This window comes from Schistocerca serialis, chromosome 7 (genome assembly GCF_023864345.2).
Source record: "Schistocerca serialis cubense isolate TAMUIC-IGC-003099 chromosome 7, iqSchSeri2.2, whole genome shotgun sequence".
Classification (NCBI taxonomy): domain Eukaryota; kingdom Metazoa; phylum Arthropoda; class Insecta; order Orthoptera; family Acrididae; genus Schistocerca; species Schistocerca serialis.
Genome location: NC_064644.1, coordinates 622,829,410 through 622,901,498, shown reverse-complemented (window position 1 = coordinate 622,901,498; position 72,089 = coordinate 622,829,410). Strand labels below are relative to the sequence as shown.

General features: G+C 44.1%; 1 protein-coding gene across 1 annotated transcript; it reads right to left on the bottom strand.

Moving 5' to 3' along the window:
- Positions 1 to 29,917: 29,917 nt before the first annotated feature.
- Positions 29,918 to 59,361, bottom strand: LOC126413308 (collagen alpha-2(I) chain-like). Its single transcript, XM_050083208.1, has 4 exons — positions 58,292 to 59,361; positions 57,253 to 58,205; positions 30,089 to 30,208; positions 29,918 to 29,925 (listed from the first exon to the last, which is right to left on the bottom strand). Exons 1-4 carry the CDS (start codon positions 59,359 to 59,361, stop codon positions 29,918 to 29,920), a joined length of 2,151 nt encoding a protein of 716 aa, XP_049939165.1.
- Between the last annotated feature and the right edge of the window lie 12,728 nt (positions 59,362 to 72,089).

Here is a 72,089-nt window from a genome sequence, read left to right as displayed (position 1 = left end):
ATCTACAGTTTGTAACACAGTATTCATATCTGACATTCAAATATTTACAGTTTGTGACACAGTCAAAGATCTGAGATTACATATATTTTTGGATAGATGGTCTTCCATCATACGAGTTTACTAAATCTAGAAACTCATCTATTGAATATACAGGATTGTTTAGGAGCCATAATTTTAATTTCATTTTTATTTTTGTAATGGGCAATTTGGAGATATTAGGATGGAAGCAATTCAGTAAATTCAGTAATTTTATGCCTGCGTAGTGAGGGCTTTTCTCATAAATTGTTGTTCTATGAGAGATGATGTGGGGTCTCTCTTTACCTCTAGTGTTGTGATCGTGTATTTCTTTATTAAGTGTTTTGTTACTATTTACTGCCATAATGATTATTTTCAGCACATACAGGTTATGAACAGTTAGTATTTTAAATTCTTTAAACAAATTTCTGCAGGACTCCCTGGCACATTTCTTTCCCATAATTCTAAGTGCCTTCTTTTGTAAGGTAAGTACACTTTTCAAATTACCTTTACTGCTGGATCCCCATAGCTCTATCCCATAACTTAGATGGGATTCAAATAGTGCAAAATATATTTGCCTCAGAGTGGTGATGTTACAAAAAGGTGTCAGTTTTCTTATGACATATATGGTAGTACACAGCTTTTTGCAAATATCATTCACATGATGAGACCAGTTTAACTCTGCATCTAGTGTCAGGCCACGAAATTTGGTGGAGTATTGTTTTTTTAATGTATTCATCAACCATTAAGATTTTGTTTTCATGAGTTTTTTGCCTCCCAAGATCAAATTCAATATAGACAGATTTATTTGTGTTTAATTTTAGTTTGTTTTCATTAAAATACTGCAGAATTAAGCCTGCTGCAGTATTGGATTCCACTTCGAGCCGTGAATAGCTTGGATTGCTGCATATTAACGTGGTATCATCTGCATATAAGATAGCTGTTGCATGGTTTGTTATGAACTGAATATCATTTACATAAATAATAAAAAGTAGTCCCAATATAGACCCCTGTGGAATACCAAAATTTATGTCAGTGGTGTTTGATTTGCATGCTCCCTCTGTAGTACTAATAGACACAAACTGCTTCCTATTTGTCAAGTAGGATCTCATCAGATTATGGGCTGTGCCTCGAATGCCATAGTTCCACAGTTTGTCCAGCAATATGGTCGTATCAACACAGTCAAATGCTTTTTTTAAGTCTAGAAAGACGCCACATACATGTTCTTTATAATCTATTGCTCGAGTGACACCTTCGATTAAGTTAGATGCTGCTGTAATGGTGGACGACCCCTTGACAAACCCATACTGCGCCTTAGAAATCACTTTTTTACATACCAGGAAGTTCCAGATTCTTATGTATATTACTTTCTCAAGGACTTTGGATATTATTGAAAGAACAGAAATGGGTCGGAAGTTTTCTACTAAATTCCTGTTTCCTTTTTTAAAAATAGGCACAACTTGGGTAATTTTCAACTCATCTGGAAATAGACCATCTTCCATATGATAATTGATAACTGTTGATAAAGGTGATGCAATTTTATGTATACATTTCTTAAGAGTGTCCAGACTAAGACAATCATATCCTGCTGCATGGGAATTCTTTAAGCTACTCACTATTTTAATTATTTCTTCTTTACTTGTTGGCATCAAAAATATACTTCCTGACACTGGTGTTCCTCTGAATTTGTATTTATGATTTTTAAGCTGATTGTTTATGCTGGAGCCAACAGAAGCAAAGTAATTGTTAAATAGATCTGCTATCTTATTCTGATCAGTTTCTATTGTGCTGTTTATCATCAAGTGATTTTCAGTTGTATGTTTCCCAGATTTACCAATTTCTCTATTTACCAGTGACCATGATGTTTTGGAGATATTATTTGAGTTCTGAATGACACTTTCAAAATGTTTCTGTTTTTCTGAAATTAGGAGGTCTACATAGTATTTCTGATACTTTTTGAACTCTTCTTTTGATTTCAAAATTTTAAACATGGCTGCAACAGCAACTGTTGAAATTCTTCACGATAAAGGATGACAGCCAAAAACAGTTGCAGGATAAAATGTTATTAAAATTTCTTGACCAACACTTGATAAGCGAAGTAATGGTGCTAAACTGTTCGCTTTGGCACTGTGCCTTAGTCATGTTGTACTAATGGAGAAGATGTTTCAATTATTGACGACGCCTTTGGCATAATTGTTTTATTAATCTCCATTACATGATGTAATTTCAGATTTTTTACTTCTGGTGAAGGTATATTTATATGTACCGAAACCTTGGTCAAGAAATTTTAATAAAATTTTATCCTGAAACTGTTTTTGGCTGTCATCCTTCATCGTGAAGTCTTCTTTTAATTTTTTATTGCTCAAGTCATTTAACATAGCATACTCATACCATCTTAGTTTTTCTCTAGCTTCAGTGACTGAACTTGATATCCAGTTTCGGGTTACAGCATGTGACTGAATTCTCTTTTCTATTAATGGACAGGCTTGATTAAGAATGTAGAATAGTTCACTTGAGAATTTGCCATAACTATGAAGTGTAGTTAGAACACTGTTCCAATCCACGTTCCTTAGCATATTATTCAACTGAGTTATATTTTGGTCTGTATTCATCCTAATATGTCTATAGCAACTGTGTGTAGGAACCTTTTTTATGTGCATACTTAGTTCTATTGCATGGTGGTCTGACAAAGCACTTAAAATAATAGAAGATGTAAGATCGTAAAGACGAATACCAGTGATTATGTTATCTATTGCAGACTGGCATGTTTCAGTCTCCCTGGTTGCAGTGTTTATCAGGTATCTTACATTATATTCAAGCAGAGTATTCTTGAATAGTCTAGTGTGTAACTTATCTGCTAATACATTTATGTTGAAATCTCCTATAATTACTAACTTGTTCAGGTGTGATATAAAAACATTCTCTATCATGTCACAAAACTTTGTTAAGAAAACTTCGAAGTTTCCACCTGGTGGTCTATATAAACATATAACATAAATTTCATCATTTGGTATCTTTATACGTGCTGCACATAATTCAATTGTTCCTTCTAATGAATATTTACTTACATTTACAGGATTAAAATCAAATGTGCTCTTTACATACATTGATACACCCCCACCTCTGATAGTAGATCTGCAAAACTTATTAGCTAGTACCATGTTTAGAGGTTTGAAAAGTTCTAATTTGGCATCAGATAGCCAGTGTTCACTAATACCAAGCACATCAGGCATAGTTTCATTTACAAACACGTCTAATTGTTCATATTTCTTGCTCAAGCCCTGTACATTCTGGTGGATTATTTTAAAGTTGCAAATACCTTGTTGTAGATTTCTCTGCTTTACCGACTTAAATAAGGTCAAATCTCTGTTTCTCTTGCGGGCTTCCTCTTCTTTCTGGTTTCTACTAAAAAATCATTTAGATGGGATGGAGGCACTGGCTTCCGTCTGCTGCCTGAAGTTTTTTTAGTTGACAGTACTGGTTCTGCTAATGTTGGTGTTGATTCTGCTGCTGTTGTGGATGGTTCTGCTGTTGATTGTGTAACCTTTCTTGATGCTTTTACTACTTTTGGCGGAGTTGGTCCACCTACCATTGATTCTGTTGCTGTTGCTGCTTTTGTTGTTGTTGTTGTTGTTGCTGCTGTGATTGTTTCTGATGCTTTTAGCAATTTTTGTGGAAATACTTCTGCAGGTGCTTGTTTTAAAACTGTTGGAGCTAATGGTAATGATATGCTGTCACTATGTTTGTTCAGTCTCTCTAACATTTCACTGACTTTTCCACACAAAAGTTTCTTGCCCTTTTTGTTCAGATGCATCCCATGTTTCGTGAAGCAGTCTCTCTTAAGAAAATCTGTACAAAGAAAGTTTGTATTTGGACACATTTTGCATATTTCCTGAAATTGTGTTTTGGCTTCCCTAATTTCAGCGTTTACACACGAAGTGGGGATACGGTCATGTCTACAAGGAATGCTAGTGACAATCACGTTCTGCTTCTTAGTACCATCTAGTAATTTCCTTAAGTTGTGCATAGCATTCCGTAACTCATTCCTGTACACATCATTGGCACCTCCAATTAATAAAATATAACGATTTGTGCTTTTTTTGTTGTCTTTTATGACGTCCTTTATAATTTCCTGCATTGGAGTGCCTGGTTTTACGCAACTGTAGGTTTTTAAGTCATGATGATTATTGAGAATTTCTGCAAGACCGCGTCAATGGCTATCAGAGTAAATATTTAGGCCTACCTCATTTTCTGTGCTGTTGGCAGAGTACGACGTTTTTGGCGTAAATACTGATGTTTCAGCGGGTTCAGTAAGAAGCTGAATCATGTTTTCTAATAATTTAATGTACTTTGTATCTGCTTTTAAGTCCTTGAGTACTTCATTTTTCACATTTCGTTCGAGTTCAGTGTTACACATCTCTGTGGCGGCTTCTCGGCCGTTACACGGATGATTACAGTCACACGAAAATATATTATTGCGATTTACTTTCGCGAAGCAGCTTGAATGATACCATATATGTTTTACTGGACACGTTCTAACACCGGTTTTCACTTTTTCACCACACGAGCGACACTTCACTGACGATAAAAACTCTTAGTTTACGGAGCAGTTTTCTACAATTTGTATACTTGCCGCCATTTTGTATTTTACACACTTTTAAATAAATATCATACGACTGTAATAGAGTGTGAACAAGTCATATCAAAACAGTGAAGATTTCAACAGAAATGTTTAACTGAGGAAACTATGGCTTCTTGAGCTGATAATTCTTTCCTCAGACAGGTGAGAGTAGCAAGAGGTTACTCTATTACAACCGGTTTCAGTCATTTACCATCCTCACAGTACCGGTATTGTGCAAAAAACGAAACTGAAGAAAACAGAATGTAACATCGAAACAAGATCGAATAAGGTTACTCAACTGACTGGACTGTCAAGAAAGTTACTATCACATCACTATTCACCCATTTCTAATACACAAAGAAAAACTGTCGTAATCAAAATGTATGAAATAGTGAATGTAATTTTCCAATTCTAATGCGAAACACTAGCTGTGAGGTACACAGGTACGATCTGAGAAGTGTGGAAAGTAACAGGTCAGCCATCATACAATCAAAGAATGTAAATGCCCATAATACATGGGATTAGGAAGCATATGTAAAGATCATACATATATATGGCAATAACACAGCTGTTTTCGAGAAAGCCATTTTTAGGTTCCAAAAAATCAGCAAAATGACCAGTATACATATAGGGTGCACATATTCTTGATGTATATATGCCATAACAAAAAAAATCAGTGTACCAACCCTAAACAAACAAAACTGCCATGTCATAAGAAACTCACTCACTAAAGCTAGTCAAGTCCAATGTAATTACATCATGTCAAGGAACATAAATGTATTAATATGTCTTATTTGTGAAGTCCGACACACAGATTGCCATCTCTTCATGGTATTAAACAATCTTAAACAACTGGCCACCCCTAAGCTTACACGTAATCACATTAAATTGCCAGGCAACACATACAATTAAGTGCTTTGTAATGTAACCATACATCAACCTTTTTATTAGTCTGCTTAGGACAAGAGGTGGGATGTCAACATTAACAGGCAATCAGTATTACAGATCATATTACGAGTGCATCTAATATTTCTACATGCACAGTTGTTCACTTAAAAGGAAACAATTTGCAACTGAATTCCAATAGTGTGTACAAATATATATTTACAGGAAAATGTATTATAGAAAGCACACAAATTTGTAACGTAAGCTCTTCTAGAGATAGATTAAAAAGCACAGGAGTAACAATACATTCTTGTGTAGCTGCCTGTGAAGATCAGAACATATTTTTCTACTAAGTATGTCATGTACGTAATATAACCTATTTAATAGTGTGACCGGAACGAGAGTCATATTACATTACAGTTATTTCTATGTTCTTAAAGCTTCAACAGCATGCAATAAAAACCTTGGATAGTGAAACGGCTAAAGGACACAAAGCAGGAATGTAATACATATGTTGCTCTAAGTCTTAATTTAAAAACATGTAACAGAATTCAAAGGAAAGTGAAGTGTGGTAAACTCACATTGGTAATATAGTTTTCATAAACCTGGATTTATTGTAGCTCAAGCAGACCTTGGAGAAGTTATGGAAGGCCACAAAAACTATTGGGTTTCTAATTGCTATAATTGCTTCTAATGACTAAACTTCAAATTATTTGGAGCTGTTTTACAAACTCCAGTTTCTTTGAACTTCTGTTACTTTTCAAATGACTTAAATGTCTGCTATTAAGAATTTTGAAAAGGTTTGAGTTTATAATCAATATTTGTTGGAAGCAGCTAAGTGCTCTCATTATGAAACTCTGGATGAATATAGTGTGTGTTTTTTGTGCATCTTTATCTGCACTGGTTGAAGACATGCACACAGTTTCTTAATACTTTTCTTCCTGTGTTTAACCTCTGATTCGAAATCATACCTTTTACTGACTAAATTCTGACAACAGTTTCATTTTCACTATTTTTTTTTAAATTACTGACTGCATATTAAAAAGGAACATTTATGTTGACCCGGGACACTGTCAGATAAGCAAGATGAAACTAGTACTGCATAATTAAATTCTACCGAATAATAGTGTTGGCTGTCTACAGGGCTCCTTCAGATGACAAAAACTTTTCTGCATTCAGTGGAACTCCTTCTGTCAGGGTTACTTTCAAAACCGAAGGATATTGTAGTTTTAGGTGATTTCAATATAAACTTTATGACAGAAAATAAGAATAAAATAGACTTTGAGATTGTGATGACCTTACATAACCTGACATCAGTAATAAACTTCCGAAGAAGAATTACATCTGAGTGCCTAACTATGATAGACAACATTTTTTTAGATGTAAGTAGACATCAGCATTATATTGTCAGGCAGGTTATAAGTGAGCTTTCAGATCATGGACAAATTCTCACTCATTATGACGTTAATCTGTTCAAAAAAGGATTTCCTCAATGGAAATTCGTAAGAGGCAAAAGGAACTTTCAAACACAAGTTGCAGCAAATGGATTGGTCTTTAATATATAGCCATGATTATGTTGATACTAAATTTAACTGTTTTATAAATGAATTCTGTAGTGTTGGCAGTTAGCCAACACTACGCACACTAATTGAGAGAGGAGGCCGAAATGCACGCAGGCTGGCTTGAGGTTGTTAATGGCGCCTTGCTAGGTCGTAGCCACTGACTTAGCTGAAGGCTATTCTAACTATCTTCAAGTGAGGCTTCGTCAGTGTTGTATCGCTAGCTAAGTCGTCCGTACAACTGGGGCGAGTGCTAGTAAGTATCTCGAGACCTGCCGTGTGGTGGCGCTCGGTCTGCGATCACTGGCAGTGGCGACACGCGGGTCCGACATGTACTAATGGACCGTGGCCGATTTAAAGCTACCACCTAGCAAGTGTGGTGTCTGGCGGTGACACCACAAATTCTGTGCTCTTTTTGAAGAAATATTTCCCAAGAAATGGGTCAGAAACAGTGTTTCCAATTCTGTAAATAAGCCTTGGATTACAAAAGGTATTAAACAGTCGTGTAAAACCAAAAGGGAAATTTATGCTGCAATAAGATTTTGTAAAGATGTAGAAAAATGGGAACACTATAGATTATACTGTAAAATTTTGAAGTAACTAATACGGAAATCAAAAGCCCTTTATTATGAGAAGAAAATAGGTAATTCTAATAATAAAATAAAAACAATTTGGGGCATTGTAAAAAGAGAAACAGGGAGAGATACAACAAGCAAAGAAGATGTAAATAAAATCAGATATGAAGGTACCGTGGTAGATAATCCCAAAACGGTGGCTGACATTTTTAATGAACACTTCCTCTCAGTAACTCAAGAGATTGCTTGCAAGCCAAATGATGTTGAAGCTGTAACTCTGTCAAGCAGTATATTCAAACACAATTTGAGAAATGCACCTTAATCCTGTCACTTTAGAAGAAATTCAAAAAAATCATCATGTCTCTAAAAAGTACGAACTCTGCAAGGGTTGATAATATATCTAGTAATTTATTGAAATATTCTTGTGTGTGAATAAGGGACATTCTCTGTCATATGCTTCCCATCAGAAAGGTGTTATTCCCAGCAGACTTAAGTATGGCATTGTGAAGCCCCTGTACAAAAAAGGTGATAAAGCTGGACTAACTAACTATTGACCTCTCTCTTTGCTGACACCTTTCTCCAAAATTCTAGAAAAGCTAATACATATAACAATTACTGATCATCTCATGAAGAATGGAGTTCTCAGCAAGAGCCAATTTGGCTTTCAAAAGGGCCTTTCAACAGAAGACACAGTTTACGCACTTGCAAATGCAGTCCTAGAAACCCTTAATGAGAAAATGCTAGCACTTTGAGTCTTCTGCGATTTATCCAAAGCGTTTGACTGTGTTCATAACCAGATTCTCTTGCAAAAAGCAAAATTAGTGGGAATAAGTGGTGTTGCAGGCAATTGGCTACAGTCGTACCTCCAAGACAGAAAACAAAAAGTTGTCTTGAATAGCTCAGGTAGAGTTTGTGACGCTTGCTCAGATTCTGAATGGAGTTCCATTACATGTGGAGTGCCTCTGGGCTCAATTCTTGGGCCACTATTATTCCTAATTTTTATAAATGATCTACCATCATGTACAAGCCTGCCATGTAAATTTACATCATTTGCTGATTATACCACAATTTTTATGATCAGTAGAACAGACAACAATCTTGAGGAACTCATTAATCACATACTCTCAGATGTGGTTTATTGGTTCAAGGTGAATGGTCTCATTAAATTCCAGTAAGACCAGCTTTATTCAATTCTGTACAGAAACAGAAAAAGAGAGAGAGAGAGAGATAAGTGTGACATGTGGAAATCAACCAATAGTAAGAATGGAAACAACAAAATTTCTTGGAGTGCACATTGAAAAGAAAATGAACTGGTCTTCACATATTATTGATCTCTGTAAGAGGCTTAGCTCTGCTACCTATGCTTTACGGGTTGTCACTACATGTGTTGAACCTAACATTGCAAAAGTGGCATACTACGGCTATTTTCATTCTCGCATTGAGTACGGAATTACTTTTTGGGGCAACCAGCCATTAGCAAGGAAAGTGTTCATTGCACAGAACCAAGCATTAAGAATTATATGTGGATTGCATCCAAGAGACTCATGTCGAAAAATTTTTCGTAAACTTAAAATATAAACAATAATATATTTTCTCTTTGTTTTGTTTGTAAAAATATAGAGATATTTCAACCAAACAGTAATTATCATGAGCATAACACACGGAGGAAGAATGACGTACACAGTGAATTCAGAAATTTCAGCTTGGCACAAAAGGGTGTCCACTACACTGGAGCAAAACTCTTCAATGCTCTTCCTCCCAAAATGAAGACAGATTCATAACGAGAGTGCGTTTAAGAAAGCACTAAAAATATTTCTGCTAGAAAAAGCTTTTTACAGTCTAGATGAATTTCTAACTAACTAAACTGTAATATTTCAATATTATATGTTGCAAGTTGACATAATGCTACTAAGAATGTTGTTTAACCTGAGCTCTGTATTTGTGTGTGCTCTGTATCTGTTTTCTGTAGTGTTTTAATGATTCTAAGAAAATGTATTTTCTTTTTCTATATTGCTGCCCAAAGAATTTACTGTATAAATTTTTATATAATTATGTAAAATTTCTGTATATGCTATAAGATTATCAGATTGTATTTGTAAAACACTGACTTGTTCCACGTCCTTGTGTATCCAACACAGTTGGACCTATGGAACACGAAATAAATCAAATCAATGATTTTAGTTAGTATTTTAGTAATATCAATGGAATAAGGTTTGGGGGGAAAATGCCTTCTGTCCTGTGTCTGATTTCTGATCATCTGCCTGCTGTTGTGAATGGTGTTGAGCTCAAATTTACCATGTTTGCAGATGGCAGCAGTATTCTAATTGAATATCTTTTATGAGGACGAGTGGCACATCTGTGAATTATAGCCTCCTTTAGCTGTACTGTTGACGCCATGGGAATCAAAGAATAGCAATGTGGAATCAAGTTATGGAGGCCAATTCAGCAGGACAATGTCTGCAGTATATGAGCAGTGCTGGCTTGTTTTGAGTGAATGGCACTGGTTTCATTTTGCTGGTATACCAGTGCTTAGGGACCGATGACGTTGCAGTCTGGTGCCTTTAATCCCGCAAACCAACCAACCAGTGCTTAACCGGAATGATGTTCTTACTTGCATGGTAAGACTTCTTACAACTGGTATTGAGGCTAAGATTGCTCAATATTATTAAACTTCCTTATGGAGTAATACAGTGTCATTTCTGGCTGGCGAAGGACTAATTCTGTTGCTCAGCTTGTACATTCCAAGACATAAGTTAAGAGGACGAAGAAGCTGGCCAGGCCACTAAGAGGTTTAATTCCCTGGAGATTGTTCCATGAAGGGAAGACCTGTATTAATCCCAAAGTGACGCCACTTGCTGACAGACAGCAACATGAAGATCAGAGGGAATGGAAGAACTAGCAGGCCAAGGTACGAGGACAGCTGCATCAGCAGCAGTATCAGTAGCCTCGTTTCCTGTCAGATTGTTGTTACCAGGGACCCACAAATACATCACAGTGGCTCCATAAAGGGTCAGCAACTGAAAGATTTCTTTGACCTGTTTCACTAAGGTATGGACAGCATACAGCACAGACTCTGAAGGGCATAGAGGCAGAGCAGATGATACGACTGAAAAGCCTGTGTCACTATGTGGCCAAATACACAACAAAGAGCTCTGCTATAAATACTGAGCAATGTTTTGACAGCTGATGCTGGAAATAGTCTGTGCCAATGAAGAAGAGGCACCTGACACCACAATCAGAGCCATCCATGTAGATGAAGGTACTACTGTAGATTTCTGCGTGAAGGTTGAGAGAGAGGTTAAAAATCAGCCAGCAAGTTGCAAATAAAAGTTGTGAATAAAAGTGTGTTAGCTCTTCACCATGGTTTCGCTATTTTTACAAATCTTATTCAGAAGAGCCCAAAAGGGGATGGTGCACATTGAAGTGCAAAAAGTGAGGATGTTGCCCAATGAGCTCGAGGACGTCTGCACTGGTAACACCCAATGATGTAGAGATGTGGACAATAGAAACAGGACAGGTGAAATGATGAAGACTGCAACGGCTTCCGTCTGGTGTTTAGTGAGACAGAGTGACAATGAATGTCATTGCAGATGAGCAGTGTGACTCATCAGATGGAATGCCATCCCCAGGGGTAAGGTCAAAGTGAACTGGAAAGAATACCAAGAGGTTTGAAGCAGTTGTGAGGACAATTTTGTTTCCTGGAGGGAGAATACAAGTGGACACTGCAATTGCAAGAGCAGCCATAATTCATCCTTGTTGGATCTAGTGCTGCGAACATTCCACTGAAGGGAAGTCATGGTGGGGAAAAGGGGAGAAGGAAAGAAATGACAAGTCGTCACCTCTGTGGCCTGTAGTAGTGAGTCTTCGAAGGCTGGCACTTGGCAGCTACAGTGGCTGTAGGGCCCTGTTCCATGTGAGCTACATGTGTGTCAGCATTCTCACAGAGTCAGCGCGGAGATTCCAGGGTAGTCAAACGGTTAGCAGTGTGCACTGGCAAAACGGAGGTTTGGCGGGTGAGGGTATTATGCGGTGACACTGTTGAAGAGGACCTCTGAGTCAGTGAAGGAGAAGACTGTTTGCTTTTGATTTCTTGCAAGCTTTGCATTCGGTAGATGAAAGCTCAGAAGTTTGTTGGCTTGAAGTAGGAAGCCTTCACAGGAGTATTTCCTCTGTCCTTTCCATCCTGCTGATTATGTAGCACATGATTTCGCTGCCAGAGGCAAAGATTTGGCAGCTTGTTGCACAGCTAGAGAAGACGGGGACACTACCATGACAATGTGCAATTTTACAACTGCAATGCTGAATTTGAGGTCACATGTCTGGATGGTCATGTCCTTTGTGGAGCAAGGTGTAGCAAGAACAGTACTGTAAGTGCCGGGCGGTACAACGCAGGGCTTTCAACTGGCCGACAACTTTCAAGCCTTCACTCAGATCTGCTGGATGACTCTCTCATCTCGGGATGAGGCTGCATGGTTGCCACTGCAATTTATGCAGGAGGGAGGAGAAGGCAGGCAATCACTCTAATGAGCATCCCTACCACAAGGAGGAGGAGGAGGAGATTAGTGTTTAATGTCCCGTCGACAACGAGGTCATTAGAGACGGAGCACAAGCTCGGATTACGAAAGGATGGGGAAGGAAATCGGCCATGCCCTTTCAAAGGAACCATCCCGGCATTTGCCTGTAGCGATTTAGGGAAATCACGGAAAACCTAAATCAGGATGGCCGGAGACGGGATTGAACCGTCGTCCTACCACAAGTAACATTTGGCTTCGTTGCGACAGGAGTGTAGTTGTTACAGTGACAGTGATAACAGCTTGTCTGGCTTCAAATGTGTGGTTGGACTTTGATGACTTCATAACTTGCCCTGATCTTTGACAGAAGCATTACTCAATCAGAACTGAGAGTAGGTATGAACTAAGGCTGCGTCAACCTGTTTTATTACCCAATGGACTGCAGTGACACACTGATCAGAAAGGTACATTTGGATTTGTCCTTCATTCTGACCATCGAACAGACTGGTGTAAATACCACCACATGAATTCAGGATTCGATGGGCCTTAGCACTAAAAATGATAGCTTTGGAGGAGCGAGCTGCCAGCAGTTTTAGGGCTAGAGGACCACACTTGGTCTCCAAAATCAAAGTGCCATTACATAAATGAAAGCAGGATTTCACAGGGCCAGCAAATGTGTCAACACCTTTCTGAATAATAAATGGATTATCTATAGTAAAGAACTGACAATGTCCAGTATGTGGTATGAGAAACCAACATGCAAGCTGGAAGAGTGAATGTTTAGCCTCATTCCCATTACGTTTAGTAGACTCAGATTGGAATTGGCTCATTATGACAAAATCCCCAAGACTGCCATTATCTCCAATGGCATAGCATGTTTCTTCCTGCTGAGGGACCCCTCCTCAGAGGGGAGCTCAAACTTATTAGGTGATTGTTCACACCTCCCAAACTTCTGACGGAGGGACTAAATGGCAATTTGGGAGGGTTACAGCTCAGGCTACCACCCCTCCCTGGGCCTGACCTGTACCATGTATGTGCAAACCCTACCTGCCAACCTGAGGAAGGTAATTACGATTACCCCGTCACATGTTACACTTTAAATGCTTGGGATGGCCTTCAGAACTACACTGGGATGAAGAGAAAACAAAGACAAACCTCAAACGCCGAAGTGGAGAACGATAGATTAAGAAAGAAGAAATTGAAGTCTGTGTGCTGAAGTTCTAGGACCTCGACATCATTTACAAAAAAGTATCCGTGACATGTTCCAAAGGGAGGGCAAAAAACAGCAGGAGGATAGACATGCAGCACCGAAGTGAGAAGGTGCTACAATCACTGAGGTCCCATGGTAGCCAATCATGAACTCATTGAAGAGTGGTGAGACGTTTAGGAGGTTGAATTTTTTGGGATTGATGTTTTATGATTATAAATCATATTTCATAACCTGCATAAATGGTCACAATGCCAAACAAACAGGCAGCAACATTGGTACAAACAGTAATTAACAACAGGGTACTTAAGTTAAAAGTACCAGAAATTATAACAAATCAAGGGGGTCATCCCTATCTTTGATTTATAGAAGGAATTTAAACTAATGTGAGAAAAAATTGAGGATGAGTCATCTACAGCCTCAAACTAATAGGAGCATGTTAAGGGTGTATGAAGCAATAGGGAGCATGCTACAATACCATATAGCACACACATACCAATTGTGATGTCTGTTCAAGTTATCGTGGTCTGTATACAAATCAAAACAGCAGAAAGTACAGGATTTTAGCCATATTAGGTGGTATATGGTAATAAGATGCATTCAGTTATTGACATAGGAAAACAAGAAGGGACAGACAATAGGTTAAGGCTTTTGCGAGGGTGGCAAGAGAATTATCGAACAGGTTGCTTAAGGCAAATAGACTGGCACTGTAAAAACAAGAGGAAGCAGTGACTCATAGGGAAGTATCACCCCAATACAAGGATGGTCAATGTATAACGCTATCAACTTCACTCACTCCAAATGGTAAGACGCTACTTTGTATGTAGTGTCAAGGCCAATATCAGGTTGTGGACATGTCACCAGTGACTGTCAAGATGCAGTTGTCTATGGGAATTCTGCATGTGGACATATGAAACTTGTGAGATTATCCCAAGAATTGGAGGACTGAGCCACAAAGACAGTGGGAAACAACTGTTGAGTAACGAGCAAGAAGTTTTAAGTGAAACAGCGATAGTAGGTCTGCATGAGAAGACTTAGGAGGTAAGGGAGTTTTCTTTGTATGTTTGGTACAAAGAAGATTACCTGCTGTGCAGTAGCAGTGGATTTTCGCGTGAGAGACGCATAGTAGGTAGCTCTGTCCTCAGGTGAGCTATGCCAGGAGGGAAGATAAATTCTGTCTTAAGTGGACTACAGCTTGTCATTGCAGTGGAATCATTGCTGAACGACCATGTTAACAGTGAGCACTGTTCACCAAACACATCAACAAAATGTGGTTATCACTGGGTAATACAGGTGTTATTTAATGCATGGTAGACATAGAATGAGGTTGGTTGGTTGGTTGAGGTTTAAGGGACCAAACAGCAAGGTCATCAGTCCCTTGTTTCAAATGTGGTCCATTCCGCTAACGTGACATCTAAGCAAAGTCAGAACAATAAAAGGGAAAGGTCTAAACACGTAAAGGGGCAGTCATGTTGTCAATGGTAAAAAAACAAAATGCGGGAAGTCAGCAACAGCAAGAACCCAACATTATGCTGAAGCAGCATAGGCAAGACCACTTGTGATTTAAAAGGTGCAACCACTAGAATGTAGAAGTACGTATCGGAAAAGGAGACAAACCAATCCTTAAAAAAAAAGAGGGGTAAAAACAGCATAAAAGGGGAAGAAAAGAGGATCTCGGTCAGGGAGGTGAGTCGGGAGTCTCCAAACACGGCTTACAGTTGGAGACACCCAAACACTCACCGCCCTGCCCCAACACCAGAGAGAGATTAAAAAACCTTAAAACTGAGAATAAAAGCCACTTTCCCGGAGGAAACTGAGGACCAGGGAGACCATCAGGGAATCGTCAGCCAACATCAAAGGTAAAGTGTGGGGGAGTCTGTACCTAGCACGCAGAGCGAAAAGAAGGGGGGCATTCAACCAAAATGTCGGCTACTGACTGGAAGGCTCCACAACCACAAAGTGGGGGTGGCTCATCACGCAAAAGAAAACCTTGGGTCAGCCTGGTATGGCCAATGCGGAGACGACACAGTGTGGTCGAGTCCTTTCGGGAGAGGTGAAAGGAAGAATGCCACAGGCCTGGTGTCACTTTAATCGCATGAAGTTTATTAGACAGGGGAGTAGCCTCCCAAGAATTGGCCCATTACTGTGCGAAGTGGGATTTGATGTGAAGCCGTAAATACGCTGCAGGAGGGGTTACAGAAAACGTGGGGGTGGGGAGGGGGGTAAGTGACTGCTCCCCCAGCCAAACGATCAGCGAGCTCATTACCCGGGATAACCACATGGCCAGGGACCCAAAGGAAGTCAATGGATCAAGCAGCACAGTGAATATCAGCGAGATGTTCATAGATGGCAGAGACCAAGGGATGGCACGAAAAACACCGGTCAGTAGCAAGAAGGCCACTCATCATTCCGTACATAACAAAATGCGGTTGTGTTGGGACTGTTTACTGCGGAACTGATGGCAATTTCCCAGGCCGTTAACTTTATTAAACACCCCACATGTAGGTGGCAGCAGATGATTGTCCATTCTGACAGAGGACGTGAAGGCATACCCCACATGATCAGCAGATTTAGAGCCATCAGTGTAAAAAACAACAGCATCCCGAAACTCCCATAAAATCTGGCGGAAAAAGGAACGGAACACCACCGGGGGGGGGGGGGGGGGGGATGGAATCTTTTGGACCTCGGTGGAGATCCATCCGAATTCGAGGCCGAGGAACTAACCAAGGGGGGGTGGTGGAGGGGAGGGAGCGAGGAAGGCAGGACAAAGAAGGAAGCTGAAAATCACGGCAAAGAGACGCAAGGCGGAGCCCAACCGGTGAACCCGCCCGAGGGCGGGAGTCGGGTGGGCGACGTCCATGGCCTGGGAACAGGATAGAATAGGAAGGATGAGTGGGAGAGGGACGGATAGTGAGTGCATAAGACACCAGAAGCTGGAACCGCCGAACAGAAAGGGGGGGGGGGGGGATCCCAACTTCAACCAGGAGACTATCAACAGGGCTAGTAGGGAAGGCACCAGTGGCCAAACGGATACCACGATGATGGACTGGATCCAGCACGTGCAGTGTGGAAGGAGCAGCTGAACCATAAACTTGACAACCATAGTCCAAGCGAGACAGAACTAGAGTGCGATAAAGATGGAGAAGGAGGGAACGGTCCGTACCGCGAGAGGAGTGGGCAAGGAAGCGAAGGACATTGAGTTTACGGAAACATCCTACCTTCAGGAGTCTGACATGGGGCAGCCAAGTGAGCTTGTTGTCAAAAAGAAGACCCAGGAAACGAAACTGTGGGACCACAGACAATCGTTGGGCATCGAGATAGAGCTCTGGATCAGGATGGATCGTAGTACGGCGACAGAAATGGACCACCCGCGATTTTAGAGGAGAGAATTTAAACCCATGTGAGAGGGTCCATGCAGAGGCACGCCCTATAGCTCCCTGGAACTGCCACTCTGCAGATGCCATCTAAGAGGAACTAACGCAAATGCAGAAATCATCCACATACAGGGCAGAGGCGACCAAAGGACCGACAGAGGCCACAAGTCCATCGATAGCAATGAGGAAAACAAGGACACTCAAGACAGAACCCTGTGGGATGCCCGTCTCCTGGGTCCGTGGAGAACTAAAAACAGTACCAACTCGTACTCTGAATGGCCGATGGAACAGGAACTGGCGAATAAAAATTGGGAGTGGGCCCCGAAGACCACACTGATGAAGGGTAAGTAAGATGTGATGGCGCCAGGCCGTGTCATAGGCCTTGCGAAGGTCAAAAAGCACTGCAACCAAATGGCGGCACTGGGAAAAGGCCTGCTGAACTGCGGATTCCAAGCAAAGTAAATGATCAATTGGAGACCGTCCCACTCGAAAGTCACACTGGTAAGGAGACAATAGACCCCGAGATTCGAGGACCCAATTGAGCCGACGGGCTACCATCCGTTCAAGTAACTTACAGGCAACATTGGTCAAACTAATTGGCTGATAGCTGTCAACAGATAGGGGGTTCTTACCAGGCTTAAGGACAGGAACCACGATGCTATCCCTCCACTGAGAAGGGAAGTCACCCTGGAGCCAGATACGGTTAAACACCCAAGGAAGATGTTGCCGTTGTGGAGCACTGAGATGTTGAAGCAGTTGGTTATGAATGGAATCTGGGCCAGGGGCCGTATCATGAGAAGAAGAAAGTGCAGAAAGAAATTCCTGTTCAGTAAAAGGTTCTTTGTAAGATTCTGACTCACAAGGGGTAAAACATAAGATGGAAGCTACAGACCGCAGTTCCTGGTGAAGGAAAGCAGCTGGATAGGAGGCTGATGCTGATGACACTGCAAAATGTGTCGCAAGATGTTCTGCAAGAACTAATGGGTCCGTACAAAGGCCATCTTGGAGGTGAAGGCCTGGGAGGGTGGACTGCCGATGGCAACATTGGAGAGAGCGAAGTGTAGCCCATACCCGTGACAGAGGGACAGTAGAACCAAGGGAAGAAACGAATAGTTCCAAACATATCCGCTTGCTCTGTTTGATTAAATAACGGGCTTTAGCGCGAAGGCGTTTAAAGTTAGTAAGGCTGGCTACGGAAGGGTGCCTCTTAAGGTATTGCAAAGCTCGACGGCGATCACGGATGGCAGTGGCAATGGCATTGGCAGTGGCAATGGCATTGGCAATGGCAATGGCCATACTCCACCATGGGACTTGCCAGTGACGAAATGGTCCAGATGAGCGCGTGACAGCAAGGTTAGAAGCGCAAACAATCGCGTCAGACATGTCACGTAGGACGTCATCAATACTCCCCAACAAAGAGGGAGAGAACACGACCTGTGCAGTGTATAGAGGCCAATCGGCGCATTCGAAAGACCAATGAGGTAACCTGTCCATTGGGGAACGGGAAGGGAGCGAGATAATCAATGGGAAATGGTCGCTATCACAAAGGTCGTCGTGTGGTGACCAGTGTAATGAAGGGAGGAGAGAGGGAGAAGAAAGAGAAAGATCAATGGCAGAAAAGGTACCATGGCCGGCACTGAAATGAGTAGGGGAGCCATCATTAAGAAGGCACAAGTCGTGGTCTGCAATAAATTGGTCTGTAAGAAGACCTCGTCTACATGGAAAGGCACTGCCCCACAAAGGATGATGAGCATTAAAATCCCCAAGGAGGAGGAAGTTGCTGAAGAAGGGCAGTTAAGGCAGCAGGTGTAAGAATCCTGTCAGGAGGGAGATAAGGATTGCAAACTGTGACCGCAGAGTCTAGGTGGAACCTAACAGCAACCGCTTCCAATGTAGTTTGAAGAGGAATCCACATGCTAGCAATGACTGTGCGGACCAACGTACAAACGCCACCAGAAGCCCGCAGGGGTCTGACCCAATATCGACAAAAAACACGGAACCCATGGAGGGTCGGTGAGTGAGAATCAGTAAAATGAGATTCCTGGAGAACCACACATGCTGCACAGTAAGACGAAAGAAGGGATTTCAATTCCCGAAGGTGACGATAGTATCCATTACAATTCCATTGGAGAACCACAGAACGATGATTTAAATGGGGGCTGAACACGCTAAAGCCAGTCATACCGCCGGGTCCCCACCCGTCACTGACAAGGAGGGGGCGACATCCATGAATGGCAAGTCAGAATCCGGTTGTGAAGTCGGGGAAGGGACCTCTGGTGACACCAGAGGCTCTGTCCCGGGACTTGTGTTTCTTCTTCTTTTCAGGCTGAGATTGAAGAGGGCTGTGTGGCATAAAGGAGCCAGCTGCAGCAAGATCAGGAACAGAAAGAGACCAGGCGACCTTGCGGGCCGACAGACCGCAACTCTCACGGTCATCACGTGGCAGCAGACCTTTGGCCTGGAAGGTGCTGGGAAGGGGCATCCCGGGAGAGGCGCCCTTAACCGGCAGACGCCGAAGGACTGGGACACTTCTCCGGCTGGGGAGGGGGAGCAGTGCCCAGAGGAAAAGGTGTGGGAGCTGCAGGAGAGGGGTCCGGGAAGGGGGGCAAGGAAGGGGGGGGGCAAGGAAGGGGGGGCAAGGAAGGGGGGGGCAAGGAAGGCGGGGGCAAGGAAGGCGGGGGCAAGGAAGGGGGGGCAAGGAAGGGGGGCAAGGAAGGGGGGCAAGGAAAGGGGGGCAAGGAAAAGGGGGCAAGGAAGGGGGGTCAAGGAAGGGGGGGCAAGGAAGGGGGGCAAGGAAGGGGTGAAGATATAACCAAGGCACAACTAGATGTCATGGGCACAGGGTGAAGATGTGTATACTTCTTACGGGCCTCTGTGTAGGTTGAACGATCGGAGGGACTTATACTCCTGTATCTTCTTATCCTTCTTATATACTGGGAAATCTGGTGAACGTGGAGAATGACTGCCATGACAATTTACACACACAGGAGGGGGACCACAGGGACTCCCCTCATGGAGTGGGCGTCCACAGTCACCACAAGAGGGGCCTGTGAACAGCGGGAAGATGTGTCCAAAACACAAGCCCTTAAAACACCTCACCTCATAGGAGGTGGGATGTACGGCTTCACATCACATCGATAAACCATAATCTTAACTTTCTCAGGGAGGGTGTCCCCTTCAAAGGCCAGGAGAAAGGCACCAGTATCAATGCAATTGTCTTTAGGACCCTTCTGAACACGCCGAACAAAGTGAACATCCCGCCGTCTGAGATTGTCCCAAAGTTCCTCATCAGTTTGAAAAATCACACCTTGTACTATATTTAGAGACTGGTGGGGGGTAATGGATACAGGAATTGTGCCAAGATGGGTACAGGCACGAAGAGCCGCAGATTGGGCAGCTGAAGCAGTTTTGATCAGCAATGAACCCGACTGCATCTTGCTCAGGGAGTCCACTTCGCCAAACTTGTCTTCAATGTGTTCCAGAAAGAATAAAGGTTTGGTATTGGTGAAAGTATCTCCATCAGTCCTGGTGCAAACTAGATAACGGGGGAAAGGTTTCGGCCCTAGCTGACGGGCCTGACCCTCTTCCCAGGGAGTAGCCATGGAAGGGAAGGCCGAAGGGGCAAGAGAAACAGCACTTGAAGAATCAGTTCCACGCAGAGGGATGGCCGCAGAAGAACAGCCAGAGTTCTGGACCCGTAAGCGTTTTATTTGCATAGCGTCTGCCCTGATGACACCCACTCCGATCAGGGGCTCTCCTCATGGGCGCCACCCAGCCACAGCAAGGGCTGTCTGGCATGGCAGCCATTGCCAGGAGTTTCGATGCTCCAGGATGACGAGCAACCACTGCAAGGCATGCATGAGGGGGTCACAGCTGAGGTATCAGAAGTGTGATCCCTGTGTGTTCAGGGGGCTCAACCAAAAGGGTACATAGTGACCCCACCACATGGGCTGGCTACCGTGCAGGCTATGTACCCTAGCATCAGACGACGACGTGAAAGAAAAGGTGGAATGTACTAGGAGGGCACATGTCAAAGACACTAGGTAATGTGCTCTTCCCCAAATGGCTCACACTATGGAGGAGAAATTTTGTAATGGAGGTCAAACCCCAGAGGGGGACCAAGGAATGCCAAAAGGAGGAGATGATTACGCAACAAAGCTGAATTGTAAAACCAACAGAATCAGGAAGGTAGCGGGCCCAACATAAGCAAGGACACCAAGAGAGGGAGAGGAGAGCGTGACAGGAAAGGAGCAAGGAGGGGAAGGGGAAGGAAATGCAGCCCTGGAGAGAAAGAAGGCTGCAATAGCTCAGGGCCCCGTGCTCGCCATGCACGTATCCACAAGAGTTGTGGACCCCCAGGGGGGGGGGGGGGTAGAATGAGGTAACATGGTTAGAAGTAGCCTTCAGTAGTTTTGAACTGATGGTATATCATCATCACTGAATGTTCGAAGTAGTCTCCAGGGTGTGTCGGAGGAAACATGGGACTTGAAAGGACTGAGGCTTTGGGGAGTATACCACATACCAGAAGTAGAGGTTGGATCACTGTGTTAGGATGACATGTGGAAACAGTGGGACAGCAGATGAGGGTGACAGAGTGAATGATACAGTAGAAGTAATAAAACAATGGGTACAATAAGTAAGGCAATAAGTGAGTGCTACAACATAAAAACTCATGTTTGCAGAAAGATATGCTCTTACTGCATCAGCTGCTTGGAAGTGTTTATTACACAAAACTACGGAAGAAATGGTGAATCTTAACTTAGATGTTGCTAACTGAAGCAGAAAATTGGATAAAGAATTAATAATTTAGTTGTTACTATCCTTGGAGGACAGCGTGGGGAGAGGGAGGAGGAGGAGGAGGAGGAGGAGGAGGAGGAGAGAGAGAGAGAGAGAGAGAGAGAGAGAGAGAGAGAATTACAGGAATCTATGGAACAAGTGAGATAAGCCAGCTAGGAGTGAAATTCCTATCACCAGACAATGCCTGGAGGTGCAACATCAAGTGCAAAAGGAGCCACCACCAGAGAGTGAATTATTCTCTAAGCATCATCGTAACAGTTAACCTTTTCATTTTAACCTAGCCACAGCAGAGGTAATAACCAACAGGGGAAAGGTATAGATTTAAATTTCCTTTCCAGGAGCAGTAAGTATGCATGGTACCTACATTATGCAGTTCTCATGTATCCTCTGAAGTGTGAGATGCTGAAGAAATTTCTTGGAGTAAAGGAATAACAGTCATTTGTTACAGAAGAAAAGCACAGATTTGTCTGTATGGAACATGGAGTTACAGAAGTATTACAGGGGTGCCATTATGGTTTGTCTGAACAGACTAGGTAGAGGGTCAGAAATCCCGTCCAGTTAACGTTAAAGGAAGACGGGGGGAATTATAAATGAATGGGACACCATGTAAAACAGTATTTATTTTTGCTCTACCTGGCACAATTTCAGGCACAAACCGCAGATTGTATTGGCCAGGTGAACACATGGAAGTGCTACCAGCCACTAATTTGACTATGTTAAATAGAACTTCGGGACCTGAGCTTATATAGTCCACAGACAAATTCATTAGCAGGAAGGCTGGGCCCATCTCCATGGAGACATTGGTGCATCATGCAAGTCAGTACAGGGAGAGTCAGAAACAAAGGGAAGTAGCATTGACAAATGTGACACTAACTATAGTTCATGTTTACACATACTGGAAGTGGATCACTAGACAAAGCCTGGATCCAGCCAATGTTCGATCTCTTGTGGACTGGATTCCCAGAGACTAGGAAGCAGCAGAGGGAGAGCTGTAGCAATAAACTGAATCAGGAAACAAAGACTTGATATGACTAGTGTGTAAGGGAACATGGTGGCGAAAGTAATCCTTAAAAAGCTGACTGATCCTGTTGGCTGCCACAAATGGCTCCTGTCATTTTAGTGTTGGCTGTAATATGCATTGGTTTCATTGCTAATATACTCAAACAGATTTGTCCCAATATATAATTCTAAGATATCTACGACACTGTGTATCTTTGGGAAATGTGTGTGGACCCGGATATCATTCAAATTTATTATTGGTCCTCAGTAAATCATAGTCTGTCTTCTTCATCTGATTCATCTGAGAGCTGGTATCTGATAAAGCTGTTTTCACGTGTAGCCTTTCCTCTGATAGGCTGGGATAATCCTGTGACAGACCTAGAAACATGGTTTTGGTGAATTGGACAGGCCATACACCTAGTTCTCGCATGGAGATCGTACCCCTGTGGAGAGCTGATGGGGATTAGGAGTGTCAAAAGGGTGATTAGAATCCTGTGGAGGTTGTGCGGGTGTGGAAGACTACTTCAGGAGGAGTGGGAAGGATATCTGTTAGTATTTCTCTTATTTCAGGTTACATGCTGCTATGTCAACTGTGTAAACTATTTAAACACTGTGCCTGACCAGCTCACCTCACAACACACAATGTAATGATGTCCTAACTATGATGATCCAAGAGGCCAGGTCTTGTCAAGGAGGAAGGCACTGTAGCACAGTAATCATATACTGTCTTACAAAACACATGAAGTAAGAAGTAGATCACAACTGAGCCTGCCACTGGTGAACACACGTGTTATGCCTTACATAACAGCCATTGGTGACAGACGTGTATAGTGTTGCAGAACTTTTTAACAAACATTTGATAACTGTTGTCAGGTTCGGTAGATGCTGCTATGGATTACCTTAGACCAGACATTTCAAGTAACTTCCATAATATGAATTTGACCCTCACTACCCCAACAGAAATAATGTCCATCATAAAATCTTTAAAATCAAAAACATCTAGTGGGTATGATGAAATATCAACAAAGTTAATTAAACAATGTGATTCTGAGCTAAGTAACATATTAAGCTATCTGTGTAACCAGTCATTTATTAGTGGAATATTTCCTGAATGGCTGAAATATGCTGAAGTTAAGCCACTGTTTAAGAAGGGAGATAAAGAAATAGCATCAAATTTCCGTCCAATTTCACTGTTGCCAGCATTCTCAAAAATTTTCGAAAAAGTAATGTACAGTCGTCTTTATAATCATCTTATCTCAAATAACATACTGTCAAAGTCACAGTTTGGATTTCTAAAAGGTTCTGATATTGAGAAGGCTATCTACACTTACAGTGAAAATGTGCTTAATTCATTAGACAAAAAATTGCAGGCTACTGGTATATTTTGTGATCTGTCAAAGACATTTGACTGTGTAAATCACAATATCCTTTTAAGTAAACTAGAATATTATAGTATAACAGGAAATGCTGCAAAATGGTTCAAATCTTATATGTCTGGCAGGAAACAAAGGGTGATATTAGGAAAGAGACATGTATCAAGCTATCAGGCATCATCCAACTGGGAACTAATTACATGTGGGGTCCCACAAGGTTCCATTTTGGGGCCCTTACTTTTTCTTGTGTATATCTATGACCTTTCATCAGTAACATTACCAGATGCCAAGTTTGTTTTGTTTGCCGATGATACAAACATTGCAATAAATAGCAAATCAAGTGTAGTCTTAGAAAGATCAGCCAATAAAATATTTGTGGACATTAATCACTGGTTCCTAGCCAATTCTTTGTCACTAAACTTTGAAAAAACACACTACATGCAGTTCAGAACTTGTAAGGGGTGTCCCAAGAGTATATGTCTAACATACGATGACAAGAAGGTAGAAGAAGTGGACAGTGTTAAATTCTTGGGATTACAGCTTGATAATAAAATCAACTGGGAGGACCACACCACAGAACTGCTGAAGCATCTTAACAAATCTCTGTTTGCAATGCGAATTTTGTCAGACATAGGGGATATAAAAATGAAAAAGCTGGCATACTATGCTTACTTTCATTCCATAATGTCATATGGGATTATTTTTTGGGGTAATTCATCAAGCCAAGCTAAAGTTTTCTGGGCACAAAAACGTGCAGTGAGAGTTATATGTGGTGTGAACTCAAGAACATCCTGCAGAAGCCTGTTTAGGGAACTAGGGATACTCACTACTGCTTCCCAATATATTTATTCCTTAATGAAATTTGTCATTAAAAATATATCACTTTTTCAAACCAACAGCTCAATTCATGGAATCAATACTAGAAATAAGAATAATCTTCACAAGGATTTAAAGTCACTTAGTATTGTACAAAAAGGTGTGCATTATTCAGGAACACACATTTTCAATAACTTGCCAGCAGCCATAAAAAGCTTAACAACCAATGAAATTCAGGTTAAGAGAAGCCTAAAGGATTTATTGGTGGCCAACTCCTCCTACTCCATTGCTGAATTTCTTAGTAAAACCAACTGATTTGTATATAAGTACAACATAACTTCTGCACAATTTCAGTGCAGTAATGTGTTCATTGAAAATAAGTATTACAGTAGTTTTATTACCTTATAAATAAATAAAAAACTTTATTTTAAATTCAGTGCATTGGTATTTGTAAAATGACTTAGTGTTCATTAAAAAATGACGATCATTCCACTTGGGACCTGTGGAATGGTACATTAGCTTGTTTGTTTTAGTTGTAGATATTTGTCATGTATTGTTGTTTTTCTGACATGTTCCACATCCTGGAGGACCTCCTCACTACGGATCAATTGGAATGAAAGAAAATCTAATCTAATCTAATCTATGTGATTAGAGTACGGGATACATTTCTTCATTCAAGATATATTCCTGCACTGGACAACCTTTAGCAAAAACAATGATGGAACTATTGACACCTTTTTATGGAAAGTGGCATCACCTCTACATGGATAATTATAATAACAGTGTAGAACTTGCAGAGAAGTGGCTCAAAAAGAAAATTTGAGTTTGTGGAGTTATATGGCAAAATAGGGGATTTCCGGAAAAATTAAAGTGCACAAAAGTTAATATGTTTGAAGCTTGTTATCAACAGAAAGATGACAAGCAGCCGGCGACAAGCCAAGTAATCTGAATTAGTACTGCCGGCGCCAAGCAAATAAATTTGTGAGAGATTTGTGGACAGCAAAGTGTTAAGTGCTACTTTGAAGGAAGTGTCGTGTCCCAAGGTATTCTGGTTGCATGTTATGGTAGTCTCCCTCAAAATGGAGATCAAGGGCTCTGTGTGATAGTCTGTTAGACACATCAAAAAATGAAATTTCAATTTTAGTTGTGGTAGGTTGTTTATGGAAATATTGGGTGACGATGTCTATCAGAAGTTGTTGCAAACTTCTGTGTTGCATATATGTTGACTAATCATCTGCACAGTCAAACTATGTGGGATGTATTGGATAAATATCACCTACATTTAAATTAAAAAAAAAAAGACAGAAATGAGGACTGATCTGTGTGATAAGACATTATGCAATACTTCTGTTCAGATGCTGTCATTCATTTTAGTTATAGCAAGTCTCTTTCCAGCTAATATGTTGTAATAATTCATGGCAATTGAACTATTTGACAATTTATTCCATGAATATGGACAAAGAACTAAAGCCAAGAAGCAGAGGCACTCATAATCCCGAAGATCCCCCGGATAAAATGAACTTGCAAGACATGAATATCCAGTGACTAGTGATGTTTCGTGCTTTGACTCACAAAACTGTAGAAATTCAATGTGGTAAAGAAGCTAGAAAATCTGAAGAGGAAATTTTAATGTTCACTCTGGATGTAGTTGCAGTCAGTGAAACGATATAGGAAAAATATCATTTCTGGTAAGATGGATTTCTCACGAGCAGAAATGTAGGGTAGAGACTGAATCACTGAATGTTCTAATCCTGCAAGGGAACACTATATAATGATGGACACAACAAACTAAGCCTAAAACAGAACTTATACCAGGTACAGAGGCTTGTACAATAACAATGAGGTAACACGTCAAAGTAAACATGACTGCTGTCCACCTGACATGTTTTAGATATAGGACGAGGCACCTCTAACTCAGAGTGCATGGATGAGAGGCTGTGTGCATCCACAAGCGGCAACCTCCATTGTTTACATTCTAGCTGCATCTGACTTGCACAGTGCACACTGCAACTGCTTACAAAGATTTGGGTGTGGATGTGTGGGTCAGTACAGTGGACAGTTCAGTAATAAGATTATTCTCATCAAAATTGACACCAAAAAGCTAACGGTTATGTTTCAGGTATATCTGCCAATGTCACAATCTGAAAAAGAGGGAGTAAAAGTTTATGACAAAATGTATACGTAATGAGGATTTAAATCCAATAATCATGAGTGACTGGAATGCTGTAATAGGCAATGTAATACGTGGCAGAGTTGAAGAGTACGAGCTTGATAATAGAAGTGACGAGTAAAAACAAATTCAATTGTTGTATAATTCTGTTATTGATTATGAATATGCTATTTTAAAATTACTAGAGGAAGAGGTATATTTGGAAAAAGTCCGAGGGACATGTGGAGATTCTAGCTGGATTACATCATTTTGAGACATCTTGTGAAATCTGATATTGGATTGCAAGGTATACTCAGGAACAGATGTAGGTTCATATCACAACTCAGTAATGATGAAGAGCAGACTGAGGTTAAGAGAGTAGTCAATAACTGTTAGTGGTGAAGTAAGTGGGGCACTGAGAAGAATGGTGTGCGTTTAAAGTTCACTGAAGCAATAAATAGTGTGGTAATGAATACTGCAACATGCAGGTCAGTTGAAAAGGGAGGGATTTATCTGAAAAGGGCAGTCACAGAAGTTGGACAGACAAATTTAAGTATGCATGAGGTAACTGTAAAAAACTCGTGTTACAGAAAATACTGAAATTGATTCGTAAAGTAAGGAAGTACAAAAATGTGCAATAGGAGACAGAAATACATCAATGTAAGTCACTTATGTGTGAAACAGGAAAGCAGAGAAGGCAAAATAAAATGACTGCAGAAAAAAATGTGAAGAAATTATACATGAAACGGTCATTGGTAGGACTATTCCGCATATAAGAAAGTCAAAGCAACCTTTGGTGAAAATAAAACCAAAGGAACAAACATTGAGAGTGCGAAAGTAATTCCACTGTTGAACTCAGAGGAATGAGCTGACATGTGGGAAGAGTACATTAAGTCTTCCATGTGGGGTAGGATCTGTTTGATGACGTGACAGAAGAAGAGTTAGAACACATAGGTGATGCAATGAAAATTAGGGGTTGAACAAATTATTGGGAGCAACAAAATAATGCTGGAGGCACACAAAGCAATGTTTGAAGTCCTAAAACCCCTAGTGGAGGAGGTGGGGTGAAGCAGGTGGGGAGCGGAATTTTACTTTTGGCACACAGAATTATATGAAAGTCAATTACATATTGTGATAAATTCTCTTTTCTGGTTTAAGTATTTGGCCTCTGGTTCTACAGAGGAATGGCGAAAATTCAGTGGACTGATGTGGTAAGAAATGAAGAGTTTCACCACAGGAACAATGACAAGAAGGGACAAAACGAAAGGGAATGCATTAAGAGACCAACAAGTAACTTCCACCATACTTTAGGGAGTACAGAGGTAATAATTTCAGGAGATGGCAGAGATTGGAATATGTCCAGAAAATAACTGGGTGTGTTATACTATGAGGTGAAGTAGTTGAGATAGGAGAGGAGTTCACAGTGGCCCACATCAAACCAGTCAGGAGACTGCTAAAAACATCAGTATTCCTCATGAACTCATCTGGATCATGTACAACAAATTTGATAAGAGAAAACTTTTACTGTAAATTTTTAGGTAGAATATCCAACACCTTATTCAGCTGTCTAAAATATGATCAAGGGAGAATACCACATTTATATGGCATCCTATTATACAATATATTGCTTTATGTGTAATTCTCCCATAATTACTTTAATTAGACTACATTCCATTACACTTTTTTCACTTTTGTTGCTCATCTTACGATCTCTCAGACACTATCCACTGTGTTCAACTGCTCTTCCAAGTCATTTGTCATCTGACAATTCACAGACAAGGTTTTCCTTTCATCTTTTTTAACTTCTTTGTTCAATGTACAGACTGAATAGCATTGTTGGTAAGCTCCAGTCCTCTCTCTCCCTTCCTAAAGACTATTCCCCTTATGCATCTCTGAGCACAACTGCTGTGTGGCATCCATACAATTTCTAAACAACTTTTCTCACCATGTGCAGAATGTCAAACCAAACACCTTCTAACCATCTAAATTTCCAAATTGCTTTGTTATTGAGGAAACAGTTTTGGGCATGGGGCCTGAAGACAGCATAATGTGTGTTTGGACCAGAGGTGGGAAAACTTCAGTCACAATAGGGGCCAGTATTCAATGACTGGCATCTAGATTTTTGATACAATGCTCACTTCAAACATCACCTACCGACTGCTCAGTTGTCCATATAAAACAGTCTGTACTGAAAGCCAAGGTCCCACAACCATCTGTGAGAATATGGGTCATTTGAGTTCAATAAACACATGGAGCAAAATATGTCCATCTTTTGTGTTATGTATATGACATTCTTTATGAGGCTAGTTTTCTAAATAGCACTTCAATGTCTACTTATTGTTCTTCACTGCAATACATTTGTCCTATTCTCTGAGAAGCAAGTCATGTTTGTCAGTAAACGTATCTATTTGAAATTGGACCTCTCACTATCACCTACAGCTCTGTAAAATATTCTCCATGCCTCCATTATTGTGGTGAAGGCCTTCAACATAGGCACCTTAAACTAGACTGACTTCGGTTCTGTCCACATATTGCTTTTATCATATTCTAAAGGTGCTCTGTCTGGCCAACATTTTACAGTGTATGCCCCTGTGTGTTTCAAGTATTCATCATGTCTTTTCCTCATTTCTGTAATTAACCTGGTGTCTTACTATGCTGACATGGAAAATTGAACCTACAGATGAATGTCACCGATTCTTGTTTTCTAAGCAGTTAACCTACCTCATTTTTACCTCCCTTCACTTTGAAAATGGAGGTTTTTTCCTTTTTATTTGTGTTATGCAGTTTCTCTGATGTCTGACTTTTAGTCAGCTGTTCTAAATATTTATAATTGATGGAATTACTGGGCTGCAGGTTTGATTATACGCTTACATGGATGTCATACTTATGACCTGACTCACGATTCGTTATGTGATACGTATTTTAATGTGCATTAATGTAGACTGGGCAACGGACCATGTTTCCTTGTCTCTTCCAATTCTACATAACTAGGTCTGCAATCCCAGCTTCGTTTTGCATGCATACTTCCTGTATCTGCTAGACTCCTGTAACATAAAACATTTTATACTATACAGAAGTAGAGAATCAAATGAACCATGAAAAAATGTCATTTTGTACGGAACGCACCTGAGGAACTACTTGTCAAACAAAATTATTCGAGATGAGAACTTCACAACCAAGTCTGATACTTTCTGAAAGTAGGCTCACCTTCTCTATTCATGTCCGGCCACAAAAAGTAACTTTTTGCTGATCTCTTCGATTCACCAGGCAGACCTGACAGCAGTTCGTGTCCTCCAAATGTATCTGGTAGCCCATATTTCACTCCAGCTATAATAACCACTAAAATTCAGATTAAAATGAGTGCCTGGGGCATCTTGTGGGCAATTTGAATGTGTATAAAACCTTAGACCCACAGTTGTACAGAAACTACAGCATGATATCTGTCACCTAAATCTCCCCTTGGTTTCCTCCACTTCCATGAGATTCCCACTATGTAAAATCCTTCAACACACCCTCTCCCTCCCCTCATCTGTTTCGTATCTGGCAAATTCTCTTCTAGTTCTGTATTATAATTATTGGCTCCCCTTTGGTATCTTATGAAAATACCAAAAAGCGCTGCAAGTTAGCAGAAAACAGAAAGAACAAGATACTCTTCTGGGATGGAATTCCTGCAGGACACATTTTACACAGTACACAAACCAGTAAGTTCGTTAGTATTTTTCGTTTTTTCTCTTATTTGATTGTGAGCTGCCGAATCAGAAAATATTTGAATCTGGTGCTTTTGGTCTCTTCTTGATAAACTAAGGGGAGATGGCAGTAAGTTCCATAGGCATGTCTGTTGTGACAGAAGTTTGACAGTTGCCTTGTTATGTGTGTCTCCCCTTCTCTCTCTCTGCTTCACCACTCATTGGGCCCCACAAGCACACACTAGAACCGAATGTCCTACTAATTATAAAGACATGCAACTTTATAAAATTAAAAGTCAATACTAGCATATTGTGTCACACAATGTGTCTTTGCTCCACTGTAATTCTAAGATTGAAATGTGAGTCGAAGGTAAGTAAATTATACAATTACCTATTTGGTTTTTTTTTTAACCCATCAGCTGTATTACAGGTGCACTACTTCATTACACAGATCATGTGTCTTGTGGCAAATGCTAGCAGCATGTTGGACCAGGCAACACTGCATGAAGCTGGCATCAAAACAAGAAGTAGTGGACCAGATGTGGTGTGTGAAACACTTAATATCTATCATAAAGTTGATCATGATGAACAGAGAGACCTAAATGAGTGTTATTACATAGCCCGAGTTACATGGTAGTTTAGAAAAATTACTCCTCACATTCAAATTTTTTTTAATGTAAGTGTTAAATATCTGTGGTTTCTGAAGCTGTGTTAAATTTGTGTAGTGAATATTTCACTCATCAGTGCAGTGTGCAAGGACTGGAACTTGCACTGGGGACCTCTGCCTTTCGCATTCATGTGCTCTGCTGACTGAGCTTCCCAAACAGAAGTCATTTCTTTCAGAAACATTTTCATCTTTTCTGTTCACATTTTAACTATTCTATTTACATCTGTTTTTGATGTATGTCCTTTATGCAGGTGAGGACGCTTCCACATACAGGGTGTATCAAAAAGAATGGTGCAAACTTACATGGCTGAAAGTATACGATAATAGAAGCACTATGTCCCATAAACATGGATTTGCAAACTAGCTGATTGCAAGATAATCACAATTGTATGATTCCATGCCGCCAATGACAGTTTCCCCCTAGCGCACTTGAGGCTTTCCTATGGTTGCAGTTTTCACAACGCAACACTGCTGAGAGGTGGAGTTGGAATCGCACCATACATGCAGAACATGCAGAACAGATACAGTAGAGAGCCTCATAGGGTATCAGTTGTGTCTGACGAGTGCCATGTGCGCTGTGTTGTTACAGTGGAACTGTAGAGTGATGAAGAGTATGTGGATAAGCATTTTATGTAGGGAAGGGCTAATGGCAATGCACGAGAGGCTGCATGCTTGTACTAAGAAACATATCCTGATGGAAGACACCCTGAAAGTCATACATTTACAAGGGTCCATCAGCACCTGAGAGAACAGGTGTTTTGAATATGGCACAGCAGGAGGTAGGCCTGCTCACATGGTGCCCGAGGTTGAGGATATCATGTTGGAAGCAGTACAGCACTCTCCAGGAAGCTCGACAAGAAGAATTGCCACGCAAGAGCCTGTACTAAGCCACAGTAGTGTATGGAGAATTTTACATCACAGTTTACTGTACAATTACCACCTCAAACGAGTTCAATGTTTCAATGATGCAACTTTACTTTTAGAGTGAAGTTTTGTCAGTGGCCACAACAGCACACTGTAGTGGTCCCTCGTTTCGCATGTGACATCTTATTTACAGATGAAGTAGGATTCACATGTGATGGTGTGAAGCTACCGTAACACTCATTTGTGTTGTGAAATAAACCCACATGCTGTTCATGAGTCACCACATCAGCAACGTTCGTCACTGAATGTGTGGTTGTGGTACTAGGCAATCAACTTATTAGGACACACATTCTTCTGCCCCAACTTAATGGGAGGAGGTATCTTAGCTTTCTGCGGCGTCATCTTCCAGGACTGCTTAAGAATGTTCCACTTCAGCAGTGTCTGTATGTGGTACATGCATGATGGAGCTCCGGCACATTTTGCTGCTGGTGTGAGACGGCATCTAACATGCAGATACAGCCAAAGATGGATAGGACGAGGCAGACCTGTACCTTGGTCTCAACAACCACCTGATCTAAATCCTTTGGGTTTTTTCCATGGGTCACTTCAGAGTTGTACATGCTTTCCAAGAAACCTGAAATGATCCAGGGGTTTTCAAAAGAATTCAAAATTCATTGGAGAGACGAGCACAGTATTGCATCAAGATGCAAGGAAAATTCTTCGAATGCTTCCTTTGAAGGTACCCCATAAGTGAAATGTGAACTCTCTTGCTATGCTTTTAGGGCACAAAACTGCTATGGCCATAAGTGCTCATTCTGTGGCTTAGGGAAGAGTAAAAAACCAAATGGCAAATCAGACCATTGAAGGGCAGTTTGTTTTCCCCAATAAAAAGCATGGAATTATCAATGTCATCTCACTGACAAACTTGAGGACATGATCAACTGAGTGTGTGTCATCTGCTAAAAGGGAAGATATATCAGGCAGAAGCTGAAAACTGGCACGTAACAGATTAAAATAGGAGCACTGAAGTAAAAGGTTCCTCACCATACACAGTTGAGAGCAGTGGGGACAAAGTGGGAGGATGACCACTTAATAAATTATGGGACGTGAAACCCCTTCCCTGTGCTTGAATCTCTTTCTATCGACCTAGTCATTGGGAGAAGGTAATTCTAACTAAACTCTGGATAGGGCACTGTCTTTTTAGTCATAGGCATTATTATCGGGAAGTCTAGATCAACGTCCGTGCAATAAAAGAGCAACACAACAACATGAAATGCTCTGTAGATCGGCTAAGGGAACCATGTTAACAGCAGACCAAGAAAGAGACTGCAGCCTTGGTCACTGACTGCTGCTTCATTTCTGTGGATACCAACGTGCCCTGGGATTGAGAGGAATGCCACAGAAACCCCACAAGTGGAGCTAGTGGAGGCAGTCCTGAATCTGGTTGATCGGAGGGTGGACAGGTTAAAGAGCTTGGAGGCTTAGGAGAGAGCTAAGCGAATCTGAGCATATAATATACTGTATCCGCTTATGGCCTGGAGAACAGCGTAAAGCTCCGCAGTAAAAACCAAACACCTGTCGGGAAGCTGAAATCTATCAGCTGTTTCACCAACAGTATAGGCACTCCCAACACCAAATGATGTTTTTGAGCCATCAGTGCAAATAAATGTTGCATGCTCCATTTATGAGCATAGATCAGCAAATGCCCAATGATAAACTAGAGGGATGGGGCAGTGGGGAGGGTTACTACCCTTGGGAAGCTAACATATCACAGAACATGCAGGTCTGTAGGAGAAGCCAAGGTTATGCCGTACACCCAGTTGTCAAGAAAGTTTTAAGAAAGTGGAAGGAAAGAGAATGTAGTAGTTGACAGAAGTGGACTCCCAGTGATAGAAAGGAAGGGCGACCTGCATACCCTAAATCCATGGAGGCGACGAAAGGAAGGTCATGGGCTGGATGAGCATGCATGGAAGACAGGTGACTAGTGTAACGACTCAGGACAGCTCGCTGATTGGACAGCGGAGGTTCAGCAGTCTCAGTATAAAGCCTCTCCATGGAGCTGGTGTAAAAAATATGCAGAGGCTAAATGCAATCCATAGTGGTGGACAGAGTCGAGATGCCGAAGAATAGATTGCTGAGTAGAGGAGTAAACTATGCTTCCACGCTCCAATTTCGAGTGCACTACGACACAATATTGGTGGAGAAGGACCACTCTGTCCACTCCCTAGGAGGTACCACTCAGAACACTGGTAAGTCCCAAGAATTTAGCGATGTCTAAACGGAAGGTCAATGGGGCCTAGATGGAGGGAAGGCAGAGTAAACTCCATACCACACCAAAAATTTTCACAGATGGTCTTACAAGGAGAAAAGTGGAAGCCGTTTTCAATGCTCCATGAGTGGAGGCGATTGAGACATCCTTGAAGACGACGCTCAAGAAGGCTGGTCTGTTGAGAGCAAAATCGTTGACAAAGAGGGAGCCTGAGACATCACAAAGGAGAGAATCCATAATTGGACTTACAGCAATGGCAAACAGTACAAGTACAGGAGAGAGTAGTGTTAACTCCCACCTTAATTGTGCGTTGTCAAATTCATGAATAAAAAGGGGTAGCCCTGAGAAAATTGTTCGTGATGTAAGTGGAGAGAGGAACAAGATGGTCAACTGCAGAACGACGCTTTCCGAAACCACATTGGGCAGGTGTTTAAAGGCTTTGGTACTCCAGCCACCAGGCTAAACAGAAATTCACCACACATACATACACTACTCATGAAAGATATGGGGTGATAGCTAGAGGGGAGTTGTTTGTCATTTCCAGGTTTCGGAACAGGAACGACGGTAACTTCCTGATATCTTCTGGGAAAGGTATAGTTGGTCCATATTCGATCATAAAGGCAGAGGAGGTAAGGTAGATTATGGTATGATAAATGCAGGAACATTTGGACATGGACACCATCTCGTCCTGGAGCGGAGGAGAGAGATAAAGAGAGCGAAAGCTATAATACTGTTCTCCATGTGGGAATTCTAACATGCACTATTTTGAGAGGAGAAAGCAAGAGGTCACACTTCTGCTGCACGTTTCTTTGGGACAAAGGCTGGTGGGTAACTTGAAGAGCTCGAAATCTCAGCAAAGTGTCGATCTAATAAGCTAGAAATTGTGACTGGGTCCGCTAAGATATGATGCGCAACAGGGAGCCCAGAAACCGGGAAGAAGCTACACATGTCAAGTAACTGTCAAATTTGACTCCAAACCACCAATGAGGGAGTGAAGGCGGCATTGCTCACGTAACTGCTTACAGCAGATTCAGTTGGCCAAAGTAGGATTGTGGCAAAAAACACAGAGCACGTCTCCGCTAGTGTATTGTGTCATGGCACATCTCATTCCACCAAGGAACGAGGGGCGCCGGGGCAAAGGGAAGGTATGAGGTATTGAACGTTCTGCAGCTTTTAAGAGTAACTTCCGTAACATGATTGACCTAATCGTCGATGCTAGGAAAGTGACGGTCATTGAATGTCACTGGAAAGGAGAGCAGTGTCCTATCGGCTTGAGCAGACTTCCAGCGTCTTGGGCGCACAAATGGTGGTTAGGGCTGTAATCTAAGAACACATGGAAAATGGTCACTCGAGTGCGCACCAGTAAGAGGGAACCATTCAAAGCGCCAAGCTAGCTGAACAGTACCGACCGGAAGGTCCAAATTAGAAAATTGACGAGAAGGCAGACAATATTTTAGGTTTCCCAGTGTTGAGGCAAACAAGATCCACTTGGTGGAAGAGGTCAATCAATAGTGTGTCTCATGGGACAAGGCTGTGGGGATCCCGAAAGTGGGTGGTGTCCATTGAAGTACCAAACCAGCAAATAGGGTGGGCAGGAGCTAACTGAGGAGATGAAATAAGATCAGCACTTGCCATCGGTGTGGACAATGGAATGTATACTGTACACAGAGAGAAGGTGCATCGAGAAAGGGAAAGACAGCCAGTGACAGCTTGGAAGCAACTGTAAAGGGATTGGGTGGTAATGGACAGTATTATGGAGAAGAATGTTGAGTCCTTCAAGTTTTTTTTTTTTTTTTTTTGTGGTTTTAGGGCGCACAACTTCAACGGTCATTAGCGCCCAGACTACGTTAGGAATGCACCGTGAGGCACAAGTTAAAAACAGCAACTAAAAGGGAAAACACAATAAAAGATCGACAGGCATAGGATTAAAAAACAGCATAATCAAATGTACTTAGACAGGTTGGTCAAGTAGATAAAACGAAGAACGCGAGCAGCTGCTCCTGGGTCATCCGCTAAAATGGCATCGAGAGTACATGGCAGGCCAAGATCAAGACGCAGTGCAGTAAAATCCGGACAGGACGTTAAAATGTGGTGGACCATCAGCAATTGCCCACATGGGCAGAACGGCACCGGCGCAGCCGTCAGCAGATGGCGATGGCTGAACCGGCAGTGTCCAATTCGTAACCAGGCCAAAACTACTTCCTCCCACTGAGAGGGGCGTGAGGAGGACGTCCAAGCCGCGGGAAGAGGTTTAAAGGCCCGAAGCTTGTTGTCCGTAAGTGCAGCCCAATCGGCATGCCACAGCGATAAAATGCGCCGACAAATGACCCTGCTACAATCCGATGAAGGGACACAACAAGAAGCTGTCCGAGGCTGGAGGACCGCAGCCTTGGCTGTGGCATCTGCAGCTTCGTTCCCAGGGATACCGACATGGCCAGAAACCCACATAAAGCTAACCGGAGAACCGTCGTCCACCAGCTGCTGAAGAGAGCGTTGGATCTGGTGCACGAAAGGGGAGTCCCTCATGTGAATGCCGTCAACAGAGGGGTGATCAAACCAGACTGATTGGAAGTGGGGGAAATAGAGTGATCGTGGAAACATAGCTTTGTTTCCTGAGGATAGAAGATGGTCAGGGAGTAGGATTGTAAGAGGATCGACAATTCATCCCAATTGGCTTGAATGCCACGGATATTCCAATGAATAATTGCCATAGGGTGCACAGAAAAGCGAAGAATCTCACTACAGTTGCTATCAACGACTGCTGAGAGCCGGCAGACAACAGTGTGGAATAGCATTCAGCTGAAGGCAGAAGATCCTGCTTCATAGGTTGTTTTGGGGCAGCTCCTGCCACCAGCGATCAGACAATTGATTGGCTGCCATCGGTGCATCTCTGTGACGTGGAAGACGGCCGAGGGCCGTTACTGTTGTGTGGCACTGTAGATTAGACACGCCATGGCGGAGTAGGAGAGGAACTTTTGTTTCCTATGAGCGTTCTTGGAAACAGGACATTGACATGAGGAAGGATTTGATGGTTGGGAAGTCTGAATACATAAAAAATCTTCACAAGTAGGCTCTTTTTGGAAGTCTGGGCATCCGATTTTGGGCCCCTTGATTTAGCAAGAACTGATGAAGGGTGAGCCATAGAGTGAGCAGGTGATAGTGGGGAGGTTGAACGGGCGATCCTTGGACTGGACTATCTAGCGACCGTGGCACTAAAGGTGACATCACAAGTCTGCATGGCTACCTCCTTAGCAGGCTGAGGAGATGCAAGGACAGTGCTGTATTTACCCCTGGGGCACAGTGGGTTTCCGATTGGCAAATAACTTAAGAGCAGCAAATGTAGATACCTTTTACTTCACTCAGTTTTCCTAAATACATCATCTTTGGAAATGGGAGTAATCTCTAGAGGAAGCAACATGGTCGCCCATACAGCTGATGCAACAAAGGGATGGTGGTGGTGGACAAGCACCCTCATGGGGATCCCTGCCACATTTAACGTATTTGGCCAGATTGGAAGACAACTGGCTGGTATGATTAAACTGCAGACGCCGATAGCAATGTGTAGTATTGGGGATGTAAGGGCGAACTGAAATCATCTCATATTCTGCTTTAATGTTTGGTGGAAGTTTAGCTCTGTCAAACATTAGGGAGAGAGTACAGGTTGGTACCAAGTTCTTGTCAACCCTTTTCATGACTATGTACAGCCATTACGCCCCGGTCAGACAGGTACTTTTGAGTGTCCTCGGACAATCCATTGGGCGAGAGAGTATAAACCACACCGCGTGATGAATTTGAAGTGTGGTGTGCTTCCACATATACAGGGAAGGTGTGTAGCAGTGTAGTTCACAGCAATTTTTGTGCCTAGAGGGCACTGACTGTTCCTAACAAGGTGCCATTTCATAACCTTGAACAAGACTTTACTGGACAACAGATGGCATGCAGTATGGTATTTGAACTACAGAATTCTTTATAATGTGTACCTAAATGTGTTAATCATTGGCCTAGTTCTTTGTAACCTTCACCAGAAATAGCATTATGATGACTCGTGTCTGGCACAAATTGCAACACACTTCCATGTTATACTATTGTTTATTACTTCCAGCATCCTTGAAAGAGATGTGTCAGTGTAGGTTTTTTTCACAAATGTGTTGCTTTGAATGTGTGTTTCCTGACTGGAAACACAGTAATGCAAAGCTATATATGTGCAATATGTACCTACTAGACTTACTGTTTCCATCCACAACAAATCAAAATTTATTCTACACTTCACTGATTAGAGCCCCCTTATTTACTTCCTCACTGTGTAGGCATACGAAAGAGTTGTGAACCCCTTGGGGGGAAAATGTGAACTGATTACAATGTACAACCCAATAGTGAAGTCTAAATTTCAAATGTGTACTAACTAGGACAATGTTCATAATGGTGTCAGTGGCAGCTTGGAACCGTACAGCTTTGATTATCTCTCAAGTTGCTCATTTGCAGACCCGTGTTTACTGGGACATTGTGCTAATTAATGTTGTGTACTTTCAGTCGTAAGTTTGCACCATCCCTTTTGATACACCCTGTGTATTCAGCAAAATGTGAAAAGGGTGAAAAAACAAGGAAAGAGGACATACTGTAGATGTTATTAAAATATCCTTGAAACACTGCAAAGTAATTTGGTCACAGCATGTGTGCTTCATCAGAATGATCTCATTAATCTGTCCAGCTCTCAAAGTACTCTGAGTTTACTTTCTGGGTGATAAGTATCTATTAGTTCCTGCAGGCCTATGATATCAGTTTTTGTTTTACACTAGTGACGTTTTGTGGATTATCAGAAGTAAGTGATTCTCACTTACCAGCATGAGGAACATAATTTTCAATGAACTGTGTCAGTGCACTAGTGGCACATTTCAGGACATGTAATTAAATGTTGTTAAAACACATGACCTATTTTACAAATGTATTAAACTCCTGCACAGCCCCAAGGAACGGGGTCACGTATAGAAATGCCAAGGATTTGCAAGGGGGTTTTGTAGCTCACCTTTAGAGCCATTGTTTGAGGGTTTCCCATGTTGACAGGGTTGTTTGTTTCTTTTGTTTTATGGCAAGAAAACAACTGGGATATAATGCACCCATGTCTAAATTGTGAAACACGAAGAAAAAGAGGGGAGTTAAGAATGACTATGTCACTCTCCCCCCCCCCCCCCCCCCCCAAAAAAAAAAAAAGAACAGCTAAAAACAGTGATGTGGAGAAGGGTACATAAAATACACAATAGAAAGACAGGTCCAGAACTAAAAACCAAATGGCCTTCACCAAATTGTTGCAACAGATAAAAAGTAAAATGTAGTCGACAGCCTACACATCGTTCACTAAAATGATGTAACTCACATGGCAAACCCAACCAGTAATGTAAACAGTTAGAAAATGGACATTCCATCAGCAAATGGAAGGCATTTAAAGCTTGGGCACAATGTGCAATATGTAGTGTGGTAGCGCCACTTAACGAATGGCAATAGCTAGGAAGGCAGTGCCCAATACGCAACCTAGGTAAATTGATCTCACAGCAGGAGGGCCGAAGAGGAGACCATCCAGACCACTGGTAGGGACTTAAAAATATGGAGATTTTGTCCATGAAGAGAGGTCCAGTGGCGGTGCCAAAGTGACACCACCTCCTGACATATGGCAACAGTTATCTAGGGGAATATAAGAACTAGTGGGCTAAGGTGTGAGGACTGTGGTGTTGATAGCAATGTCAGACTGGCGAGAGAGGGGGACAGAGAGCGAGGGGAGCGAGGAGCGAGCGAGCGAGCGGAGCGAGGAGAGAGAGAGAGAGCGAGGAGAGAGAGAGAGAGAGCGCGAGGAGAGAGAGAGAGAGAGAGCGAGGAGAGAGAGAGAGAGAGAGAGCGAGAGCGAGGGGGGAGAGAGAGAGAGAGAGAGAGCGAGAGCGAGGAGGGGGGGAGAGAGAGAGAGAGAGAGAGAGAGAGAGAGAGAGAGAGAGAGAGTGAGGCGAGAGAGAGAGAGAGAGCGAGCGAGAGAGCGAGGAGAGAGAGAGAGAGAGCGAGGAGAGAGAGAGAGAGAGAGAGCGAGGAGAGAGAGAGAGAGAGAGAGCGAGGAGAGAGAGAGAGAGAGAGAGATCGAGAGGGGAGAGATAGAGAGAGAGAGAGCGAGGAGAGAGAGAGAGAAAGAGTGAGGAGAGAGAGAGAGAGAGCGAGGAGAGGGAGAGAGAGAGAGTGAGGAGAGAGGGAGAGGGAGAGCGAGGGGAGAGAGAGAGAGAGAGAGCGAGGGGAGAGAGAGAGAGAGCGCGAGAACGAGGGGGGAGAGAGAGAGAGAGAGAGCGAGGAGAGAGAGAGAGAGAGAGAGAGCAAGAGAGCGAGAGAGCGAGGAGAGAGAGAGAGAGTGTGTGGAGAGAGAGAGAGAGCGAGGAGAGAGAGAGAGAGAGAGAGAGAGAGAGAGAGAGAGAGAGAGAGAGAGAGCGAGGAGAGAGAGAGAGAGAGAGCGAGGAGAGAGAGAGAGAGAGAGCGAGGAGAGAGAGAGAGAGAGCGTGGAGAGAGAGAGAGCGCGAGGAGAGAGAGAGAGAGAGAGAGAGAGAGAGAGCGAGCGAGGAGAGAGAGAGAGAGCGAGGAGAGAGAGAGAGAGAGAGAGCGAGGAGAGAGAGAGAGCGAGGAGAGAGAGAGACAGAGAGCGAGGAGAGAGAGAGCGAGGACAGAGAGAGCGAGGAGAGAGAGCGAGGAGAGAGAGAGAGAGCGCGCGAGGAGAGAGAGAGAGAGAGAGAGCGACGAGAGAGAGAGAGAGAGAGAGAGAGAGAGAGAGCGAGGAGAGAGAGAGAGAGAGAGCGAGGAGAGAGAGAGAGAGAGAGCGAGGAGAGAGAGACAAAGAGAGCGAGGAGAGAGAGAGAGAGAGAGAGCGAGGGGCGAGAGAGAGAGAGAGAGAGAGCGAGGGGGAGAGAGAGAGAGAGAGAGAGCGAGGAGAGAGAGAGAGAGAGAGAGCGAGGAAGGAGAGAGAGAGAGAGAGAGCGAGCAGAGAGAGAGAGATAGAGAGCGAGGAGAGAGAGAGAGATAGAGAGAGAGAGAGAGCGAGGAGAGAGAGAGAGAGAGAGAGAGTGTGGGGAGAGAGAGAGAGAGAGAGAGAGCGAGGAGAGAGAGAGAGAGAGAGCGAGGAGAGAGAGAGAGAGATAGCGAGGAGAGAGAGAGAGAGAGAGAGCGAGGAGAGAGAGAGAGAGAGCGAGGGGGGAGAGAGAGAGCGAGGGGAGAGAGAGAGAGCGAGGGGAGAGAGAGAGAGCGAGGGGAGTGAGAGAGAGCGAGGGGAGAGAGAGAGAGCGAGGGGAGAGAGAGAGCGAGGAGAGAGAGAGCGAGGAGAGAGAGAGCGAGGAGAGTGAGAGCGAGGAGAGAGAGAGCGAGGAGAGGGAGAGCGAGGAGAGAGAGAGCGAGGGGAGAGGGAGCGAGGAGAAAGAGAGCAAGGAGAGAGAGAGAGCGAGGAGAGAGAGCGAGGAGAGAGAGAGAGCGAGGAGAGAGCGCCCATTGGCCACCGGATGTACTCCATGGTCTGATAAAGGGGGAAGAGCTCTGCTGTAAATACTGACTAGAAGCTGACGCTGCAAGACGTCGGCACCACTGATGAAGGCACACGCAACATCACAGTCAGTCCGAGAGCCATCAGTGTACTGGTGTACTGTCATGAAGTCCCATGGAAAGGTCATGTAACTTAAGGCGATAGATTAAGACTAGAGTAGTAGCCTTAGGAAGCGAATGAAGGCCGAGGTGAACATGGGCCAAAGCACGAAACCAAGGTGGTGGAGGGTTTACACACCCAGGAAAGTTGCATGTAGTGTAAAATTAAGTTGCCGGAGCAAGAGCTGAAAGCGAACTCCAGGAGGTAACAGAAGATGTACGAACCCCATACTGGCAATCGAACAAGTCAAAGGAGGAGACATAGGATGGGTGGTCTTGCACGGCGGACAGACTGACAGACAGACAGACAGCATGTGTACCTGCTGAGGAGAAAGTCATGTAGGTGGAACAGTTGTAGCTCAGCAGCTTCGGCATGCAGACATTTGAACGGGCTTGCATTTAAGGCACCAGTGGTCAAAGGGATGCCACAGTGGTGGATAGTAATGAGCTGGTGTAAGAGGGATGGACACACACATGCATAAACAAAACACCCGTAGTCCAGCCTGCTTTGATCTTGGATGGAAGCACCTCTATGAAAGGTGAGAAAAACAGTGTGTGTGGTCACTAAGGAGTAGTCTACCTTCTTAATCACCCAATGGATGGCAATGACTTTGACCTTGGTCAGACCATCAAGCAGCCTAATATAAGCAACACCAGAGGAGTTCAGAATGCTATGGTTGGTTGGTTTAAAAGGTGGAACAGGAGCAAATTTCAAGGGCATCGGTCCCTTGCTCTCAGTTTAACAATTACCGAAGAGAAAGAAGAAAACGGAGAAGACATATGGCCCAGTAACAGGAGAAATGAAGACCCAGAAGAACGACAGGAGGACAACAAACACTACAATGGAGGTAACAGGACAAGAAAGCCACAGAGAGAAAACAGGGAGAAGATATTAAAAACAAGAAAGCAGACTATCATGGCTGGCTGACCAACAGAATAAAGAGGAGAAGCTAACCACTCTGCAACATATTAAAACCTCCACCCCACAAGCACTAGGACGGAGGACACAGGGACAAAGGACATGCACTAAAACTCAGATCAAATGATAAGACCCACAATCTTGAATCAAACGTAAAACTGAAGCTGCTGTTGAGCCACTTTTACCAAGCACCGAAGGTAGGGTGCTGGGAAAGTTAGAAGTCTGCCACCGAGTGTCTAAAGGTGGGCAGTCCAGCAAGAGGTAGACGACAGTCATTTGGGAGCCACACTGACATTGACGTAGAATCTCGTCACTTTCCTAGCGTCGATGATGAGGTCACTCATGTTACAGAAGTTATTCTTACAGCTGCGGGACGTTCAGTACCACGCACCTCCAAATTGCCCCGGCGCCCCCGAGTTCCTTGGTGGAACGAGGCATGCCGTGACGCAATACGTGAGCGCGACGTGCTCTTCGCATTTTCCGACACCATCCTACTTTGGCGAATTGTATCTGCTATATGCAGTTACGTGCGCGATGCCGTCGCGTCATCCGCGATAGCAAGAAGGCAAGCTGGAAATTCTTTATTAGCTCATTTAACACCTTCACTCCCTCCTCGGAAGTTTGGAGTCGGTTTCGACGGTTATCTGGTGCGCCTAGTTTCTCTCCGGTCTCTGGGCTCACTGTCGCGCATGTTACATTAGTGGACCCCCGTCGCAATTTCTAACTCATTGGGTCACCACTTTGCTGAGATTTCGAGCTCTTCAAATTACCCGCCAGCGTTTCTCACGAAGAAACGTGCAGCGGAAGTGCAACCGCTTGCTTTCTCCTCTCAAAATCACGAAAACTATAATACTGTTTTCTCCATGTGGGAACTCCACTATGCACTCTCTTCTTCTCGCGTTACCTTCTTCGCCTTTATTATCGAATTTGGACCGACAGTACTTTTCCCAGACGATGGCGGGAAGCTATCGTCGTTCCTGTTCCGAAACCTGGAAAGGACAAACATCTCCCCTCTAGCTATCGCCCCATTTCTCTTACGCATAGTGTATGTAAGGTTTTGGAGCGTATGGTGAATTGCCATTTAGCGTGGTGGCTGGAGTCCCGCAGTCTTAACACCTGCCCAATGCGGTTTCCGAGCGCATTGTTCTGCAGGTGACCATCTTGTTGCTCTCTCCACTTATATCATGAACAATTTTCTCCGGAAACGCCAAACTGTAGCAATATTTTTTTGATGTGGAGAGAGAGATTACGATACCCGTTTGAGGACAGGCATCCTCCGCACACTGTTCTCTTGGGGCTTTCGAGGTCGGCTGCCCCTTTTTCTTCGCGAATTTATGGCAGAGCGCACATTTAGAGTGCGCGTGGACGCTACTCTCTCCCATACTTTCTCCCAAGAATACGGGGTACCCCAGGGCTCCGTGCTAAGTGTCGTACTGTTTGCCATTGCCATAAATCCAATTATGGATTGTCTCCTTCCTGATGTCTCGGGCTCCCTCTTTGTGGACGGTTTTGCGATCTACTACAGCTTTCAACAGACCAGCCTTCTTTAACGTCGTCTTCAAGGCTCTCTCGATCGCATCCACTCTTGGAGCATAGAAACCGGCTTCCGCTTTTCTCCCAGTAAGACCGTTTGTGTTAATTTTTGGAGTCGTACGGAATTTCTTCCACCTTCCTTACATTTAGGCCCTGCCAACCTTCCGTTCGCGGACGACGTTAAATTCTTGGGTCTTATGTTTGACAGAAAACTGTGCCGGTCCGCCCACATTTCCTATCTCTCGGCTCCTTCTCCGCCTCTATCGCGCCTTAATGCGATCGAAATTGGACAATGGAAGCATAGTTTACTCCTCTTCTCGGTCGTGTATTCTTCGGCGTCTCGGCTCTATCCACCATCGTACATTACGTTTAGTGCGTGGAGCATTTTACACCCGCCCTGTGGAAAGCCTTTATACTGAGACTGCTGAACCTCCGCTGTCTAATCGGCGAGCTGTCCTTCTGAGTCGTTATGCTAGCCATCTGTCTTCCATGCCTGCAAATCCGGCCAATGACATGTTTTTCGACGCCTCCTTGGATTTAGGGTACGCAGGCCGCCCTTCCTCCCTACTACCACCACCACCAGGAGTCCGCTTCCGTCAACTGCTCCATTCTCTTTCCTTCCACTTTCCTAAAACTTTCTTGACAAATTGGGGTACAGCGCCGCCTTGACTCCGTCCCCAGACCTGCCTGCTCCGTGACCTTTGTCAGTTTCCCAAGGATGGTACCCCTTCTCTTGTTTATCGTCGGGCATTTGCGTAAAAAGGAAGGATGCCACATTTATTTACACTGATGGCTCCAAAACATCGTTAAGTGTTGGGAGTGCCTATATTATTGGCGACACCCCCAATCGATTTCGGCTTCCCGACCAGTGTTCGGTTTTTACTGCAAAGCTTTACGCTGTTCTCCAGGCTGTCCACTACATCCGTCGCCATCAGCAGATACAGTACGTTACCTGCTCTGATTCTCTCAGCTCTCTCCTCAGTCTCCAAGCTCTTTATCCTGTCCACCCTCTGGTCCACCGGATTCAGGACTGCCTCGACTTGCTCCACTTGGGGGGGGGGGGGGGGCGCGTCTCTGTGGCATTCCTCTGGATCCCAGGACATGTTGGTATCTGTGGAAATGAGGCGGCCGATATAGCGGCCAAGGCTGCAGTATTTCTTCTTCAGCGAGCTATTTGCTTGATTCCCTTCGCCGATCTACGGAGTGTTTTACGTCATGTTGCTCTTTTATGGCACGCACATTGGTCGACACTTCCCAATAAGAAATTGCGGGACGTGAAAGCTCTTCTCTGTGCATGGACCTCTTCCTCCCGAACTCGTCGTCAGGAGGACGTAATTTTAACTAGACTCTGGATAGGGCACTGTCATTTTAGCCATCGACATCTTTTAAGCGGCGACCCTCCCCCACTCTGTCCCCACTGCGCTCAACTGTGGACGGTGAGACACCTTTTACTTAAGTGCCCCTATTTTACTCCGTTACGCGCCCGTCTACAGCTGTCGCCTGATATATCTTCCATTTTAGCAGATGACACGCGCTCAGCCGATCGCGTCCTCGAGTTTACTAGTGCCAGTGAGATGACGTCAGTCACGAAGTTCTTTTGGGGACAAACAACCCCCTTCTATAGTGGTTTTTTAAGCTTTCCTTCTATTATCAGTTTTGCCACTTTTTTGAGTTTTGCTCCCATTTCTGCCGGTTTCCAGTTTCGTTTTTTTTACCGTTTCCTAAGTCACAGACCGGGCGCTAATGACCGTAGCAGTTTTGCGCCCTAAAACCATAGTGAAAAAAAAATTAATTTGAAAGTGGGGGATGAGTTTGTGAAATAATAGGATGTGTCACTGTGTGTGTGTGTGTGTGTGTGTGTAAATATAAACTTGAATAACAAATGACACTGTGTGATCCAAAGTATCCAGACATCTGGCTGAAAGTACTTAAAAGTTCTCTGCGCCCTCGATTGGCAATGCTGGAATTTAATATGGTGTTGGCCCACCTTAGCCTAGTGGTTTCTTGGGAAATGGGAGCCCGTTATTCATGGAGCGCTGCACTGAGGAGAGGCATCGATGTCGGTCAGTGAGGCCTGGCACGAAGTCGGCGTTCCAAAATATCCCAAAGGTTTCTATAGGATTCTGGTCAGGACTCTGTGCACAACAGTCCATTACAGAGACGTTATTGTCGTGTAACCACTCTGCCACAGGCCGTGGATTAGGAACAAGTGCTCGATCGTGTTGAAATACGCACTCACCATCCCCAAACTACTCTTCAACAGTGGGAAGCAACAAGGTGCTTAAAACATCAATGTAGGCCTGTCCAGTGGTAGTGGTACGCGAAACAAGGGGTGCACGCCCTCTGCGTGAAAAACACGACCACACCTTAACAACAAAGCCTCCGAATTTTACAGTTGGCACTAAACACTGGAAGATGACGTTCACTGGGCATTCGCCATACCTACACCCTGCCATCGGATCACCACACTGTGTACCGTGATTCATCACTCATCACAACGTTTTCCCACTGTTCAATCGTCCAATGTTTACTCTCTTTACACCAAGTGAGGCGTCGTTTGGCATTTACCGGCGTGATGCGTGGCTTATGAGCAGCTGCTCAACCATGAAATCCAAGTTTTCTCAACTCCCATCTAACTGTCATAGTACTTACAGTGGATCCGGATGCAGTTTGGAATTCTGGTGTGATGGTCTGGACAGATGTCTGCCTGTTACACATTACGACCCGCTTCAATTGTTGTTGGTGTCTGTCAGTCAGACGAGGTCGGCCTGTGCGCTTTTGTGCTGTACGTGTCCCTTCCCCTTTCCACTTCACTATCACACCGTAAACAGTGGACCTAGGGATGTTCATGAGTCTGGAAATCTCGTGTACACACGTGGCACCCAATCGCCTGACCATGTTCGAAGTCCGTGAGTTCCGTGGAGCGCCCCATTCTGCTCTCTCACTATGTCTAATGGCTACTGAGATAGGTGCTACGGCGTACCTGGCAGTGGGTTGCAGCACAACGCACCTAATATGAAAAAATAGGTTTCTGGGGTTGGCCGGATGCTTTTGATCACATAGTGTAGTAAATAGACGCACTGTGTGTACATCAATTGCATACCATTGTAAATAAAAATGAAAAATATTAATAAGCAAAAGACAGTAAAAAATGTATTACAAAAACAAAATTGTTCATAATCTGTTGGTTAGTTTGTTGGAGGGTCTATAATAGTTACATCCAAATCCTGCAGCTAGATAATTATTAGTTACAGCAAACATGAGTTTCTTTCCAGTAATGCTAAGACCTCGAATGGAAAAGCCTACATAGTCGACTTAGTTATGAAGGGTTATAATAAGGGGGGACGAAGGTGAGCTCGAATCTTATTGGTCCACCTTGGTTTCGTACTATTTTATTGTGTTCCAATTGGCTGAGAGAGGTGGAGTGGTTGCATGCGAGTTTTTAAGAGTATATCAAATAACCTTCATCGAGTAACGTCATGATCTTGGATGTAACTCGCACAATTTTCTAAGGAGTGCGGTTAGTTCCCCTGGATGACGTTGATGAAATCCCAGTGGTTTCCTTTGAGAAGGGGAGTGATCTTGAATATAAATTGGCGAAGTGGGTAATTTGACGCTGGATGTTCAATAAGTGGTAAGATTATCTTCGCTGAAACATACATTGGTATACTGTTGCCCTATAAATCGCGTCCCCTTAAATCCTGTTCTCTGGAGATGCCTGTCCCTCCAAATCTAGAACATACGCTGCTATCCTGTCCCCAGACAAAGCTTATTTCACTCGCATGTGACACTTATTGGGATAGAATTTTCAGTATCATTAGTGCATATAACTAGTGCATAACATTTTTGCAATTAAATGATGTTGACTCAAGGAACCAGATTCCTGTGCACTGTAGAATAATTTTTACATATCAGTAAATAGTTCATTAATTGTAACAAAAGTTCCACCTCATTTTGCCGCTGAAGTTATATTTTATGGTGGTTTTTGTTTTGAAACGAGTTTTCCTCCGTTATTAAGATAAGCACTGAAAGGAAATGCATATTAACATTTTGAAGACTGAGCAGCTAGGGTTTAGTTCATACGGCGGATCATGTGATATTTCAGTTTCTTGACTTTGTAAGAGGGCGTTTTGCCTGTGAAATCCTGCAAAGAAACAGACTTTGAAATGTTTTAATATTACGGCATACATAACAAATTAATTCTAACATTTTGGAAATGAAGTCCTGTTTTATTAGCACCAGTTAGTCTTGTGGTTAATTATGTTTCTGACATTAGTAGTAAATTACATTATTACGTTGTACAATGTGTGCTCATTCATTTCTTACAGTTCCATACACATAAAACGTCCAGAAGACTAACGATGGTGCCCTTGGAGTTAGCAGAGGAGGTAAGTGTTTTTGTAGATTATTCAGTCACTACGGAGGGGGGGGGGGCACATTGACATATTAACAACTAAAATATGCAGCATTGATATTGCTCAATGAAACTAACTGAAAATGCAATTTTACATTCAAAATTGGTTACATTTACCTCATTGTGTAGAATTTCCAAAGGTTTTGGAAAATGAATCTGTATATCACAATCTTCAAAATAGTGCATGGCATCTTCTCTCGCATTTGTGGAACATCATTACTGTGTATTTAAGTTTTTAGTGAGTGTATTTCTTTTACGTGGTTAATTTCTTGGAAAATGTACTTCTGTGTGTTTTCTTCATAATTGCTAGGAAATCGTATCATATTGCTCAAAAGTGTAAGTCTGGGTGGGTGGGTTTAGTGATATCCCTGAACAAAGATGTAAACAACCATGCATGAGCAATGCCTATTACACAGACTGGGTCCGACAGCCGATCAGTTCTAGTCATTCCACCAGGAAGGAGGGACATGCTCGTGTTGTCTGTTGGTCGCTTCCACATTGTTACTTTGTGCCAGGCGTCTCAGAATGAACCGAAGCAATGTTGTTTGGACATGGAGAGAGACAGGAACTGTCGATGACATGCCTCTATCAGGCTGCCCAAGGGCAGAGGATGACCGCTACCTACGGATTATGGCTCGGAGGAACCCTGACAGCAACGCCATGTTGAATAATGCTTTTTGTTCAGCCACAGGACATCGTGTTAAGACTCAAACTGTGCCCAATAGGCTGCATGATGCGCAACGTCGCTCCCAAAGTCCATGGCTAGGTCCATCTATGCAACCACGACACCATGCAGTGCGGTACAGATGGGTCCAACAGCATGCAGATTGGACTGCTCAGGATTGGCATCACGTTCTCTTCACTGATGAATGTCCCATATGCCTTGAGACAATCGTCGGAGATGTGTTTGGAGGCAACCCGGTCATGCTGAACGCCTTAGACGCACCGTGAAGGGAGTGCAGCAAGGTGTAGGCTCCCTGCCGTTTTGGGGTGGCGTTATGTTGGGCCAACGTACGCCTCTGGTGGTCATGGAAGGCACTGTAATGACAGTACGAAATATGAATGCCATCCTCCGACCGATAGTGCAACCATATTGTTGTGGATTGGCCAGAGCTCCAACCCACAATGAGAGGAGACCGAAAGGCACGCGTTTAAGCTCACGCAGGCTGGCGTGAGGTCTGGAACAGGTCAAGTAATGAATACTAGCAAATGAAGTACGTAGCTTCTGGAATACTTAACTTTAATCCAAAATTGGTGAACATCGGTTTGACGGTACATGCATCACAAGATAAATAGCAAATGATAATGGCGCCTTGCTAGGTCGTAGCTAATGACGTAGCTGAAGGCTATGCTAATTATCGTCTCGGCAAATGAGAGCGTAATTTGTCAGTGAACCATCGCTAGCAAAGTCGGCTGTACAACTGGGACGAGTGCTAGGAAGTCTCTCTAGACCTGCCGTGTGGCGGCGCTCGGTCTGCAATCACTGACAGTGGCGACACGCGGGTCCGACGTATACTAACGGACCGCGGCCGATTTAAAGGCTACCACCTAGCAAGTGTGGTGTCTTGCGGTGACACCACACATATCTGCAGCATACTGCCAAGGAGTTAGTCTTCATGGACGACAATTCGCGCCCCCCCCCCCCCCCCATCGTTCACGTCTTGTGAATGACATCCTTCAGGATAACGACATCGCTCGACTAGAGTAGCAGCATGTTATCCAGAAATATACTCTATTTAACATGGGTGGGATAGATTGAAAAGGGCTGTTTATGGACGACGTGACCCACCAACCACTCTGAGGGATCTACGACAAATCGCCATTGAGGAATGGGACAATTTGGACCAACAGCGCTCTGATGAACTTAGGGATAGTATGCCACGACGAATGCAGGCATGAATCAGTGCAAGATGACGTGCTACTAGATATTAGAGGTACCAGTGTGTACAGCAATCTGAAGGTCTCGCTGTATGGTGGTACAACATGCTACGTGTAGTTTTCATGAGCAATATAGGGGAGGGGGGGATGATGTTTATGTTGATCTCTCTTCCAATTTTCCGTACATGTTCCAGAACTCTAATAAACAAGAACTACATACACACATTAAAAAAAGATTTGCATCACCTTGGTTCCCAAACACGTTTTCAATTTTTGGTCTCCCGCCCCTCCACTGAGGCTTGGGGTTCTTTCATGAGTTCATGCATGGGTTACACAGGACCCAGAGTTAATTCAGCACTTTTTTCCTTACCACTCTGCATTTCCTTACCCATTATCCTCCTTTCCTCTCTGTCGTAACTCCTTCCCCTCTGCCCCCTCTTTCCCCTCTTGGTTTTTGTACCTACGGTATGTTGACCTGGCCAGCCATCTGGTTTTCTGTATTCCTTCCAGTTTTGTTGTCATTGCTTGTTCTTTTTGATCCGTCTTTGTTTAGTGTTTCTGGTCCCTCTTTGGAGTTTGACCTCTACTTATAAATTTTCTCTCTGTAGTGTGAGATGAACAATTTGGGGAATAACTATCTCCTAGTACCTATGGCGTTGATACCTCTCCCCCTTCCTTCCCTGGGGTAACTCCACATGGCACTCTCTCCTTCAACTCTCCCATTGGGCTTCTTCCACCCTCTGCCATTTCGTATTGGCCATACTAGGCTGACCAGTAGTTTTTAACCCAGCAGTGAGCGCCGCGCCCAATCCCCCTCACCTTGTAGTTGTGTTGTTCTTTAATCAGCACCCTCCTCCAAAACCGCCGGTTTTTTGTTGAATTTAATCTAACGAGGTGGGCGTTCTTGATCATATTGCATAATTTTGCATGGAGTAACCGATGATGGACAGTATCATACGCTGCTGTGAGATCCATGAAGACTACGCCCGTTACTCGACGGGTTTCAAAGCCATCCTCTATAAACTGAGTGAAATTAAAAAGTTGCCCTGTGCAGCTTCTGTTTGGTCGAAATCCTCCTTGTTCGGGTATGCGAAGAGGGTCTATTACTGGTAGGATTCTATTCAGAATCATACGTTCGAACAGTTCAGTTCATAAAAGTGACTCAAAAGGCTAACTGATATGAAATTCTTGGGACGATTTGCTTCCTTTCCAGGTTTCAGAAGAGCTATCACCCTGCTCTTTCGCCAGATCTTTGGTATTTGGCACTGGTTCATGCGGTTGTTGAAAAGTTGGAGGATCCACTTTCTTGTTTCTGGGCCGAAATTCTTGATTTGCTCCATACGGATGTCATCTAGACCGGATGCTTTTCCAGTTTTGCTCTCCTTAATACCTTTGTTTAATTCAGATATCTAGAATGGGAGAGTCAGATCCCTCGTTTGTTCTTGGGCCTCTTGCTGTACTTTCAGAACTTTGATTCTGTGGCTTCCTTTCCCATTCATGATCAGTTGGTGTGCTATCTGATCTGCAGTAATGTTGCAGTGTGCTGTGGACCTGGTTGAGTCATTATTGAGGTGTGTCAGTCTCGACGCTTTATGACTGTTTCTGATGAGATCAAGTTCTTCCATCGTTTTAACCCAATAATTCCTCTTGGATTCTTTCAGAGATGCAATAAGTTTATTCCCAGCATATAGCGTTGTCTCGTCGAATGGATCTTCTTCGAATAGTATCTTATACTCTGTAAATTGAGCACTGAGTTCAGAAGTTAGACCAGGAATGTATGATGTTCGACAACCCCGAGGAATTGCAATTCTGGAGCACCTCTTTACAGCCCTCACAAAAATGTCATGAGTCAGGTGAAGGTTCAATATTGGGAACTGCAGCGTCCAGCGTTTCTGTAAACTTCGGCCAGTTGGCTTTCCTGAAGTGAGACCACAGACAGTTCCGTTCAGGTGGTGGTTTAACTGCTGCGTAGATTTCGCACATGATCGGTCTGTGCTGTGTATTTGGAATAGGGTTGCAGACAGTTTTTATGCACTGTTGTGAGATGTTATCGCTGCAAAATATCAGATCGGGGTGGTATCCGCTTTTCCATCTGCCACTGATGAAAAATGCAGGTTGCTTAGGATTATGTATAAGGCTCAAATGGTTGCCTTCCGCCCATTCTTGTAATGCTGTACCATCATCATCATCATCATCATCATCATAGCCCTACGTGGTGCTGTAACAGCTGAAGTCACCAGTCACTATTTGCGTGTGTTGACTATAAAAGCTATGAGATAGATTGATTTTGAGATCAACGTCCGGTGGTTTGTATACAGATGTGACTGTACAGCCTTTGATTTCCAAAGTTAAGATTTCAATATCATTTGCTTCAGTAAAGGCTGATGATATTATCTGTGTATCTGGTTGGACAAATATAGCACTTCCGTATTTTGGGTGGGGTCTTTCCGTAGCCAGTCGCATTCCGTTTATTTTTGGTCTGCGCATTTCACAGCTTCTGTGGGTCTCCTGTATGCAGAGTACACCGCACTTGGTTTGTCTGCACAGCTCTTGTAACAGTTCTTCTTTTGGTGGTGATATACCTTCTATATTCATCGATATGATGGTCAACTGTGGTCCTAAAAAGGACCAAGATGATGATTCTGGTGTGAAAGGATCAGCCGCCAGAGAAACCTGACGCCCAGGGTACGCCCGATTGCAAGTCTTACCTTAGTCGGAAATCATTGCAATCTTCGTGGAGGAAGCTGTGTCCAGCACGAAGGAATGCTGTAACACAGTGGTACTGAGCGCCATTCAAATTAATGGTGCATGATGACAAATAGTGAAATCCAAAAATTTCAGTCAATTGTCACCTCCATGGCAAACAGGGCTTGCTAAGAAAATTAACAGTTAAGATAAAATCTGCATGTACCTGTTAACACAATATTATAAGGACCTGGGTTGACACACAGTTGGGGATGGGAAAATGTGAAGTACAGCGTTTAGGGCACGTTGTTCCTCTGTGCACTAATCAAGTAGCATTACGAAGTCAGATTTATTAGATTTAAGTATTACAATCGAATAATCTCATTTGCAGCTGCGTTGAGAACACTGGATTGGACATCCGTCGCAGAAAGCAGTGACTTGTCCTCAACAGATACTGGAAGTCATTGTCTCCATTGCCGCTGCTTATGTAGCAGTGCATCCCTGTGCAGGACAGTCGGTGGGAGCTCTAACTGCCTCTTACTAGGGCGCTCTAGTGGACATCGAAGGGTGTCTGCCTGAGTGAATTCGAGCAGCTCTGCGTGGAATGTGTCTGCTCACAAATGCAAGTCAGGAACAGCAGACTTGAGCGTGCCTCCTGGATATTCCAAAAGGTTGCCGTTTCACCAAACAACTTCAGTTTGGCCCTTGGAAAGCTGGAGGTAGATTTCTAAATTTTGCGTTTCCCGTGATATCTCCAGGTGGGAGAACAATATTTCACATTTGAATCATATCCATGAACGTAAAGCAATTCTACGTCCAGTTCACAAAACTGAACTGGCAACCGCTCTTCGGTAAGATTGTTCCGTATGAAAACTACTACTGATCAGAACATATGCTGATTCCAGGTAATCGTCCAACAGGAACCATAAAATGGCGAGTGATCTGCTAGCATCCAGTATACTGGTTAATGTTCCTCACAGATACACCAACCTATTTCAGCCCCTGAAGTTTCCTTGGACTGACAAAGAACTGGAATACTATTCAACACTGGATAGTAGTTTAGACTCTAGCCTCTATATGGACACACACTAATTTCCACAGCACTAAAGCTACCCATTAAACTACTGTATTCACTAGCAGTAAAGTTCTCATGTTAACTTAATCAAACTTTTAATTTCAACTCCACTGTGCCCAGAACAAACGGGCACTCATGGCCTGACGTGTGTTTGATGGCATGACAAAAGTCAAACTGCTGTGAAGACCTTATTAAATTTCGTGATCCTTTAAATTTGAAGAAATGAGTAGACAACCGCATTTTTTAAACTGATCATTGTATGTTATGTCAGTGAATTTCTCAGCAGCTAGCTGTGGATCAGTGTAGACTGTTTGCTGCTTATGTTGCTGCATGATTGTATGTTCACTGCATTTGTCATCTGGATATTTCCAGTTTACTGTACGTCAGTTTGACAGCGGTCACCTGTTCTGCTCTGAAGTCGCTTCTGTAGCCTACTGACCAGCGGTTGCACCACCTTGCAGACCAGCGACTCTTTTGTGACTGTGCCAATGGCCTTCCTGAGGCCTCAACAGATCGAAATCATCCTCCCCACATCGTGCAGAAATGTATCTCCCACCCATTCTCTCAAGTCATCTGCCATTTCCCAGTGCACAATGTCCAGTCACAGAGGAGTGTCCCCCTCACAACTACGTACCACATGAGATGGAAGCAACATGATGATGTATTATGCTGAAGTTTCGACTACTTCTCATTATGCCTGAAAATGTGAAATATTTCCCACGTCTTCAACAGCAGCATTCCACTTGACACCTGACCTAAGCAGTATCGGTATCCTTCCCTATTTGAACACAACACCTTACTCCTTGCTGCACATCACGTATCAGTAGAACATACGTAGATGTGAGATCTGTCCCATGTGTCCTACCACTGTCACCTATTTTTGTCTCATCGTCGGTATCTCCTGCAGTGTCTGAGGCAGGGCCACCTGTGTACGTGGCCACACAGTCCACTGACTCGGCTCCAACCACTGTGCCACACCCCCCAGTGGGGCTCGCCACATTTTGGTGGGTTCGTGCTCGGCTACCGTGGAGCCCCATCCTTTGCAGCATCTTTTCCCTTCTGTGCTGCATGTATATCCTCTCGCTATTCTTTTTCCCCTCCCTAAGGGAACATGTCTGTGGTATTATTGGGAATGTTCCGCATTATCTGTGGCTGACATAAGAACAGTCTCACCAATGTTTTTTCCTTTCTTTGTTTACCTTCTCCTCTCGTTCACCGCTTAGGTGTTCGAGGGTCCTCATTTTCTTCTTCCTCCCTGTGCACTCCCGAGGGCTGGCCCACGCGTCTGACTGGGTAACGCGTAATTTTCAGCCCCAGGTCGGCAGGTAGAGTTGGCACGTACCCCCACGGTACAGGCCAGGCCCAGAGAGGGATGATTGCCTGAGCTGCAACCTTCCCAAATTACCGATTGATTCCTCTGTCAGGTGTTCGGGAGGTGTGAACAGTCACCTAGAGCAGGTGCGCCCACTTGTGAAGGAGTGTGCCATCGGAGATGCTGGCAATCGTGGGGGATTTTCTCGCCGTGAACAAATCGTCTTTACAGCGACGTCTATGAAACGTAAACGATATGAGGCTAACGATTCAAAGTCCCTTCCAGCTGCACCACGGTTCCTCATGGTCTCACATACTGAAGACAGTCCTTCGCCGTGGTAATTCCGTTTATTATTCAGAAAGGTGTTAATGCAATTTTGAGCCCTGAGAAATCCTGCTGTCGTTCACAGAATGGCACGTTGCTTTTGGAGGCTGCTTCTGATTCTCAAGCGCAACAACCGCTTACCACCTCACTTCTCCACGGCTACCCTGTTTGTGTCGAGGCCCTTGGATCTCTGAATTATTCCCGTGGCGTTAATTACACTAGGCTGCTTGACGGTTTAACTGAGGCTGAAATCCAATCTGACCTCTGATCAGTATGTCATTTCCATCCATCGGGTTATAAAAATGGTAGATTCCGCCCTAATGCCCACCCGCACTATTTTTCTCACCTGCTTCTGTCCAAGATCAAAGCAGGCTATGAAATTATAACAGTCAGACTGTACATTTCGAACCTGATGTGCTGCTACCAGTGTCGTCGTTTCAATCACACTAGAACGTAATGTCGACACCCAGCCAAATGTGTAATCTGTTGTAGGGATGTGCACGAGGGCAATTGTCTTCCTCCTCCTCTCCGCTGTATCAGTGCAATGGCGGCCATGCCGCCGCCTCTCGGTATTTTCCTGTGTTCCTTGATGCGTGGGCTGCCCGAGAGATCTGGGTAAGAGAAAAAGTACCTTGCCCAGTCACTCGCAAGTTATTGGCTATTCGCAAATACTGTGTTCTCCCGTCTAGTACCTATAGTTATGTTCTTAGTATGTCTAGATTCAGGAAGGACATGCCCACACAGACATGCGACCTCAAATTCAGCTCTGAGGTTGTGAAATAGCCCAGCGTCACGGTAGCATCGCCATCCCCCTGTCCAGATGTGCAACAAGACATCAAACTCTCACCTCAAGGGGCGAAGCCACCAGCTACACAACCGGTAGGCCAGAAAGAGCAGGAGTAGTACTCCCATAGAGACTTCCTACATACCTCCAGCCAAACAACGCCCAACTGTTCGTCTGCTAATCAGAATGGCTCGAAGTAGTCCACCAAAGGCAAACGATCTCCTCCACCAACTCGGCGATCCTCTTCGAAAGTATTGCTATGTGACACCTTAGCCCAGCTGGCCTGAGTGTTGCCAGTGCACACCACCAACTGTTTTTCGGCCGTGACTCCTGTAGGGCCGTGACTCCTGCAGGGCCGTGACTCCTGCAGGGCCGTGACTCCTGCAGGGCCGTGACTCCTGCAGGGCCGTGACTCCTGCAGGGCCGTAACTCCTGCAGGGCCATGACTCCTGCAGGGCCGTGACTCCTGCAGGGCCGTGACACCTGCAGGGCCGTGACTCCTGCAGGGCCATGACTCCTGCAGGGCCGTGACTCCTGCAGGGCCGTGACTCCTGCAGGGCCGTGACTCCTGCAGGGCTGTGACTCCTGCAGGGCCGTGACTCCTGCAGGGCCTTGACTCCTGTAGGGCCGTGACTCCTGCAGGGCCGTGACTCCTGCAGGGCCGTGACTCCTGCAGGGCCGTGACTCCTGTAGGGCCGTGACTCCTGGAGGGCCGTGACTCCTGCAGGGCCGTGACTCCTGCAGGGCCGTGACACCTGCAGGGCCGTGACTCCTGCAGGGCCGTGACTCCTGCAGGGCCGTGACTCCTGCAGGGCTGTGACTCCTGTAGGGCCGTGACTCCTGCAGGGCCGTGACTCCTGCAGGGCCGTGACTACTGCAGGGCGTGACTCCTGCAGGGCCGTGACTCCTGCAGGGCCGTGACTCCTGCAGGGCCGTGACTCCTGCAGGGCCGTGACTCCTGCAGGGCCGTGACTCCTGCAGGGCCGTGACTCCTGCAGGGCCGTGACTCCTGCAGGGCCGTGACTCCTGCAGGGCCGTGACTCCTGCAGGGCTGTGACTCCTGCAGGGCCGTGACTCCTGCAGGGCCTTGACTCCTGTAGGGCCGTGACTCCTGCAGGGCCGTGACTCCTGCAGGGCCGTGACTCCTGCAGGGCCGTGACTCCTGTAGGGCAGTGACTCCTGGAGGGCCGTGACTCCTGCAGGGCCGTGACTCCTGCAGGGCCGTGACACCTGCAGGGCCGTGACTCCTGCAGGGCCGTGACTCCTGCAGGGCCGTGACTCCTGCAGGGCTGTGACTCCTGTAGGGCCGTGACTCCTGCAGGGCCGTGACTCCTGCAGGGCCGTGACTACTGCAGGGCCGTGACTCCTGCAGGGCCGTGACTCCTGCAGGGCCGTGACTCCTGCAGGGCCATGACTCCTGTAGGGCCGTGACTCCTGTAGGGCCGTGACTCCTGCAGGGCCGTGACTCCTGCAGGGCCGTGACACCTGCAGGGCCGTGACTCCTGCAGGGCCGTGACTCCTGCAGGGCCGTGACTACTGCAGGGCCGTGACTCCGGCAGGGCCGTGACTCCTGCAGGGCCGTGACTCCTGCAGGGCCGTGACTCCTGCAGGGCCGTGACTCCTGCAGGGCCGTGACTCCTGCAGGGCCGTGACTCCTGCAGGGCCGTGACTCCTGCAGGGCCGTGACTCCTGCAGGGCCGTGACTCCTGCAGGGCCGTGACTCCTGCAGGGCCGTGACTCCTGCAGGGCCGTGACTCCTGTAGGGCCGTGACTCCTGGAGGGCCGTGACTCCTGCAGGGCCGTGACTCCTGCAGGGCCGTGACACCTGCAGGGCCGTGACTCCTGCAGGGCCGTGACTCCTGCAGGGCCGTGACTCCTGTAGGGCCGTGACTCCTGGAGGGCCGTGACTTCTGCAGGGCCGTGACTACTGCAGGGCCGTGACTCCTGCAGGGCCGTGACTCCTGCAGGGCCGTGACTCCTGCAGGGCCGTGACTCCTGCAGAGCCGTGACTCCTGCAGGGCCGTGACTCCTGTAGGGCCGTGACTCCTGGAGGGCCGTGACTCCTGCAGGGCCGTGACACCTGCAGGGCCGTGACTCCTGTAGGGCCGTGACTCCTGCAGGGCCGTGACTCCTGCAGGGCCGTGACTCCTGCAGGGCCGTGACTCCTGTAGGGCCGTGACTCCTGCAGGGCCATGACTCCTGCAGGGCCGTGACTCCTGCAGGGCCGTGACTCCTGCAGGGCCGTGACTCCTGCAGGGCTGTGACTCCTGCAGGGCCGTGACTCCTGCAGGGCCGTGACTCCTGTAGGGCCGTGACTCCTGTAGGGCCGTGACTCCTGCAGGGCTGTGACTCCTGCAGGGCCGTGACACCTGCAGGGCCGTGACTCCTGCAGGGTCGTGACTCCTGCAGGGCCGTGACATCAATTGGAGGCATTTTTCAGAAAATGGCAGAGAAATTTGGGCTGACTAGTGCCACTGTCAGCTGGGATACAACATTCTGTCGTTAGCGTTTTCCATGGTGTAACGGTGAGTTGGACATAAGGTCTGACAATTATGTCTAAAATTGCCTACTTTGCGTGAGAGAGTTGGACTCTGCACTGTCAGCAGCTTGTGATACCGTGCCCAGTCACGTCGAAACTCGTACAGCATGCTGCAAAACTTGCAACCAGCGTCAAAGGAAGTCCTCCGAAGTGGTCTAATTTGATAAGGCAGACAAGCAACTTTCCCAGTAAATGGGAGAAGGGAATTTTGGTACCTCTTCCCAAACCGGGAAGTACCAAACGTTTCCCAGTGGTTACTGGAGCGTCGCCTTAACGAGCTGTATAGGCAAGACCTTGGAGCGAATGGTTAACGGTGCTCTGGTCTGGGTGTTAGATAAAAGGTAGCTCGTAAGTCGCTCTCAGTGTCGATTTAGGAGATAGCTATCCACTGTCGGCAACGAGACCCTGCAATAGGCCGCTATACAGCAGGGTTTCATGTGCAAGTAGCCTCATTCTTTATCATTAAGATATACGACACGACTTGGAGACACCATATTGTAAGGCAGCCCCACCAATGGGGCTTCTGTGGTGGTCTCCCTTTCTTTATGTGGTCATTTTTATTAAAGCACTTTTTTTTCAGTTCCAAGTCTGTGACATGTTGTCGAATAGTTTCGAGCCGGAGGATGTCGCCCAAGGCAGTGTTGAACATTGCTACTATCTTCGCCATATCCATAAACAGTATCATATGTATGGTAAGGAGTGCCATACAATGTTCGTTATTTATGAATGATTTTGCAGTGTTCTGTTCCACCTTCGGTATTGCAACAGCAACTCGTCAGTTGCAAGTGAAAGTAGAGAGGCTTAGGATTAGGAGCGGGCTGCAAACACCGCCTTTACGTTTTCTGCAGAGAATTGTGTGTGTGTGTGGGGGGTGGGGGTGGGGGGGGGGGGTTCATGTAGTATTTTTAATTTAATTGAACTCCATATGTGGAACACCATTCTCGCTTTTAAAGCCCGTGCAGTTTCTATGCCTCATTTTCGACTCCACACTATTGTGGTTACCACACCTGAAGGCAAGTTCCCAGAAGACACTAAACATTTTAAAGTTTCTTAGCCACAGGTTTTGGGGAGCGTGTGAGATGTTACATGCAGGCCTGACTTGACTCTCGGTGCACGGTTTACAGGTCAGCGAGGCGTTTGTACCTGAAAATCGGTGACAATCTCCACCATGAGGGGTTCTGGCTGGCTAGGGGCAGTTACAGGAGAAGAACCACACCCATTCTGTGCTGATGAGATGCTGGGGAACTACCATTTACCATCTGGTGGCAACTTCTCGCACTGCTTTAGCAGTGAGGGTTCCTTGCTACACTCGCTTCCCATGCATTCTGTACCAATACTGGCTGGCTATGAAACGCCTCCTTACTAATAGTCTGTGGGCAGCGAGGCCATTTGGGATCTGTGCAAAATGTTTGTTGCAGTCTCTCGGTGTGGGGTTCGTATGGACTCAGATCTGTGGTTTAACTGACTCCCACCCTGGTTACTGCATGGGCTCTGTCATCGAACAGCGTATTAAAACACAAGCTGAAATTAATCTCTCCTGTACTGCACTAAATCTGAAATTACTCATTTTAAATGAGCACTCCAACTATGGGGCTGCATGCACGGATGGGCCTGAACAGAGGGACTGTTTGTTCCTCCGTTTTCCCACAGTTTGGAGACAACCGAATTTAGAGGTCAGACTTCACTGTATTCGATGGCAAATTTCCATGATCCTTAGGGCCTTGGAGGAGACGAGATGTGCCATGCCTGCTAAATTCCTCATGTGTTTCAACCCTCCCCCTCCCCCTGAGTAGCCTTCAGTCTCTACAATGCCTGTATCCAACTGATAATGCAGTCCATGATGGCCAGAAAGCCTTCCTCTGGCCACAAAGCCTGGAAAAGGAAGCGACACTCTGCTGGGCGCCAGGGCACACGGTTAATGTGGGGAACGAAAGAGTGGTTGTAGCAGCCGAGTAGGAGTCGTGTTGTAGTCCTTGGTTAGTTTCGTGTGCCATTCCCCTTGCATGCTATTGTCTCACTGCTGAGGTGAAGAGTCGTGCATCGACGGAAAGAGGAGTGGTAGGAACTGACAGCTGACAAGCTTCTCATAGTGAAGACCACTATGTGGGCACAGTGTACCACCTTCCATCCACATAGGCGGGACGCGGTTCTCCTTACTTGTCGGAGGGTCCTCTCGCCTGAGCAAGAAATCATGCGACAGAGCGGTGCCCTGTGTGTAGACATGAGCTGCTTGTGGCATACAGATCACGGTGCACCACATTTTATTAGACTGTGTTTTACTTTCAGAGGAGAGGGCAGCAGCGGATTTCCTGACAGACGTGCCCTCTATTTCGAGCAACATGCAAACGAATGTGGCAAGAGCTTTAAGGTTCAGAGATCTGTTCGACTTGTCTCCAAAAGATTTAGGGAGTTGTTCTTAACGTGTTATCTGGGCGATTGCCTTACCCACGGTTTTTGTAAGTGGTTAGCCAGACGCATTCCTCGTACCTTTCTTTCAGCTCCTGTAGTTTTACTTCTGTTCCCAGGTGTAGCACCTTTCACCTGCTCTGTTGTATGAAAGGCCTGTGAGATCGAGTGGTTGTGTGTGTCAACGTGAGGTGGGAGTGAGTGAATGGGTGTCATTTTATAATATTTCCTCATGTCTCCCCTCCCCTCCTTCCCCCCCCCCCTCCCACACACACACACACACACACACACACACACACACACACACACACACAGTTAAAGAGAAACAAGGCTATGGATTCCCATAAGGGTTTGGATAAAGTCTCTTACCACAGACACAGGCGTGGTGGTCCAAATCCACCAAAACACTTCGATTTTTCGTTACTTTGCTATGAGAACTGTCATCCTACAGGAAGAACCAATTTGTTGTTTTCTTCATCAGAATGGCTTGGAAATAACTTCGTTGCTCATAGGTTGGTTCCACCTCTTAAGCCTCGAAATACCATTTGTTATAACTGAAGTATCCGTTTAATCAAAGCGTCCGTGTAACTTCACAGAGCCATTCCTAGCGTGCACTGCCCCTCATAAGCGATCTCCCTGAGAGCCTCTCGAGGTTTGTCGTGTTGAGGAGCTGCACGCCGTTTACATACAGACAATTAACGATATGTGTCTGTGTGTTCGGCCAATCCGTTCTGTGTACGATATTTTGGCGACCGACCAGATAATTCTCTTAGGGTTGAGTCTGGGTGGCGAGGACATGAGACGACTAAACTTGTGGCACTAAGAGGGGACGATCATGTCGGTCGTCGAAATACTGTGCACGAATTGGAAATGACTCATCTGAACATGCGGAAGTGCACTGTCGATGGCTTGTGTGGAGGAAACCTGACAAATCGAGCAGAGGACAAATTCACATAAATGGATGACAATGGAAGGCTCGAAACATATGCTGTTTACATCTTTGTTTACTGTAAAGGGGCAGATTTGTGGACTGGAGTAAGCAAGGCTCGCTAGTGTGTAAGCAAGCTGCAAACGTCTGCGCAATCCAAAAATACATTTACGGTGTTTATTCGGAGACTTGACAAGAAAACAAGAGGATGAAAATTTAAGTGCTTGGTTATTTATAGTGAGGCAGTTCTTGGTCCAGAGCGGGAGTCCTATCCATAGTTCCCTTATGTCATGTTCGCCATCCGTCCCAGATTTTTGATTCAGATGGGAACCTTCCCTTGTAAGCTTGCCCGGTAGTGTGTGGTGATAAACACTTCTAAGATTTGCTAATCCATTCAGAGAATGACTTCGTATGACTGACGTCAATTAAGTTTTCACACGCAGCCTCAGTTTTGTACATAATCTCACGTGTGGCGAAAGGAACGAGTAGGCTACAGGATTCTACAAACATTAGTAACACTTAACGAAGGTCCGAGGATGTGCAATAGGTTCCTAGGTATGAGAGTGGCACGAAGGCTTCGTAAGTAAGAGAGACCATTACATTGTTCTTGACGCCGAGTGTTCATCAGAGACAAGGTTAATGTCAGCAGTGCCCCAGGAAAGTAAGATATGGCTGCTGCTGTTGTCTACACACATACACAAATGATATGGCGAACAGGGAGCAGCAATCTGCTGTTCGCTGCTGATGCTTTGGAGTATGGGAGGGTGTTGAGGATGACTGTATGATGATAGATGACTTGGCCAAAATTTCTAGTTGGTATGACGTATGGCAGCTCGTTCTAAAGTAGGAAAGTGTACGTTAATGCAGATGAGTATGAAAAAAAAACTCATAATGTTAAGATATAGTGTGAGTAGTGCTCTGCTTCACACAGTCACGTCATTTAAACATCTCTGCATAACGTTGCAAAGGTACGTGAAATGGAATGAGCACGTGAGGATTGTGGCAGGGAAAGCGAATGGTCAACTTCGGTTTATTGGGAAAATTTTTGGGAAAGTGTGGTTCATCTGTAAATGAGACGACATATAGGGCACTGATGCAACCCGCTCTTGATTACTGTTACTGTCTGCGATCTGCGCCAGGTCATATTAAAGGAAGATATCAAAGCAGTTCAGAAGCGGTTTACTCTTTCGTTGCTGGTAGGTTCGAACAACGCAAGAAAGATTCTTTGGGAACTCCAACAGGAATCACTGGAAAGAAGGCTATGTTCTTTTCGAGGAACTCATGAGAAAAGTTAGCTTCAAATTCCATTTCCCTGACTGCAGAAAGCTTCTAGTCCTGCCAAATATACATGTTGCGTAAGAATCATGTAGTTAAAACACGTGAAATTTGGTCTCATATGCCAGCAAATTGTCGTTTTCACCTCCCTCTCTTTGCAAGTGAAACAGCCTGGAAATGACAAGAAGTGATACAGGGTACCCTCCGCCACGCACTGTACAGTGGCTTGCGGTGTATGTACGTGTGTGTATGTAGTTTGTCGGTAAGGAGGCTATTTATTGCCTTGACAGAAAAAGTGTATTTTCTATTGGAAAACGTAATGTACTTTGTGGATAGCCCTCCTACAATTGGTGCATTTATTTTTTTATATAAAGTATTGGAATTTTTTATTATATACAGACGAAAGCCACACTTAAATTCTGCTTTTCTACATAGCTGCCATTTAAATTAAGGCACTTTCGCAGCGATGGACGAGCGTGGAAATTCCTTCGTCGTAAAATTCGGCCGCCTGCGCCTTCAACCACGTGGTTACCTCTTCTTGAAGCTGTGCGTCGTCATCAAAACGCTGCATAGCCAACCACTTCTTCATTGCTGGGAATAAGTGGAAGTCGCTCGGTGCCAGGTCGGGACTGTACGGCGGATGAGGAAACAACTCCCACTTGAAAGATTCGAGAACTTCACGACTGGCATTTGCCGTGTGGGCCCGGGCGTTGTCGTGAATCAGCAAGATCTTTGAGCCCAACTTTCCCCTGCGCTTGTTTTGTATTGCTCTTTTGAGGTTGTGCAGAGTTTGGCGATATCTTTGAGAGTTTTTTGTGGATTTCCTGGAATGAGGCACTACAATAATCACACCTTTTCTGTCCAAAAAGACAGTCGCCATCACAGATTTTGTTCTTAAAGACTGGTCAACTTTTTCTTTCAGGGGCTGAAACATAATCATGTCTTGCAGGGATGCATCTAGTTGTAATGCCACCAGTGCATGCACAATTGCCTTGTTAAGCAGTGCATGAAATGCACTTGCACATGCACTTGTCATTGATGGGAGTGCTAAGTTTCTTTCCATGTGTTGATGCAAGAGATTGAGGCAAACCATACTAAAGGCCACATTAAAATAAGTGCTAGTCACTAGAAGATGAGCATGTACATTGTGAGCTGCACGTTATTTAACTAAGCAAATTGTAATACTTAGCAGTGCCCTGTAATTCCTCATTATTTACCACAAGAATCAAAATGTCATAAAAACGCCTGAACTGCATTACGTCATGATTAAATGGTGGCAGTTTAGTGATAGGCAACTTGATGGTTTCATTAGATGGTGGATCTGACTTCAGTACATCAAAAGTACCTTGTCACATGCATTTGCACAACACACTGCAGTCTCGGGCAAATGAGACCACTCTCATACCATTACATCCCACCCTGGATTTTCATTGAATGTAGATCTCTAGTAAGACCCCAATGATTCATTGCAATAATAAGAATTATGAAGAAATCCTCAGCAAAAGAAACATATTGTGCTCTGCCTAATTATTGTTTTTGAGACAGCTGACACCTGTGAACACCTCATTAGCAGGTTAAAATGGAGAGACCCATAATATAAACCTTGGAAACAGAACATATCTTTTGGCAGTTTGTTTAGCTTTTGCTAAATGAATAATTTTTAAATAACATTCAAAACAATAAATTAACTAGCTTGCAGGACATGGTTGAGAATGTTTATTTCACTGATATTGCCACAAAGTTGGCACAACTTGTGAATTACATAAAGGATTTCTTGGTAAACACTAAAATATATTTAGTGTGGACAAGGTGGATTGCCACTTGACCCTTTTTCAGAGACAAAAAGATTTCAGACTATTGCTGGTGAGAATGTAACAGTAGTCGAACGTGGAGATGCTGTAATTGCAAGTATGCCACCCATAATTCTGTTCATAGGAAAGCTGTGTGAAAAAAAACATTAAAAGTTCCATGATGACACCTGTTTCAAAATAACAGAAAAAACTCTATGACAGCCATTATCCTTGCAAAACCGTCCTCATTCTTGATGGAGCTAAATCACATCTGGATGCCTAGTATTGTTGCTGCTGATTAAGAAAACAAAATATTCTATTGCCTATAAAGCAATTAAATATGAATGTATGCCAATTGATAAATGTGTTTTCAAAACATCTGAATATTCTGGGACGTTGCTGACCTAATTCCTGGACATCTGGAAAAATTAAGAGTTACAGATGTGATTTTGTAAGTGCCTGGCTGAGAGAAACAACACAAATGAGGCTCACTGCTGTTTCAAAGAAACAGGAATTTTTCCTTCCAATTTTCAAGCGATTCATAAGTCTAGATTTGCACCTTCAGTTTTTACTGAGCATCCTATTGAAACAGATTTCAGCCATGATGCATCAAACTGATGATGTGATGATTCAGCAGTTGACAGTTCTTTCTAAGGTATTGATCTGATGTAGGGGGTACTGATTAGCATCACGCAGGGAGCACTACGAAAGTAATAGTAGTAGTAGTAGTAGTAGTAGTAGTAGTAGTGTGGTATTCTGCATTACAACAGCTCTTGTCATGGATTAAGCCTCTTCCACTTTTGTCTGTCCATAGCCAGTCTTTTCATTTCTGAATATTTGCCTCCTTTGATATTGTCCAGCATTTGATATCTTTTCCTTTCCCCTTGTTCCCTCCACCATTCCCTCTATTCCTTCCTTCAATAAACAGTCCCTCCTCAAACAATGTCCAATCCAGTTCAGTTTTCTCTTTCAGCTGACTGAGCATGTTTCTTTCTTCTCCAACTCTCCTTAATACTTCTTCATTCCTTACTCGGTCTTCCCAGTTCACTTTTTCCTTTCTTCTCCATATCCACATCTCTAGTGCCTCCAATGTTCTTTCATCTTCCTTCCTCAATGTCCAGGTCTTTGCAGCATATAGTTCAATGCTCCAGATGTGACATTTGTCGAGTCTTTCCCTCAGATCTTTGTTTAGTAGTCCACAAATTAATTTGTTTCCTCTTGAATCCTTCTCTTGCCATTGCAATTTTTTTCCTAATTTCTGTTGAGCAGTACATATCATCCATTATTTCAGTTTCCAAGTAACTGAAGTTATTTACTTGCTCTGTTTCCTCTCCCCCTATTTTCATATGGCGTTTTGTCCCCTATTCACCAATTACCATGCTTCTTGTTTTCTTCTTGTTAATCCTCATTGATATTCCTCTAATTTTGTGTTTCGATTATACAAAATTTGCTCCATCTCTCTTGCACTCTCTGCCATCACAACCATGTCGTCCTCAAATCTTATACACTCCACTCTCCGACCCCCTATATAAACTCCTCCCCTTCAATCAAAACTTTCACTAATAATTTCCTTCAGATATATACTGAACGGTTGTTGTGATAAACAACCACCTAGCCTTACACCTCTTCCTAGTTCAATTTCTTGATTCATCACACCTACTTTTACTCTTGCTCTCTGGTTCAAATATAGATTTTAATTAGCCATCTATCCATCTAGTCAGCTCCATGTTTCCTTAGGATTTCCATCAGTTTGTCCCATCTGACAGTGTCAAAAGGCTTCTCAACATCAATGAACACAACATACTCCTTCCTTTTCTTCTCCATGTACCTTTCCCCTATCACCCTCAGTAGCCCAATGGCATCTGTAGTCCCCACTCCTCACCTGAAACCAAATTGTTCATCTCCTACTACACAATTCAGCAGTCCACATAGCCTTGTGTTGAGCGTCCTCAGCAAGCCGTCAGCTACATGTGATATCAGGCACATTGTTCTATGTTCCTCACTATTTGCTGTACTTTTTTTTCTACAGGTATTAAGATTTCTTTCTGTAAAGGCCATTGGCTATTTTCCTGTTATGAATATTTGAATACACAATTCAATCAACTCCCTTTTCCCTTCTTTCTCCAATGACTATAGATTCTTTAATCTCACTAGTTAGTATTGCATTTCCTTTGCCATCATCTGCAAATTTATCTTCTTCTATCCCAAGGTCTTCAGTTGGTCGGCTGTTTACAGCGTATAGCCATTATATATATTCTTCCCATCTTATTTCTTGGGGTTCTCACCATTTTACCAGCTGCTGCCTCTGCTTCATTTAGTCCATTGTTTCTTTTTTCCCTGAATGCCAAATCGATTGCTTCTTTGTACATGAAATCATTTTAGTTCTTTCTCTAATTTCACTATCTTGTCACACTCTCCTGTCAGCCATTTGTCCTTTGCTTTTTCTGTCCCCCTTCTTAATTTATTATTTAACCTCCTGTAGTTGTGCTTCCCTCCTTCTGTGTTTACAGTTTTCCATTTTCTGCGATCATCGATCTTGGTTATCATTCTTGGTGTTACCCATTCTTTTTATTTTCCTCTCCTTGACTCACAGCGTTTCCTTAGCTGCATTTTTGATGGCATTTTTAAAATGATCCTGCCTTCCTTCTGTGCATTCCATTTCCTGACCCTTCATTATGATTTCACAATATGCATTCTCTAATTTTTCACAATTGCCTTTGTCTTTGTTCCTCAAAGTTAATGTGCTCTCTCTTCTGTCCTTCCCAGGTTCTTTTCAATTAAAGTAGAACCTCAGCTACTACTAATATATGATCTGAATAAATATCTCCTCCTGGATAGGTTTTGACACTCCTTAGGCAATTTTGGTATCTTTGTTGCATCATTATGTAATCAATTTGATATCATTTGTTGTCAAATCGAGATATCTAAGTATACTACCATCTTTTGTGGTTACCAAATAGAGTATTTCCAACTACCGTGAAATTTTCATTGCAGTATTCCAAAAATCTTTGCCCCCTCTCATTTCTTTCACCCAGTCCAAATTTTTCCAGAGCTTCTCCTTCTGGTCCTTCACCAACTACTGCATTCCAATCACTCATTATAACAATACATGCTCTCTCTCTCTCTCTCTCTCTCTCTCTCTCTCTCTCTCTCTCTCTCTCTCTCTCTCTCTGCTAAGCCTTCTATCATCTCAACGTTCTTCTACCTCTTCATCTGAATGATTACTTGTTGGCATATAGTCCTGGGTGATAACTGTTTCTTTTTCTCTTTCAGTCTCATCATTATTCTTACACTAACATATTCAACCTTGATAACCTTGTCCTCCAGTCCTTCACCTGTCAAAATATCAACCTGATTCATTCCATTTTTATCTTCACCTGAATAGTACAATCAGAAGTCATCACTTTCTAGTTTCCCATAACCACTACATCTCAACTCACACATTCAGAGTATATCCAATTCGTTTATTGTCATTTCACATTTGGCGTGTTCTAATTTCCCTTCCTGGAGAAGGGTTAAAACATTCCAACTACAAATCCCAAATAAGTCTTCCTTCTTTTCCTTCCTTCCTTTTTCCATTTGCCCTAATCTCTGGACGACTCATTGTATTTGCCTCCTGGAGAACTGATTGAGGGAAAGCTTTACCTCTGGAATATTGTACAAAGAGGTCCATCCCATGAACATCTAGGGAAGTAATTCCAGTAGTGGTTTCCCATTGCCTTCCACTGTCCTCCACATCCTGTCAGCTTGCTGACCCAGTTTACCCCTGCAGTTGGATACCCAATCCTCCACTGGGTTGCTCAGCTTAACAGGGCCACTACATGTAGGTAGGGTTGTGGAGAATTGAGGCGAGAGAGGCTAAGAGAACACTTGTTCAGTTCTTGTATTTGCATCTCAACCCCATTTTCAGCCAGAGTCAGAAGATTGTAGCAGTGATACCCCCAGGCAATCTGCCAGGCCTACCAAAGAATGACGTAAGTGTCCACAGTGTCTAGTACACATACTAGAGCATTGCATCGTATTTTATCTACTCCACAACCATAGCTAAAAATGAAAAAAAACCACTTCAGTGCACGGCTCAAAATACAGAGGACAAAAGTTATTTTGAAGTCTTGGTTAGTAGAAAAAGGAACATCAGCAAGCTCATATGGTTTGCAGCAGTATCCAAAATACGTGCCAAGCACAGAAACAAAACACCTCGACTTTGAGAGAACCTGCTTGGAAAACCAACCAGGACCTAATGGTACTTAAGTGAGAGGAGTAGGAAATTTCAAGATTTATTGCTTTATGTTCTGAAGATACAGCAAGTTCATTTGTCCTGATAATGAAAATGACCTGTAAAATGAAGATGAACATTGCATTATCAAATTAACGTGGAACCTTCATGTTTTTTGGTTGCACCATTATTTTCCTCTGTAAATTCTAACCGAATTTAGTATTCATTAAGTAAGGGCCACGTGATGAATAACTTATTTACGCCAGAAAAGACGATGAAGTTCATAATTCACCTTTTCTTCCCATTAAAGAGAGAGAGAGAAATTGACTTGCTAGTACCATAGGAGGATTGCCATGAATTTCTAAATTAAAGGGTCAGAATGTACTGGCCTCTAAGTTCCTTACTTTATAATGTCAACTGTTACAGAAGGAGTGATGACTAACTGAAAACCTCAGCTGCCGACAGGTGGTGTTGAAATACCTCTATGTGGACAGCTGAAAATGTGTGCCCCAACCGGGACTCGAACCCGGGATCTCCTGCTTATATGGTAGACGCTCTATCCATCTGAGCCACCTAAGACACAGATGAATAGCGCGACTGCAGGGACTTATGCAATGCACGCTTCCCGTGACACATTCCCAACTGTCCATAATTCTACATATGTATTGTACCTTATAGACATTTGCCCAACCACTCCTTACTCGCGCATGCTTTGGCGATTCCCGTAAGAGTTTGGGCAACCTGTGCGAATTCGCGCAGACGAAGGTCAACGGCTGGGTAGCCTTTAACGATATATACGAAGACAGTAACTTGTTCTCGAAAGTACAGTTACTGTTGATGACCGTGCAGCTTTTCCCTGGTTCGAGTCCCGGTCGGGGGCACACATTTTCAGCTGTCCACATCGAGGTATTTCAACAACACCTGTCGGCAGCTGATGTTTTCGGTTAGTCATTTATTCCAGGGAAAAGCTGCGCAGTCATCAACAGCAACTGTTCTTTCGAGAACAAGTTACTGTCTTCGTATATATAGTTACAGAAGGGATAGATTGCTGCTCATTGTACACGTGACAAGGCTTACTACAGGAATGTTGCACAACATGGAGATAAACATAACATGCCCAATTTCAATGGTTGCTTCACAACCCAGGCAATCTGTGTTGTCCCATACACTACCAGCTTTTCTGAACTCTGAAGACTGAAGTTATCCTTAAAATACAGTCTCTGCTCCTGAAACCATCCCTGCCTCAACCTACATTAACCTACCGTCCCCCTTATACCACCAAACAGCTTCCTCCCAAGCCACATCCCCACTGTGCACAGTTCTCTGCAAGTGCACCAACCAGTCTCCTCTCCTCTCCTCTCCTCTCCTCTCCTCTCCTCTCCTCTCCTCTCCTCTCCTCTCCTCTCCTCTCAGTTTTTTTCCCTCCTTCCTTCCCACCCACCCTATTCTACACCAGATAGCTGAGTGTGTGAGGACTAGAGGTGGCAGATGAGGCTAAGTTGCACTGTTTTCTCCTCTTCAACCTGTGCCAGGCTGTCCCTCTACCTGCCCTGCTCCACCATGGATTGTTAGTTCTGTTTAATATGTTTGTCTGGCCTGAGCAGCCAGAGATATTGTGTGGTGGTGATGTAGCTTCTTTTTCAGTAATTGTAGTGGCAAGTGCCTGTAACACTAGTTTGTTCTTGTAACATCTTTGAATGTGGCCTTGATGTGCTGGTACCACGAACATCTGAAACCATGGGTAAACTACAGCCATTCCTTTTTCTTGTTGCTGTGTAGCTCTGCTGTGTGACTTTACCCATCAACCCCCAATTAATTTTTAGCCAATATATTCTGTATTTTTTGGGCATCTGTGTCCTCGCAAAAAGGCACCAGTAACACTTCTTATCATGATGACCTCACTGTTGGGCACCCAAGAGATTCGCACACACATGAGGGGGCAGGCGTAAGTGTAAACTCAGGAGTGTTTCTTGAGTCACTCGGCAGCAATTCTG

What these genes read in the sequence shown, in the direction of transcription:
- LOC126413308 (XM_050083208.1), bottom strand. Translation starts at nt 59,361, where the DNA reads ATGTCACGGCCCTGCAGGAGTCACGACCCTGCAGGAGTCACGGCCCTG. An exon ending in GCAGGAGTCACGGCCCTGCA is followed by an intron (nt 58,206 to 58,291) that starts GTAGTCACGGCC and finishes ACGGCCCTGCAG; the next exon opens with GAGTCACGGCCCTGCAGGAG. An exon ending in GGAGTCACGGCCGAAAAACA is followed by an intron (nt 30,209 to 57,252) that starts GTTGGTGGTGTG and finishes TGGTTATTATAG; the next exon opens with CTGGAGTGAAATATGGGCTA.